The sequence below is a fragment of the Anas acuta genome, chromosome 5 (assembly GCF_963932015.1).
Source record: "Anas acuta chromosome 5, bAnaAcu1.1, whole genome shotgun sequence".
In the NCBI taxonomy this organism is placed as follows: Eukaryota; Metazoa; Chordata; class Aves; order Anseriformes; family Anatidae; genus Anas; species Anas acuta.
Window position 1 is genome coordinate 33,067,767 of NC_088983.1, and position 70,710 is coordinate 33,138,476.

Sequence of the window (70,710 nt, forward strand, 5' to 3'; positions counted from 1 at the left end):
GCAAAGGAACCTCCTTTCTTCCCAACCCACCACTTTTATCCTGCCACAGTGCTGACTGATGACAGAACTCAGGTCAGCACAGTGCTATCAGGAGGAGCACATCACGAGGAACACCTGCATCTGGGTTTGCCCAGGGCTTCCCAGCAAGGCTGCCTTGCCTCAGGTGAGCATAACGATGCCACCCTCATTGAGAGCACCATGGGGACCACAAAAACACATTTCCAGGTGGATATATATTTTATCTTTAACCACTTGCCCACTGTTTGTAGTGTGAAGAGATGGTTCAAAACAGGTCTGTCACAGAGGATATTCTGTGGGATTACACAGCTGCTGTGCCACCAGCCCCAAGCGAACTGGCCAGAAGAGCAGGCAGAGGGAGCCAGCAGGACTTGCACGAGCAGTCGTATCCCTACCCGTCTCCTATGCCCCTACATCTTCTGCCATTGTTCCCTGCTGCAGCCCTGCCCGTGGCAGTCACTGCTGGAGAGCTAACGCAGGGGAAACTGTCCCTGGTGACTTTTCTGCCCTGTCATCTGCACTTGATCTGATACAAAGCAGATATCTGGTGGGTAGAAATCAAGGCAATGGGATGTAGACTGCCCTCCAGTTCCAGCTCCTGCTACCAAGTCTGACGGAGAACAAGGCTTACAGAGGCCTTGCCAAAACTCTTAAATATAAAAGCTCCATCTAGGAATACTTTAAAGCTGGAAGTGGTCTTTGCAAATGATTGTTCGCTGTTTTCATCAGTTTGAAGAGTTAGTAAGAATTAATCAGTTGTGAATTGTTTCTAAAATGAGACAAGAAGCAGCACTCATCCACAGGGGACTGCAGCAGGCATGAAATGAAACAGAACATGAAAATGTGGCCAAAACTTTTAAATGAGAAAACAAGCAGACACCAAAATAAGCAGTTGTACAATATGTTGTGTAAAGTGCCTTCGCTGGGCAATTCATCATTAACAGAATAAAATGTTTCCCAGTACATAAGATAAAGCATCTCGGCTTGGTGATACTCTTCAAAGGCTTCAGCTGCCACTGTAAATTTCAAGACTGAAAGCTAACGCCTGTGCTAGATCCTAGGTAATAAACACACTGGGTATCTAAATTGTCATATGTCTTGGCATTTGACCAGCAAAATGCATGTGGAAAACCGTATGCCAGTAAATCTGCCTTCTGCTTTTAAGCTGATTATTCAAGGGTTAAATATGAGATCCTCTAATGAATTAATAAAATATAGATATATTTTAAAAGCTATTAATTCATCACAATATCTATTTTGGAGCATTATGAATGTATAAGAAATAAGATGAAAATGCTTTGTAGCCTACAAAGAGTTCATTAGTGGTGGTATCTGTCATTTGAAATCTCCCTTCATCTACACTCACTACAACACCCCTGATTTTATTAAGAGTGAACCTAAAACAGAATCTTGCCTTAGACTCTCCTTCTCTGAGGTTAAAAGGGTGCTCAAAATCCAGACCCCAGTGTGAAACCTGATTGTACAAGTTATTCCATTCAGCATCACAACTGTGGTGCAGATCCCCAGCTTCATCCAGGTACCTCAGCTTGCACCCTGTCTGGGTTGGATCGATGCCATTTGCTCCTTTGTCTTGCTGTGACATGAGGAAGGTTTCACTGAAAAGAGCATCAAATTGCAAGCCATCTATGAGGCTGTATTTCTTTATATCTAGTAGCTAGTTCTGCAAATTCTGTCACAAGGATTGTGCTCTCACCAGGACTGGGACACCCCCATCCTAAGCTCGATATCCCAAGCAGTGGATGCTCAGAGGTCACCCTTTGCTCCCAGCTCTGCCACAGGCTTCTGCACATCTTGGAAAACCACATCATCCCTGCTTTTTTTCCCCTCTCCTGTCTTCTGACTGACTTGTCCATTCAAACACCAAGGAAGGAATTAATCTCACCTTGCTTTAGCTTCCTAAAAATGAGGGGCCTGATCTAGACATTCAGTATCTTCTAGAGTTAATGGAGAGATAAGGGTTTCCGTAGATGGTTCACCTGGTCTAATGCAGATTGCCCTCTCAGGGTGGGCGATATGGTCCCACCTCACAGTGCTGTCTCCAGAGGAAATGTGGGTGCTTAACATGGCCCATATATCTGTTACACAGCTAAAGTAAGGTGGGACAACTCCCACCCTAAGCTGGGTCTCCCACTCTGGGTTTGTGTGTGTGTGTACACAGAACCATACACAGAGGTCCCATGTCTCACCCTAAACTTTTAAACAAGATAGTGCCTCAGCCTCACCCTTCTGTTTCATCCCTCCATCACAACAGCTACACCCCCTCCAGGGTGGGGCGGATCTCTGCTCTCTGCCCTTCCACAGGTGGGAAGACAGGCCCAGTGGAGGGAGGAACATCTCCATGCCATCCCAGGGCTGCAGGAGATACTGCCACCATGGGACAAGAGCAGGAGGAAGGAGTTGGGTACCCCATGCCCTCAGTATCCCATTGTTGTGCATCATTTAGCACTGGAGATGAAGCATGTATTGCACACCCATTCGGGGCATGCTACATGGTCAAGCACCAACTTTCCCTAGTTTGCTAAATTACCTGATGAAACTTCTGATTTAGAGAATACAGCCGGGAGCCTGGGCAAGCACAGCTTTTGCCATCCAAATAGATCTGCTGTCACATATGACTGACAAGATATTTATGCTGATGGGTCAACAGACAGACAGACAGATTCATTAATTTTCTTCTCCCTTGTCCCATTATCTAAGCCCCCCGTGCCATCCGCAGCCACTGGAGTGAATGTTCATTTCTATTCCATTGTCATACTAACTACTGCTCTAGTTTAAGTATTCTTTTGAACCCCAAGAACAATGTGCGCAAGGCGCAAATCCATCCCACTCCTCCATGGCTAAGTAGGGCCATTAGACAGGAGAAACAATAGAAACGCAGCGGGTGCTCTGTGTTTGCTCCCTGCATGGCCGCACACAAAGACAAAAAGCGAGGAGGGCTGGATGGGCCAGGGATGGGTGTTGGATACCCCGATGCACTCATTTTCCCAGCATCCCCAGATCACAAAGAAAAAGAGGTTTTGCATGGGCCTGCAGAGGCTACATCAGTCACTGGGCACAGGACCTCATTGTTTGGTTTGTTTTGTTTCCCTGAACAATATGTCACATATTTACTTTCCTCTTGGAGGGCTGATGCTAGCATAAAATCATCACCACGTTATGTCAAAATGTCAGCATGCCACATCGCCACAGCTCCACATGAGGCTGCCTCATGGGCCCCCACTAGGATTTCTGCATCCAATCATTTCCCATAAGCAGTGTTCACAGGATGTGAGATCTTCTTAAAATAGGACAAACCCAGAAATCCTGGAGCCGGTGGCAGCCCTTGTTCATGTCTCTGTCTTGAGTGACTCCATCTGGACAATCTAGGATCGCTTTTGATGGGCTGTGGGAGCAGCTGCTCCTGGTTAAAATCTTTTTTACTAGAAATAAATAAAAATGCTATGAATAAAATGTCAGGATGGTCTTTCTCTTTCTTCGGTCATTAGCAGGTTTTACCTCTAGCACAGGGATTTTAAAAAGTATTTTCTCACCTAGGTGTCCAGCTGTGTTTTAAACACCCTTGGCTTTTACCAGTCTGCAGCTTTGAGAAAATACAACTGCCTTGAATCAACTAATCCTGGTGCTCAAGCAGGTGCAGCTCCACCGAGTGCCAAGTAGACCTCTCCTCCTGTTATTACAACACTGGCCTCCAAATCTGACCCAAAATTCAGTCCTGGGCATTCAGCAGCCCCTGCCTAATGCTGGGCTCTGAGGGCAGCGAGGAAAGCAGGAGAGCTTAGCAGGAACCTGGTGTGGCCACCACGAACCCCTGCGGGCGACCAGCCCACAGGAGGTGGATGCCACCAGGGTGACGGTGTCACGGACCTCTGCTGGGTGCAGGGCTGGAGGCCACGAGCCCTGTCTGCCCCAGAAGGGCTCCCCCATGCCCCGATGCCTTGTTCTTGCTCCTGCCCCAGTGGAACAGCCTGCATGGGGAAAGGGTTAAAACTGCCTCTTACCCGCTTTCTGTGACAGATCCCTTCACTCGGCGCTATATAATGTAGCCCCAAACATATTCTAAGCAGCCAAGGGCAGCCCAACCATCTGTTGGAAGACACAGACCTTCTGATGCAGGAGTTCCCAAAGCCTGGCCCATGGGACATTTACTAAGGAGCAGGCAGAGGAAATTTGCCCCTTTAACCAGAGCCATCCTGCACTTACTTTGTTAAGTTGCTTCAGGCAGTGTCCCATCCATGACTGTTGACCCATACAGTGCCTTTTGTACGAACAAAGACTTGGGAACCTCTGGTCCCAGTAAGGCACATCCAGCCTCTCGGCTCGACCCTGCCAATCCCACCCACGGCTCTAAGGTTCAAAAAATGACCCAGATTTGGGCATCTCCCAAGTACCTCCTCTCCCAGGTACCTCCTCTCAGGTCTAGTCGTAGTTTCCAGGGGTGCTTTTTATGAGAAATCCCAATTCTGTCCAACCATCTCAGGTAAAAGTGCCAAATGACTGCGTGGACTTCTTGCTGGCTTCCAAAGGCAATTGGGCTCCCACAGCCAGGTGCATTGAAAGTGGCACCCACAGCCTGCACTGAATTAATTAAGAAAGAAACAGACCCGCATAACTGAAATACATACATATCTATAATTTTTTATTTATTCAGATTCAGCTGCCTTCGAAAGGCACAATAGCACAATAAATTAAGCAATAAGCGTGGTCACACAAGATCCCAGGAATACTAAAATCGCCTCTGGAGGAGGAAATTGGTCAGCCCGGCGCTTCTCCCTCCCTCTATGAGGAAACTGCCCGGTGAAACCTCCCCACACCACATTACTCACCACTTTCTCATCTCCCCAGTGACGCTGTTTTCTCTCCCCTGAGACCTGCAGGGAGACACCTGGAGAGGTTCCACCCTGCTCCCCCAGCTCAGCTCGGCACAGCACACCTCAGCCCCGACACCCACACAAGGATGGGGTCCCCTGTCCCACAAGGTCCCCGTGCAGGGGTCCCAAGCCAGCCTCACCCCAGCATGAAGATAACACAGGGTTAAGGAAGGTGGGATCGGTGACTTTAGTGCTCGACACAAATAGGAAAGAATAAACAAAAGGCACTTTTTAATGTTTTGTGTCCTTCCCAGCTCCAGTCCGTGCCCTGGCAGAGAGTTTCAGCCGAGGCGAAGCCCCGGGCTGGGCGGCTGTGCCGGTGGGGCGCTGGGCTGGGGTAGGGCTTGGGAGCTGCTGTGGCATCTGGCATGAAAAAATGTCCCGGGAAGCTGTTACATTAAATGGCCAAATCGATTTATTGAATGGCAGGTGTTAGCTACAAACAGATGGAGAACATAAAGGCATAAGCAGGCATTTGTATGGAAAAGAAGCCATCGATTTGGAGCTGAGAGGCTCAATAGTGATCGTTATACCCTTTAATAGAAATGTTCTTATTTTTATGGGCTCAGCTCCGAGCAACAATGGGCACACACACACCGCCGCGCTGCCCCGGCGCCCGGCCAGGGCCGGGGGGGTCTCTCCGAGCCGGGCCGAGCCGGGCCGGGCGGTACCGAGCCGGGCCGGGCGGTGCGGGGCCGGGCGGTGCGGGGCGGAGGGGGGATGCTGTGCCGAGCCGTGCCTTGCCGAGCCGAGCCGAGCCGAGCCGAGCCGAGCCGAGCCGCGCTGTCCCAGTTGGCACACGGCGTGCCCGGCCGGCCCGTGGCAGCGCCCCGCGGCAGATGAGGCACGCGCCGGCCTCATTACAATGAGAATGGGCAGGCTGGAGGAGCCATGTGGCAGCAACAGTTTGCAAATCCCCCCTCCTTCTGTGCGAATCGGGAAACATTTCCAAACATTTGTACCCCAAATCGACCACATTAACACCCCTCGGAGCGGCTCTCCCTGGAGAGATGCTCCGCGCTATGGACATTTAGGCAGAAACAAAACAAGCAAGGGGGATTTTTCTTTTCTTTTCTCCCTTTCTTAGGCTCTCTGGGTGTGTGTCAGCGCTGAATCGATGCGCAACTTTCTAGCTAAGGGGTTTAAAAGCCATCGGGGAATCCGGCTCACGGAGTGGGGCAGGGGCGGCGGGCGGGGAACAGACGGGCAAGCTCCGGGCTCGGGTGCCCGGTAAAGCACCCCTCAGGTCCCGATAAAGCACCCCTCGGTTCCCGGTAAAGCACCCCTCGGTTCCCGGTAAAGCACCCCTCAGGTCTTGGCAAAGCATCCCTCGGGTGCCCGGTAGAGCATCTCTCGGGCAGGCGCTGGGGCAGACCGGGACCCCTGCCGAGCAGGGCAGTGGGCAGATGAGGAACCCCCCCGAGTGTCCCCGAAATCGCGTGGGGGCTGCAGCCGAGCCTTTTGCTCCTGTCCCTATAGGAGCCGCGGCCCCACGGCCACAGGTGGGGCCGGTATCCCCCGAGACGCCTGCAGGGCACCGAGCTGCTGGCGTGCTGCTCCCAAAATAAACGCAGGGAAAGGCTCACGCGTGTCCCCTTCCAAAAAAAGCCGGGTGCCTGCACTTTGTGGCCGGAGCCCCGGCTCTGGGGTGTCCCCCCGGCCTGGCACCCCACGCGAGGTGCTGGCCCTACACGCCACACTCCGGTGGATCCCCTAAGTAACGGCTGCACTTCCAGGCTCAGCTGTCCGATGCTGTTAACGCAACTTTTTTTTTTTTTTTCCATCTGAAGCCTGTGTGCGTGTGTCAACATGCAGCAGGTGGTTTATTATATTCCCCGGTTATTATTTTATTAGGGCTCTCTTTATAGCCGCAATCACAATAATGCCCTGGAGTTTCGAGGAGGATTTTACATCTCTTTCGCACCACTCGCTCCGGCTTCTGGAAATATTTGTTTTGTGGGGACACGTGGGGAGTTGCAGCGACTTGTGGAGCCCGGGCAGAGCATGCAAACTGGGTGCAAAGCTCAGGGCGGCAGCCACCGGGCCTTGGGAAGGTGGTGGTGGCACCCGCCTAGGTGCGCGGCCAGGGGATCGCAGCGAGGTTTGGCGGAGCTGTGAAAAGCAGAGATCAGCTTGTCTTGCTTTAACCTACATTAGCTCCGGGTCCATATGGTAGATGCTGCCTGTGGATCTCCAGCACCAAAGCGGGGCCTATTCTTGCACGCCGCCCTGCTTGTGCCAGATGGTGCCTGGACCAAGTGGCCATGCGTGGGGTGGCTCTGGTTAGCCTAATAAACGTCCAATACAAGTCAAAAATCAAAACACACACATACTAACATCTGCTAGAGCCTGCAGTACCCAGCTAGCCTTTCAATACTGAATTAAAGAGCCCCACAGCCCTTCTGTTCCCCTAGGTTAGACACTCATTACCATTTATCAAGCACTGATGTTATCTGGCCTCTCATTTTATTTAGTACCGAAGCTATTAGCATCAGATTTGATTTTGACAGTTGACGCTGCTGCTGGTAAAGCCGGGATCTGGCCGGGCGGATCGCCGCAAAATTCCGAGTCCATCAGCGGCGACACATTCCTCCTCCCGCCTTGTTTACGAGGCCGAGACAAAAGAGCTCCCCTCGGGTGCCTCTGCCCGCGCCTCGGCTCCCCCGCAGCCCCCGCACCGTGCCCGCGGTGCCCCCCCATCCCCATCCCCATTCCCTTCCCCTTCCCCATCCCCATCCCCATCCCCTTCCCCACCCCGGGACCGGCTCCGCGGGGAGGCGCGGCCGGGGGGCGCCGCTTCGTGCTGCCGCGGCCAGGACCCGGCTTTTTCCCCCCCTTTTACTCCCCCCCGGTCCCAAAAGAGCCCGGGCTGGGGAACGGCAGCGGCAGCCCCGAGGCCCCAGGGCGGCTCCCCAGGTGCCCCACGCCGCCAAGGTTCGCAGCCTTGCGAGCGCGGCGCTGGCATAAAGGTGGCAAGACCTCATTACCATACAGCTGAAGGTTTATCTCTCCCTCCCCAACCCCCCCCCCCCCCCCCCCGCCTCCCTCCGGCCTCCCATCCATTTAACAAGCTGAACTAAACAGCCACATGAAAGGCCTTCTCTGTGCTTGGCTTTAATGAGGGACACGCGACCCGACAATAAGCGCCCGCTGCAATCAGGCCGACGCTCGGCTGGCACACGCCGCCCCGCAGCCCCCATTGCCCCCCCCCAGCCCCAAGCCCGGCTCCCCGGGGGGGTCCCCACCGCTCCTCGCCCCCCGCCCCGGCCGGGCTGCGGTTCCCCGGCGCGTCCCGGAGGCGGTGGCGGGGCCGTCCCGTGCCGAGCCGTGCCGAGCCGGTCGGTGCCGTGCGAGCGCCCCTTTTGCTTTTGCTTTCTGGGTCCAGCGGGGCAAGAGCGGGGAGCGGCGGGGACGGGACGGGACGGGAGGGGACGGGACGGGACGGGACGGGACGGGACCGGCAGCCGTCGGGGGCCGAGCGGGGCGGCGAGGCGGGCAGGACGGGTGCTTTGCAACGCTTCGGCCCCTATTGTTCGGCCGCCCCGGGAGGCTGCTCCTCGGAGAGGCGTCCGCTTTTGCAGGGAGCTCTCCCTCCCCGCGCTGTAAATATCTCAACAGATGCTCGGCTCGCTCCTAATCAGCTCGGCTCCTCGGCGGCCAGCGCGGCGGCAGCGGCAGCGGAGCGGCAGCAGGGAATTAGCGCCGGTTCTGCGGGCTCCCCGCAACATTTGGCTCCTTTTTCCAGAAAGGAAAGATGGAAAAGGGGAGGGATCGCCCGTGAGGCTGACTGACGGTTTACATAATGAGCTTGCGAGGATGCGAGGCAACTATATAAACAGCTCGGAGGGAAGCGAGTTTTCCATTTACCGAGCGCTGTTCGCACCAGTCCAAGGAGGAGCGGTCCAACACTAAGCACTCCCCTTCGCGTCTCTCCCCAAACCCACCCGGCTTTGGAGTTTACAAAGGCGCCAGGAGCGGTCGGAGCTCGGGGGTTGGCTGCAGGATTTCATTCCCAGCAGGGGACGGTCTCACCCCACACCTGGATTTTTACCTCCCGCTTTCTGCCGCTGCTCGGGGAATACTGGCGAGGGCGGGTCGCGCTGCGAGGGGCGCCCACCCGGACCCTTTGAGGAATACAGGAGGAAAGCTAAACCCTGGGAGAGCTGGAAGCGCCGCTTCCACGAGGATGACAGCCTTGCGCAGCTTTGGCTTGACGTTTCTGTTAATGGTTTTGCAGCAGGTAATCACGCAGCGAGCTAACTAAGCGAATACGTGGAAGGGGTTCGCGGAGCGCAGAGCGGGTGCCGGACGCCAGCTCGCGTGGCGGAGCCCGGGTAAGGTGTGATTTGGGTTTTTTGTGTGTGTCTCCCCTTTGTGCAGGGGGTGGCCGGCTCCGGCGTCTTCCAGCTGGAGCTGCACGAGTTCGTCAACAGCCACGGGTCGCTGGCCAGCGGCAAGCCCTGCGCCCCGCACTGCAGGACCTTCTTTCGCGTGTGCCTCAAGCACTTCCAGGCGGTGGTCTCCCCGGGGCCCTGCACTTTCGGCAGCATCATCACCCCGGTTCTGGGGACGAACTCCTTCAGCGTCAAGGACACGGAGAAATTTGACAGCCCCATCAAGCTGCCCTTTAACTTCACGTGGCCGGTGAGACTCCGCTCGGAGCGCCGAGCGCGGCCGCGGGGCAAGGAGGGCGGCAGGGAAAGGCTGAGCTGGCGCGGAGCGAACCGCTCTCGCCGGTAGACTTCTTGCCAGAGCTTCCTTTAAGGAGAAAAAAAAAAAAAAGAGAGAGAAAAAAAAAAAAGAAAAAAAAAAAAAGGAGAGAAAAAAAAAGAAAAAAAAAAAGAAAAAAAAGGAAAAGAAAAAAAAAGAGGGGTGGGGGGTGAGGGATAACACGACCCGCACGGGGCGCGGGGCCGTGCTGACGCTGCTCTCTCCGCCCGCAGGGAACCTTCTCGCTCATCATCCAGGCCTGGCACGCTCCCGCCAACTACCTGCCGCAAGGTGAGCGCGCCGCGCGCCGCCGGCAGGGGGCGCGCCGCACCCGCTGCGCGCTCCCGACACCCCCCCCCCAACCCCCCCACCTCCAACCCCGGTCCCGGTCCCAGCCCCGGTCCCGGTCCCAGCCCCCCCCCCCCCCGCTCCCCCGACCCCCCCGGCTCAGCTGTTTATCCGATAATTTCACGGCCGGCTTTATCCGACCATCAGCAGCCCGGTCCCCCAACGATATCCATCAGGGGCCGCTTTGATTCTGTCCCGACCCAATCTCCAACACAATTGCGTTTCCTCCGGTTTATTTTTGGCGTGGGAAAGAAAGGAGCTCTGCGGTGAGAAAGCTGCGAGGCTGCCAAAGAGCCCCGGCCGCCTTTTCCTGTATTTTACACCTTTCTCGAATTCCGCCCTTTGGAAAGGAATAATGGCTTTGGGATGTTTTTCTGACAAGAGAGGAAAAAGGATATTCCAGCAGCACAGCAGCCCTCGCTTTGAAAGGCCTCTCTCCGCAGAGCCCCCGCAGCCTGGGTTAACGCTCACCGAAACCGGGGGCACCAAATTAACGCTCCAACCCTCCTCAGTGGGGCCACTGCACACACATATTTGGGACAGGGGTTCCTGGGGCAGACAGTGGTGGTGGTGGTGATGGAGGTAGTGATGATGGTGGTGATGGCTTTGATGGTGGTGGTGGTGATGGTTTTGATGGTGGTGGTGGTAGCAGGCTGCTGACACCGTCCCTTGTCCCCCAGGCTCCCAGCTGCCGTCCGAGGACTGGCTCATCAGCCAGATGGCGATCCAGCGGTCGCTGGCGGTGGGCGAGGACTGGTCGCAGGACGTGCAGAAGGGCCCGCTGACCCAGCTGCGCTACTCCTACCGGGTGGTCTGCAGCGAGAACTACTACGGGGACAGCTGCTCGCGCCTCTGCAAGCGCCGCGACGACCGCTTCGGCCACTACGTCTGCGAGGCCGATGGCAGCCTGGCCTGCCTGCCCGGCTGGACCGGAGAGTACTGCACCGAGCGTAAGTGCCAGGCTGTGACAGACATCGGGTGTGTGAGGGGCCGGGCACAAGGGCTGCTGCGCGAGCCCCGTGAGCTGCCCAGGCCTCACAGCCGGCCGTGTGGCATCACCCCTCTCCACAGGGTGCTGGCAGCCAGCTGCAGCCTCCTCGCCTAGGTTGGGGTGAGGGACTCCCAGTGAAAGGCCGTGCCACCTCCCAGCCTGTGCACTGGGAAGGCCTCTAAAGCTAGCAGGTGGCTTGGAGTATTAAAACATATCACCTGTGCCAGCTTTCTTAGGCTCTGTGCTAAACCAAGAGTTACACTGGGACAGGAATGTAGTTGAAGAGGCCTTGAAGGAAAGGCAACCCCCTAAAGCATCAGGGAACTGTTCAGTGAAGGCACCCCAATCCCAAAACTTGAAATGCGGCAGTGGTGTTTGCTTGTGGCTGCAACGGTGCTGCTGCAAAACATCGTGCACCTGGCAGAGCTCGGGGCTGTGTTTTCCTGCTGACCTTTCCCCTCTGTGGAAAGCGGCACGCTGAGGACTTTGCTCCCCCCGCTGCTGCAGCTGCTAATGCTGCGCTGCACCTCTGCGAGCAGTGAAGAAAGCAGAGAAGGGATCTTGGCTGTTATCATTGAGTCAGTCGTACCTATTCTGAGTTAACACGCTCACAGCTTGCCCACAGAGGCTTACACCATTTCTGCTGCCAGAGGAGATGGGGCAGGTGTTGTGCTGTTGTAGCAGGAATTTTTACTGTGGGCTCAGGGTCCCGCTGGATTTTTGCAGTCTCCTGTTAGCACAGGCAGAGTCACCACTTGCTCCTTTCCTATGAGAGCTGCAAGAGTTCATGTTTGTTGTGTAAGCAGAAAAAATAAAGGACAACTTGTCAGATGTCGGCTCTCCTTGTTCACTTCCTCCTGCTCCAGAACTCCTCGTACTAAGAATTTTTAAAACAAAGCTTTGAAAGTGCAAAACCAGTTTTCGAAGCATATTTTTAAAAGCAGACATTCCCCCTTTTAAAAGTGTATTCTGTAGTGGCATATGTATTTACCTAAACATTTCTGCTTTTTTTATGTTCTCTTTACAGCCATCTGTCTGTCTGGATGTACTGAACAGAATGGATATTGCAACAAGCCAGGAGAGTGCATGTGAGTAGATGGCAATTGCAATCCGAACTTCAGTTAAAACAGAATAGTAATAGAAACTTGTAACAGAAACTTAAACTCTTTTCCATGTCATTAATGTTTTAATTTGACTTTTCTTTTAGCTGTCGTCCTGGCTGGCAAGGCCGCTACTGCGATGAATGCATTCCCCACATAGGCTGCCGCCACGGGACCTGTAAAACACAGTGGCAGTGCATTTGTGACGAAGGATGGGGTGGCCTCTTCTGTGATCAAGGTTAGTTCCGAATGTTGCGCTTCTGGGTCTGGATTGGGTATTCCTCAGTACGGGACTAGGAAATCTGACCCATCAGATCTAGAATTAAACTTTGGTAAGGTACATGTTGAGAGGCATCGATTTGTACCAAGGCTGTCTCAGACACTAATACTTAACTTGTAGTAGTCTGGGCTGAAAACAAGCAAGCCTTTTTGGTAGGTGTTGAAAAACAACACCACCTGGATGAGTTTTGACCAGGCAAGTTTTCTGTCTTCTCAAGCTAAGTTTAATGTATTCCCTGTACAACTATAACAATTTACTAAACAGTTTCCAGCAGCAGTAAACACCATAATTTGGGCCTTCCTTATTTTGCATACAAGGAAGTTAACTCATGTGATAAGTCTGGAGCATGAGAGAAAAATCATGTAAGCAAGAATGAAAAGTACAGGTTCCATTTTAAGGTACACCAGACCACTTCCACCTATTCAACCCATTGAATCACTGAACTGTAGCCAGCTGAGCAGTCATGTCCTCAAGGCCATATATGCACTGCTGGCACTGAGATCATTAAGTACTCACAGCAAGTTAAGTGTTTTCAAGACATTTATAGGATTAAGATGGGGAAGTCTGAATTAAGCAGGAAAAGTAAAGTTGCAGATTTTTTTTTTCTTTTCTGTTTGTAGTTACCTATTAACCAGTTGTATTCCAATTAGCCTATGGTATTTATAGTGCTTATAAAGATTTTCTACTTGCGTCCTATGAACTTGTGTGCTTAACCTCTGTCTCAGATCTAAGTGAAAATAAAAAGGGCCATCAAGGCTGGCAGAGCATTTAGACAGTTTAAACTACTAACATTCATAACAAGAGAGCATGGTAAATAAACAATAAAAGATTTCTAATGTTTGTTTAAATCTCCAAGCCTAAATATTTTTATTTCCTTCCTGCCTTCCCAGAACGTGCCTTGGAGCACACCTTTTAAAGATGGGGCTAATTCTTTTAGTATGTGACATGTTGTGCACAGACTATCTGTCCATTATGCCTTGGAGCGTCTTTTTGAGAATGCACACAAAGTACATTTTGGCATCCACATCCCATTACAGCTAATAGGTTTACACACACAAAAAAAGGAGAGTATACCAAAGCATTAAGAAAGATAAGATTCCCAAAATTCAGAGCTCAGGTGATAGACGGAGAGCAATATGTAAAATTCGTAACAATCTGAAACATCTATTACTGATAATAATCTGAATAATAACCTCCAATATTTCTATTAATAGCAAAATGGAAGACTTTTTAAAATTGAAAGTTCTTTACTGTTGACTACAGTGTTTTTGTATGAATGTCTTTTTCCAGCAGTCAGAGACTCTTTTCTCTAACACCTGGTATCTTTGCAGATCTGAACTACTGTACTCACCACAAACCGTGCAAAAATGGAGCAACTTGCATGAACACCGGCCAGGGCAGCTATACGTGTTCGTGCAAACCTGGCTTTACCGGCGTTGACTGCGAACATGAGATCAGCGAGTGTGACAGCAATCCCTGTAGGAACGGCGGTAGTTGCACGGTAAGGGCATTTTAAATGTAAAGTCTTTGTGTGAAGCAAGCCCCAGTATACTTTTTCAGAAATGGTTTTGTAACAACATAATGGGAATTCGATAGTACACAGGTTCATTACTGACGCTCACAACTATCGTACTGAACCCTTCCCTGGACGTGTCAGGGGAGGAAGTCTGTTACAGGAGGAGATGTATCATCTAGATTAGAACTAGTCAACTGATCCTTAGGTTTCTGTGGCAGCCATTACGAGATCTTGGCAAGATTCAAGGTTTGCGAGGGAGCAGATCTTTAAAAAAATAAGCTCCCAAATGAAGGTTCATACAAAAATGTGCCAAGTCTGTATTTTAATAAAAAATAAAATGTCTGCTTTCTGTTACGGAGTGTAGTGCCAGTTGGTACAAGGAAAAACAGATGAAACACTTTCTGCAAAACAGAGTTCTTCACTTTTAGTTTTCTGCAGTCTCGTGTTTCAATGTATTTTCAGAGCCAGTCAATGATTGATCCTACCTGTTGATAACGACTGATGGCTTACAAATATCAGATGTAATCCAATGCATGTTTTGATTAAAGCTAATGCTGCAAGACCCGACTCCCTTCTTCCAAGACCTTGGACATACATTACTTTCAAAAAAGAGATGAGTTTTTTTGTTATCTAAGTGGTGGGACTTCTCAATAGCAAAGCAATATAACCCCCTTTTTTTATTTAAAAAAAAAAAAAAAAAAAAAAGGCTCTCATGCAGAGGATAAATGTCCTTATCACAGCTGTGTAGTGGTGTTAGTCATGTTTTTGCCTCGTTGCCTCTAGGCTCCCTACAACTGTGTCTGCTCAGCTTGTGTAATTGCACGATTACTCCTGCACGACGAATACAGCCAGTTCTCAGCTCTATCAGACCAGCCTGCAGTTATTTACTCTGCAAATGTCACTTTTGCCACAGTCAAAAGTTCAGTTCTGTCTTTTGGGACAGAACAGCACACGCTGACCAAAAAGAAATGCACAAGCAGCTATCCTTTGGTGGCATCAAATTACAATGGCCAATGTTGTGTTTTGCAGGATCTGGAGAATGGTTATCACTGCCTCTGCCCCCCTGGCTACTACGGAACTCACTGTGAGCACAGCGCTTTGACGTGTATCGATTCTCCATGCTTTAATGGTGGCACATGCTTGGAAAAAGAACAAGGGGCCAGCTACACTTGCGTTTGCCCTTTCGGCTTCACGGGGTCGAACTGCGAAAAAAAAGTAGACAGGTGCACAAGCAACCCATGTGCAAATGGTGAGTCTTTTTATCAAAAACTCTCACGTCCCCTTGATTTGTTTGTGCTTTTCAGTGCAGAAGTGATAGAAATCCAATCTGACCTCTACTCTTCCCCTAATATATTAGTCTCTCCCTCACTGTATTCCACATCTACCCTAATTTTGGCCTCTTGGGGGGAGGACTTTCACTGGCATTTTCTATGCAGGAATAAAATGCACAAGTTTTACCATGGGATGAGATAGATGGCAGAACTATGCACGTTAAATTAACTTTATTACCTATTTAGAAGGGGCATATTTTTAAAGGGAGATGGGTAAGCTAGAAGGAACTTTTCATGTGTGGTTGTTTTATAAAATAACCTCCCTCTTCTTGAGGTAGTATAAAATGCTTACGGACAGAGCTTTGTATTTCCAAGTGAAGTACATTGGAGACTGATTTTTTTTTTTTATTTTATTTTACTTTTTTTCCTCAGATGGTAATTGCTTTTACCTTGGTCAGATTCACGTGTGTCGTTGTCGACCTGGTTTCTCTGGTAAGAAATGTGAGATAAACATCAATGACTGTGCCAGGAACCCATGTTCCAATGGGGGAACTTGTCACGACCTGATCAACGATTACACCTGCACATGTTTGCCAGGCTATAGTGGCAGGAACTGTGACATCAAAACCAGAGATGAATGTGCTTCTGGGCCGTGTGAGAATGGAGGCACTTGCTACAGTGGACTTTATAGTGCCAACTTTGTCTGCTACTGTCCTTCTGGCTTCATGGGCAGCCGCTGTGAATTACCAGTTTATTCAGTGCCCATTACACTTCCTCCTAAACCAGTCCCCTGGATTGCCATATCCATGGGAGTGGGGCTGGTGGCTTTGCTCATACTGTTCTGCATGATAGCAATGGTCATCAGGCAGATGAGGATGCACCCAGAGCAGGACTTGGAGACGATGAACAACCTGTCTGACTTCCAGAAGGACAATCTCATTCCAGCTTCCCAGCTCAAAAACACCAACAAAAATAAAGACCTCGAAGTGGACTGTGGGCTGGAGAAGTCAAACTACAAACCCAAGAATCATAAATTGGACTACAATCTGGTAAAAGACCTAACAAGTAGAGGGACACAGGAAGATAAATATTACAAAAGTGAAAAGTGTTTAGGAGACAAGTCTCCACTTCGACTACATAGGTGAGAATGCAGTCTTCCTTGTAGTCTTTCTTCAGCCCCCCCTCACCTTCATACCCATGTAGAAGCAGATGAGAAAACATGAAAAAAAAAATAATAATAACTTGGGGAGATAGCATACAAAATGATTCATGGCAAAGCCATGAATCTTGAAATAATGTATGTGTGTAGTGGCCAAGTGGAATCCATAGCTAAATGAATTAAATTGAGAGCTTGTGCAGGGTGCTGGTAGCATGGGTGCTGTGAAGGGGAATGGGAGTGACTAGTCTACTGATGAAAGTAAGAAGTATCTGTTCTTCCTCAATAGATCTCGGAGAAAGAACAGTACAGCATATAATGATTAAAATAAGGATATTGGTTATTAAGAAGGTAAAATGATATGCTTACTGAAAAGAAAGTTGGAGTAGTAACAATTACTCTTTTCAAAAAAAGAAAATAGCAACTATTCACTAGGTCATCAGTATTCTTGTACACATACTGAAAGCCTTGCCTGGGTCCTGCTTGTGACAGGTGCACTGAAGGATCTGAGGAGTACGTAGCTAAATTGGACATGGTAGAAATCTAGCAAGACAGTAGCTATTCCTGACTTCCACCTCCCTCGCTTACTGTCCTGCCATCATATAGAACACGTGAAACTTCATCCTCTGCCCTTCCCTCCCATACCTCCTTGGCTATCTCATTCCAACCCTCCATATTCATTGAATTTTTAGAGATAGGAGTGTTAGTAGTCAACTAACGCCCTTTTCTCTCTGTCCTGCCTTAGTGAAAAGCCGGAATGTAGAATATCAGCGATATGCTCTCCAAGGGATTCAATGTACCAGTCCGTCTTTGTGATAACAGAAGAAAGGAATGAGTGCATCATAGCCACAGAGGTAAGTAAGTACACGGGTGAACAAGCATAAATTCACAAAGTAAAACAGGCAAATTATCCTTTAGAATTGGATCTGAGAAGGTTACTCAATTTCCAGGGATCCCCGCATACACCCCTTCTGTTCTGTGGCTGACAGGAGTGCCCAAGCAAACTGAACATACAACGGGGAAAAAAAATAATATATATATTATTATATATGTGTATATATATATATATATATATATATATATATATATATATATATATATATATATATATATATATATAAAACACAGAAATTAGCAGCTCTAAAACCAGAGATTCTGGGTTTAGATAAGGAGATGAAAGCACCAAACATCAACCCATAAAAATTCAGTACATCATAGGATTATTTCCTCTTAAATAAGTAGTCAGCAAAAAAATGAAATAATAATAGTTCATAAATCCACTGATGTAAAACCATGTTTTTCTTCCCATCACTACTATGGGTAATCCATGTTCTGTGGAAACAGGCAAAGCTATAGATTTCCAACAGAAGATGGGAGGCAACTGAATGTGCTAAGTGGATAGGCATAAAAGACATTTAAAAAGTCTGTAGTAAGACATGGATGGAAATTTCAACTTCTTGGCATTTAAGCTGTAGCTATATGTTCATGGCTGCAGCAATTTAATGCTGTTTCTTAAGTTACTGATAAACATACCTAAATTTTGACACTATTTTGAAAAGCTCGAGAACAGTATACAAAAAAGAGGTGCCTAGCAGTGAATAATATAAAGACTTCAAAAAAGCATCTACTGAAGAATCAAACAGTTCCCAAAGAATTATCAACAATCAATACCTGTCTTTCTCAGTGAAGTCAGTCACTTTTAGGACTAGTTTCAGGTAGTTCCAGACTCCAAGAAAGAGAGCTTGCTGCGCCATACAGCAGCGATCTGTGAAGGCAGACCTGCAGTTTTCTGTCTCCCTTGCCAGGGAGGATATCAGATTTCGGCTCGAAGGCAAGCCTGAATACAAGTCAACCAGTAATATTAAAAGTTCAGCTGAAAGGATTTTCAAAGATACAAATGTCAGTTAGACACTTCATTGCCACTAACAGACCTAAATATCATATCTTCCTTGGAAGATCTTGCTGACCAAAGCTGGATTTACATAAGGCAAGCCCCAAAGTACTTGTATGTTCAGAATGACAGGACCCCGAAACTTCTCTCCCCGGCACACAAGCTATTGCATCATACCAGATGCCTTTCACTGAGACTTTATGTTAAGCACCCAGATTTGTAAGGTTTATCCTAGGCATTTTCTCCCTCACTCCAGGTAGGGAGGCTTCTTGTCTTATAGTTGAGTTGTTTGCTGAATATTCTCTCTCTCTGGATCCAGCCAAAAACATTGAATGCTGGTAGTTAAGCTGTAGTAATATCTGGCTTAAATTACTTTGGCTTGAATTACAATTTGTTAGTTCTGCTGTACTCTGTGCTTCCTTCTCATTTGTTGTGTTACTTTTATGCCCTGACAGGTATAAGACTGAAGATCAGCCCATTTGCACCTCAGATTTGGTAATGCCAGTAGATGGACGTTCCTGCTGCATTGTTTACAATTCAGAACTGGATTGGACTGTTTTTAATTACATGCAACTTGCTGCTCTCAGGCGGAGGATGGAACTGGGTGAACTGGACAGACTGTGAATTTACTGAAAGATGCAATACACCTTTTTGTTCTTACTGCCCTTGTTTGAAGTTTGATACCAGAAATCTCACTGGCTATAGAAGAAGGGAGGCAGAGGGAAGAGAGAGGGGTTAAAATGCTTATGTTTTGACTTGCTTTTAAAAGATATTGAGGCCAGTTCCTCATGGACAGACCTGTGGCTTTCCAGAACTCTGGTTATGGGAGGTGCTGGTAGAGGAGGAGGCACTTAACTATCACAGACGTTGCCACGGAAGGTGTGAAGAAAGACACATTGCTATGCAGATAATGGATACAGTATAAATGAGGTCTCCATTTTTTTTCCGGGTTTAAAAGTGCCTAAAATGTGTCAAGAGAATCTAACAAGCCCAAACAGAGACTTGACTGCTCTTTCTGCAGTTACCTGAACAGTATTGGGCAGGGGTGATTGACACTTCTTGCTACACATCAGTTTGCGTCTCCTCTCTCCTGCTGCATGTACTGGAGACAGTTTAAGGGGCAAGAAGAGGAAGGAAAGAGGGATACTGAATTTACGTCATCTCATTTGGTGATGCTTTGGAGAACTGATTGACCCAAGCCACAATATGGGACGGGATTTTCATGGATTTAAGCATCCAAGAAGGGAAAGTTGCGATAAGGAATGTCTACTGCCTGTTCCCTATTGATAATGAGGAGAGACATGATCCCAGTTCTATTTAAAGCCTTACAAATGCGTTTTAAATCAATCAGCTCCTAGAACCTAAACATGCTGAGCTGTCTCAGCTGTTTTCATGCCCTTTGCACTACCAGTGATTGTGAATAGACATTATTTTTTTTCTTCTCCTTCCTCATTCTCTCCCCCACCCCCTTATTCTGACACAAATTTGGGGGTTTATAGCGTGTTTCTGAATTAGGTGCCACCTACTGCAAATAGTCTCAAAGTTGCAGCTGTTACTTTCTGAAGGAGAAGCAGCAGTGTCATCCCTGTATTTCTCTGTCTGGTTGCAGATCTCTGCTTCTGTCCCTCACCCTGGTTCCAAATGCCCAATAGCAAAGCACCCACTGAGAGGCCCTCTGCCAAGACGGGTGGAGATTAGAGTTAGAAGGTCCTAGGCTAGTCCTGTTCCTTTCTTACCCCCCACTTCTACAGGGAAAAGAGGAAGCCAGCCCCTGGAAAACAGAGGCCTGAAGAAACTCTTATCTACACATTTACAGCAATAATATTGGGTGCCCCTGTGGAAAGCCGTGACAGTAATGAAATGAGACTGTGAGGTGGGGTGGAATGAGGAGGGAGGAAACAAAATCTCTTCAAAGAAACCTGGACCGTGCTATCTCTCGGACAGCAATGTTCCTGCCCTTGTAAAGCCTGTTGTTGGACTAGCCCATCTAATGCCTTGACCTGTGCAGACAAGACTCTTCATAATGTCCACTACTGACCTTCTGCTCTGACTGTGTAGGACCATTTTGAAGATGACCTTCAGAAATCAATAATATGGGTTTTAGTTTGTCTGTTTGTAGTTTATTTTGAAGACTAGTATTTCAGTAATTTAAAAAAATCAGAAGCACTGAACTTTCTACGTTTTATAACATTATTTTGTATATAATGTATATTTATAATCAAAACAGAAGTGTAAATATGTTTATTACTTCTCATGTAATGTTTTTAATGTGATGACAAAGTTTGAATTTTATTTTTTTTTTCAAGCAATGAAAATACTTTCCTGCTACTATGAAGTTTATTGTGGTTTGTCCTTTTACACTTCAGGTTCCATGATTTCATGTCAGCCGAGGTTACTTGAAGCCCCAGAAGTAAGCTTGTCTGCCTGTTCCCTGCAGTCAGCCCCACATTTCATTTTGCACACTAACTGCTGTAGGCTGCTTCTATAACTATTACCTGATGTCAACAAAGTTGTTCAACTGAAGATCATTCATCTGACAGAAATTTTATTTATGTTGTGACACATAATATTTAGATTATATATATATTCTCTTGCTATGGAATGGGATTGAACCATCAAGAAATGTATTTTTATGAATGCTTCCCTCTTTCTCTTCTGTGGCAACTTGTGGCATGGAAGATTCAGATTTCACACCATTTTGAGGTGGCTGTACAGACCTGGGGTTCACTTACAGAACAAGATACGATTTCTAGTTGGTTTTAATCCCATGTCTTTAAGTGTTTCAGTAAGACACAAATCTAGCCCTACTTCTACACTTGCAAAGCTGTATCTCTGTTTGAGTGGGATGGGTGGGATTTGTCTTCTGCTCAGAGGACTAGAAGGAGTTTCAGGCCTTCTCCCTTCCCCAAGCTACACCAAGAGCAGTGTCCTCCCAGGGCATCCCAGAGTCATTATCCTCCCCAGCCCTTTAGGAGGATGTTTCCACGGAAAAAGTGTAATAAACATGCTTGTATAAAACACTCCCTGCAGGTTTAGTAGCCTTTGAAATGCACACATTTACAGACGATTAGATCTCCCACTAGATCAGCTAGGTGCGATACAGCCAACATCTGAATGCACAAAAGCAAGAACTATAAGAACAGGAAACCACTGCTGCTCTATTTTAAAACCAGGCACTTTTTTTTTTTTTCTTTCTGGTGTTGACAAAATGCCAAAAAAGCATCTTAGTGTTGGATGCCTTTCATATCTTTCCCAAAACAAAATATAACCAAAACTTGCTAGTTTAAATATATATATAAATAAATAAAAATGAAACAAAAACACAAACAGAAGAACTGTAATAAATTAATTTTTTTCATTAAAATACAACAAATAATGGTTCATAAGAGTCCTTCTGAGTGTATTGCTAAGGTTACATAAATGCTATTTACTTTGGATGGTTTTGTTTCTCCCTCTTCAGTTCTTTTCTTAGCGAAATTAACTTTCAAATGCCAATCAATTTCCTTGGCTACCATAAAAATAAACTTCAGATGAAACTCAGAAATAAAGCACCACCTCCCCCTCCCCAAACATTCACCCTGTAGAGCAAATTATGAAAAACAAGCCATTGACAAAAAGCCGAGCAGATGCTCCCTGCTTGCAGTCCTTCCTCGGCAATGTGAAATAAACCCAACAGATGCCTCTCTTAATTGAGCACATGGATTACATACACACATGCACTCTGTCCTGCTTAAAACAAAACACACACAAAAATCAAACAGGAAAATAGCCAGAGAACTCTTCCCAAAGCCCAGGCAAGCAGGAATGCTAAGACCAAAAAAGACTCAGCTCTTCCTGCTCAAAACAAGACAGGAAACCGCATCTATAGACTGAAGGGAGTTGAAATCCATTAAAAACCGTGGACCTGATTATGTAGATCCCACAGGGTAAAGCAGGTACAACACATGCCTTTGTGTATCCACACAGGAGAGAGGAAAAAAAATAATGCATCAGCTTACAAGGAAATCTGTGAATATTTACTGGAGGCAGCACTGCACTATGCAGCTACCAGAATAGATCACAGATCCTACACAGGAAAAACAGGAGCTGTGCCTGCTTCCACACAGGAGGAGATGGAAAGCATATGTGTATCTACGCACGTGTGCACATCCCCAAGTCCTTGCCAAAGAAATTACAAGCAAATTAGCTGAATACATATTATGACCTGGGTTTAACCCACACCTTGAGCCAGAAGTTTCCTTGCCTGGGACTGCCGTGTGCTGCCTGCTCACCAGCCTGCCCCGAGCTAAGCACATCTCACAGTGCATAAACTCACTAGGAGGAGCTCTGGGATACTTCTAGGCTGCACAGGCTCACCTGAATTTCAGAAATTTCCCTCGAGGACCACTGACGATGCCAGGACTGTAAATGTACTGACAAATAATGCCACTGAACAAGCTTACCGGAGTTCTCAGACCCAGCTGTGGACTCACTTCTCTTAGCATCATTTGTCCCAGCTATGGCAAGCTGCACCAAAACCTGGCTTTCAGTTATAAAGACCACACAAATTCGTTAAAAAAAAAATGTGAAAAAGCACCAATTACAAGAATGGACTCCTGACTACAAGAAATTGGTGTTTGCTCACATTAGTACTCAATACAAACTATTCCACAGCTACTCACTGGACTGAGTGATGGGGTGCTGCTCCATGCAGCACTCTGCTTGAGTTGTTCAGCTCCAGCCCTTCATCCTTTACCTCTTTAAACAGTTCACTTATTAGGGGAAACAGACACCGGGATATACCCGTAACTATAGCACCCACTGGTGCCAAGACAACACGCAGCAGCACCGCACCACGCTGATTCAAACACAGCACAGGGCACGGAGTTTAGTTAGTGAGCATAGAAAAGGGATGCTCGTAGAAACTGCGCTTGCTATGGGACCTGGCTAAAATAGGATAAAATACAAAACGCGTTTCATCATGCACAGTGCTTGTCCAGCAACAGCTCTCAGCCTTGGGAGAGCTGCTGAGAGAGCCCGCATTAGCTACAGTGCAACTGCAAACATTCAATCCAACAGATGGAACCACCTCTGTAAAAACACATTTCAAATACTTGCATTGCTCCTCTGGCATTTTTCATTCACTCACAGCAAAATGAGGAAGGCATAGCAAGCCACCAACAAGCTTGTACTGTAGCAGCTGAAGTGAAAGTTACGTATCTGTGTCTGCCTTATCTCACATGCCTGATCCATGAATACATACTGATTTTATGCAATTGATAAGACACGCCCAGCACATTTTGCTCACAATCCAAATTCCAGTTGTGGAGAATTGACATAACCCAGTGGCCCTCTGCCACGCTTCACTGTTTTCATAACTTGCATTTTATGGCCTCACTGGAGAGTCAACACCAAGATTCCCCTTCTTCTCTCCAACCCCCACACCATCTCTGCTTTAAATTTTGCCAGCTCAGCTCCCAGAGCTTGCAGTCAGTGACCTGATACTCTGCTAGCCAGCGACACCCACGGCAGTGAGATTTGTCCCCACGTACTCCCTTGCCTCCTGTAATCCTGCCTACTCTGCTCCCAGACCTTGTCTGGGCAACACCGTGACTCAGCTCCGCAGAACCACCCTCCCTCTGTCTCCTCCCTCTGCTGGTGGTGTGCTCTTGGTCTTGTGCAGCTCTGTGGCGTATGGCCACAGCACTGTGGTCTATCATGCTGCAGGATTGGGACAAGACTCCTGATTCACATGCAAATGACTGTGCATAGAGCAATAATTTCAGGTGTTAGATCAATTGTTCCATGCACAACATCTGGTTCTAGGGACCAGCGTGTACTTTTTCTCCTTCCCTTTAAAATCTTGGTGGCAAAGCATAACCAGCACCTGGAGGCACTTTCTTCTCCATGGATAGCTCATCCTTCTCCTCTGATTTTCTGTTCAGCTCTTGGGAGATCCCTCTAGGTCTTCTGTGCTTTCTACCATGCTGGTCTCCAGGGGACTGTGTCGTGACACCCTTTGTGCAGCTCTCCAAGCCGCTGGAGTGCACCCCTGGGCAGGAAGAAGTCACGGTAAAGTTTAAAAGTGCAGGGCAGGGAGCTGGCTGGAAAATGAGTTCTGCTCCCAGACCATCGTCCTCCTCTCCACCTGGGTGACTCAGGGTTTGTGACTTAACACATACGTACGAGAGGGGAGACCTGAGCTGAGGCAGGTAGAGTGGTCCGCATCTGGAGATAACATACCCCTAAATGCTACGTGACCTGCGTAGCACAGGTGATCCCACGCTGACTTTCTCTCTTCCATATGCTATAGAATACAAATTTAGTGATGGACTTGCCTCTCACGCATGTAGCCGGGTAGCGCAGAACCACCACAGAAGGGCTAAATCCTTCTAAATTTCCTCTATGAGCATCGTGTCTTTCCTCCTGCTGACTGAAATGGGGACAGTGCTCAGATTGTCTCTATCCCTGCAGCCAGCCTACTCTGCAGGCTGCTCTGCACGAGGCCCGCATCATTCCCAGGACAGTCCCTAGTTGCAAAACAGCACCTTGTTCACAGCCATGTTTTGCAAATACACAGATAAATGAGGAAAACACACAGTTTGAGGAGAGGCTGTTGGTGATGGCATCTTTTAACTGTGTTTTATGACTTATTTGTTGAGCTATTGCTGGCTTTACAACGGTTTTGTTGATTACATTTTTAACTAACTGTCTAGGTCACAGAGGCACCATTCTTGTTTTCATAAATTAAATTAAACCAACTCGTATTTAACATCCAAACAGATCTGTTGAGAGTTAGGTTTATAGCTGGAGAGGCCCACACCAGCCAGAACAGGACCTGACCATTCCTGGCATCATGCAGGAGCTCTGACGATCCCTGTACCTGCACACGTGGCTCCCAGAATGGTTTGTGAGTAGGGTTGCTAAGGTCAAAACTATTGGTACAGAAAATGAATCATCATGCTTTTGAAATTAATTTTCTATTGACACTGTTTAATATTTGCCTTACATTTTTGGCTTGGCAAAAAACACCAAAGCATTGCCAAAGCATTTTTGTTTGTGCTCATTTGTTCTCTGGAAAACTGTCAGTGAAGAAACACAAGAGAATCTGAACAAAATGTATTTGGAGGGGAAAAAAAATAAAAAGGAATAAAAGCCTGATAACTACAAAAGAAATAGGTCTGCTCTAAAACACCTCCTTCAATTCAGATGCCAGGTCCTGGTGCTATTTCTCCATCAATAGCTTCTCCTACTCCCACATCTCCTCATATCACAGCAGCTCTTTTCTTCCTGCAGACCTGCTCCCTAGTGATAAAATCCCTCAGTGATTTTCACTGTATGTAATGGTATTTAATTTTTGTCACAAGTTGCTTTAGAGGAGGTTTTAAAGCTCTCTGAAACATTATATGCAATTACACCGCAGGACACAGTTTCTGGAGATGGAGTTCACTTACATCCCAGAAAGAGGTAGATATTCCCTTGTACTTTTAATTACAAAAAGCTCCTTTTACACTGAGACAGTTAACATGGGTAAGGAGTCCTTACATCAGATATACATTTTTTCATATGCAATTGTTTCACAGCCTGGCATCTTCAGCTGATGCGGATTCATTTGGAGCAGGATTTGCTTCACCTCATGGCAGCCACCCAAACGTGAAGCTTCTAGTTCAAGTGCAGAGTTTCTCTAGGGTTCATGCAGAAAGGCAGATGCTTCAAGCGTTCCTCTCTGGAGAATGAAATAAAGGAGAGCAAATTGCTTTCTGGAGGGCGACTCTTGGAAGGGCCGGTACCATTAACTGACACTGCGATGGACTGGGTTGTGTGGGATGCGTCCTTGCGCCTGAATTTTCATCCACACTCATCCCCGACATGTCCTTCAGAAATCTCCCTTTCAACCCCAGTCAGCCCCCCTCTCCTGACATACAAGATGGAGTTAATAATGCCAACGCGCCTCGGGAGGATGTTGTGAGGATTCATTCATATCTTTCAGATTCCTTGGGAAAAGCAGCTGCGGAAGTGCAAATTATCATTTACCGTTCCCATCTTATTGTTTAAATAGCAGCTCAGTGTAAACAGTATCTGGGAAAGCAAAACAGCCGCGCTCGAGTGCGCGGGGGCAGAATCGCTCCCTCCTCCGGCACCCGCGGCGGAGGAGCGCTTTCCTTGAGTTTGGGCCCAAAGCACCCGCATTGTGCTTCCATCATCGCTTCCTGTTTGTTACCTCATGACATCATGTCCTGCTTCCTGACCGATTACAACCGTGCCAACTGTTTTTCCCAAGCCCCAACCAGCTTCCCACCCCCCCGAGCCCCTCCGGTTTCTTCCCAAGCAGAAACACCACAATAAACACCGGCCTTGGCAGAGCCCCACCATCCCTGTTAACCTCCCCACTGCCGCAGGCCCAGTTCCCACTCATAGCAGCATGGCCGGGGAAGCCAGGCTGTGACGGGGACGGCCACGACATGGCTGGCGATAGCCACGACATGGATGGCAGTGGCCACAACATGGCTGGCAGTGGCCACCACGCCTCCATTGAGGCTGCCCCGCGTGCAGCCACCACAGCGCTCACACGCTCGCCCCTCTGGAGCCTGTGCTCGAGGGCGATGTGGCTGGGGGGCGGCTGCATGGCGGCCATCACCCTCCGGGACCCCCATTTGCAGCCCTGAACCCCCGGTGCCGGTGGCTGGGCCGCGGTGCCGGGCAGGGCAGGGGGCGGCAGGGGGCGCCCCGGCAGCGCGGCGGGACGGGACCGGGGACGGAGAGGGAGGGAGGCAGGCCCCGAGGGCTGTCCTGCAGCCACAGCTCGCTGCAGCAGCAGCAGCAAGCCACCACGGCTCGATCAGACAACCCTCTATGCAGCACAGTGCCTGCACCAGCCCGTACACGTTACCAGCTTACAGTGCCATCTCACCACCTGTAAAATACGAACACTGAGTAGCTATTGCAGATATATACGCCAGAGGCACGTGCCCAGGCCAGCCAGTACAAATGCAGTTTCCTTCGCCACTATGAAATGGCCAGCCAGGGAGGTCAGGAGCCAGCCCCACTACATGTGGGGCAGATCTTGCCACCTTCCTTGGGTCAAACAACCCTACTGTAGGGAAAGGATGAAGAGACCTATTCAGGTGGCTCCATAGCAAGCAACATGCCGCAGAAGAGCATGAGAAAGTCTGAATCCTGTGTTTGCAGAGGGCTCCGCAGCACCTGGCAGGAAAGTGCTATCTAAAGGTCCCTGAGTAGGACAGGTTTTGTGTCCAGCCCCATGACTCACTTCACTGGCCAGCTGGATGTTCTACCAGTGTCGCTGCATTTTCGGTTCTTGTGGTTTGCAATGATTTCTTTATAAGGGCCTTTCACCTAAGTGCCTCATAAGTATACGATCATGTGGTATTTGCTGCCAATAATTGTTAGCTTTAAGGCGCTGTTTACAAAAAATGCATTAAAGAAGGCAGGCTACATACTGCTAAGCCGAGGTGGTGGTTTGAAAGGCCAAGGTGAAGGGTGAGCTACCTACTGAACAGGGGATGTGTCAGTAGAGGATTTAGCCTGGGAAGATTAGAGAGATGCTGTTGGGGAAGAAATGCTATAGGATGGCAAAGCAAGTGGGAGACCAAGGGATATTGCTTCTGCTCCTGCAACTTCACTTCTGCATGGTACAAAAGTATCTGACTGCTGCTTGGTTATCCATCCACAGAAAGCCGGTGAGCCTGTCGCTGCCAAAGCTCGGCCTGCACATGGGATTGCTCAGAACAGCTCAGTGGTCAAGGTGCTGCTGCAAGCTTGAGGAGATGAAGCTTAGCAGAGTGCCAGTGCACTGCATCTGGCTGGCACTTTATTTCCTCACATCTCACCTACAGTAGGCAAAAAGAAATAAAACACAACAACAACAACCTACTCTGTGCCTTCACCTTTTGCCTGTCTTGTCTAAATAGACTGTAAACTATTTGAGGAAGGAACTGTCCTTTGCTGTGGCTTTCACAATCCTCAGGTGCTTCTGAGCCACAACACACCGCACAGGAAAGACCCTGGACATCCTGAACTCCAGAATGAAGACAGAGTGGCTGTAACTGTTCTACCACAATAGTAACAATAATGGAAAAAAAAAAAAAAAAAAAAAAAAAAAAAAAAAAAAAAAAAAAAAAAGCTGATTTCCCAAGCTGACACTAAATTAACGTGGTACATGCATGCTTTTAATTAGCTGTTTTCTTACTAAAACATCTGGAAATAAGTCTGTGTTGCTATCAGTGATCCCAGAGCAATATAAAGCTTTATGGCTACCCCATTTGTGCATTGTTGTTGGAAATCTGAGCAGGCAATGGTAGCAGAGTATGTTCTGATTATTAACTTTATTGTGGACTGTCCCACCGCATGCTACTGTGGGGCATGTTGCTGAGAACAGGCTGGAAAGGAACAGATCATACCATGCAAATCCTAACTGGCAGCATGTGGGAGTGGGTGAGAGCTCCAGTGCTGAAGGAGCTCTTCATCATGCACCAGTTACCACATGCAGATTTTATCTCTGGATAGCCAAGTAGCTTCATCTGTGCTGGAGGGCAAGGAGAGCAGTGGGAAAGAACAGAAAGTATTTGCAGCAGATCCATAAGCCTCACACATGCACACAGAGTCATGCAGCCCCTCAAGCACCAGAAAAACAGCATCTCTGACCTACCCTGTAGAGCTGGTAGAAGCCTACAGAGCGGTCACAGCCTGTGGCTACAGCACTGAGGCTGTGAAGGCTTAGGGTAGGCGGCAGAGATGATTGCCTCTCATGAGAGGCACCTTAACTGAGCAGAGCTGTGGGGTCTCTTGGAACTGAAAATGTAGTCCTCTGCCATGATACAATCCGATTAATGGGGAATGGAGCAAAGGGGCTAACAAAGTCAAATGCCCTGTGCTGCATGGCCACAGGCACGCGCTGTTAGTGTGAGCAAGTTTTGTGGCCACAAGGATAGCTTACTAATAGTTTGAGTATATAGGTGCATCATTGCAAGGTCATGGATTGAAGATAGCTGCTCAAAGTGCCTTTAAAAAAAAAAAAAAAAAAGCTTTGCTTAGTTGTGGGACTACAACAGCAAGGTCACAAGTGACTCAGTATATAATAAGTCTGTACCGCAATGGGGAATGCACTGAGGCGTTACAAAGTGCTGCCTGCAAGGACAGGTGCCAGGTCATTCTTCAGAAAGGCAAAGGCATTCAAGGCACCACTGTGCAACCACACAGGACACCACAGGATAAGGTACTCCCCACCCCAGATCTGCAGAGGTCAGCCATTTCCCAGAAGAATGGGGGATGTCGTCCTTTATATTTTGCTAACCAAGATACAAAGCCAGCTTCATACTAGTGTACTTGCACTGACTCCAGCAGAGTTACATGGGTGTGAATCAGGATCACAGGAACTCGGGTGAAGTGTCTATTCCCTCTCTTCTCCCTGCTCCTTCTGTTCAGGCTCTACAGCTGCCCTCTGTGCAGAATTTACCTTCTCTCTCCTCCATTAGGTTTTGTTGCCACTACAGGTTACAGCAGGTGCTTCTACAGTGCTTTGAGACCCTCTCTCAGTGGGGGCTACCTTACCATTGAAGACAAACACTTCTCCCTGCTCTGCCCTCCACCTTTCTGTCACTGTCACATTGCAGGATGCACCCATGTTTCTGTAACTGACACAAGCTGAAGGCAACGCTGAAAAGCCTCCTTTTGGCTGTTCTAAAAACAGGCTGCCAGAGCTGATCCCTTTTCCTTAAGGAGCCTCACCACAGTGCTATACATGCTGTGGGCACTTCATTTTACTTTTTATCAACAAATACCTCATTAGCTCCATGCTTCCTCTCCACATTCCAGGCCAGCAGCTGATGGTGAAGTCTGAGAAGAACTATGAGGGATGAACCTGCTCTTCGGACCACTGAGGAGCTCACTTTCCATCTCTTCAGACTTACCCCCTCGCACTTTCTTGTGGAGAAATTCCTGCTAGCTCAGGATGATATTCCTGCCAGACTCTGAATGTCATCATATGGAGATCTGCTCCCACACAGAAGGGTGCAGAAAGGATGATGTGCTAATGAGCTACCTTCTTATCCCTGCTGTCAGATCAGTGACTCTCCCTCCTCCTTTCCCATTCCCCTGAACTACAAATGCGATTGCTTTCCAGCAGCACTGCAAAGAGCCCAGTCCATCTGGAGCCCTGGAACCCCTCCAGAGGGCAAAGTCTTGGCTTTGAGCTTCAAATTATCTTGTCTTTTCTCTAGAGAAGAAGGAAGGAAATACCAACCAGGGCACTGATGCAGCCAGACCGAGCTATTGAAACGAGGCCAGCATCCCTCTTGCCATCGGACTACCCGGGCTGTCCTCCTGCCAGCGCTCAGCAGGCCAACGTGTGCCTGTTGCCACCGTGTCACTAGTGCTGCTACTCTGCTTGGCAGTACGGCTGGTGTCTGAGCCTGTGCCCCCATGCCTCTCTCGATACATCACCCACCATGGTACCTCACACCCAGCGAGCAATATGAAATCTAATCCAGGATGGATATCTCAATACTTAATTTATCTCCCTTGTTCCATAAAGAACTTTACAATTTCTTCAGTCTCCCCATGATTAGACACCTGTGGTATGTCTACTGGGCCAGATCTAGACAAAATACACTGTCATCTTCAAAATAGGAAGAGTGGTATCTCTTGAAAGGTTCATTTGAACATTTACTTTAGCGCATAGAGCACGAGAAAAGGGTGGTTTAGTGGGACCTGACACGTAACTCTCATGTTTCTTCCTTCTCCCAACAGCACCATTATAAGGAGAGGTCCAAGCAGCAGCATGAATGCACCTGAGCAGCTGGTGGCCTCCCAGTCCCTTCTACCATGGCAGGGGAAGGCAGGTACTGCAGGAGGCTCCAGGCCCTCGTGCACATGGCCTGGGTGCAGACAAGCAGGGTGCTCTGATATCGCTCACACCAGCTCCCACTTAGCCTTGGGCAAGCCACTTTCCCTCCGCTGCTCTTCCCAGGTGTAAAGTGGGCTAATACTTACTCACCCACCTCTGAGAGGGATAGTTAGTCCTTACTCATCTGCCTCAATGAGTTAGGCTCAATTAGCCAGTATAAAAAGAGTATCCTCTGCACATTACCAGAGGATACTGATGCAATGCCCGAGCCTGCTCAGGCAGGAAGCGTGCACAGGTTAGAGGCAATGGATATAGCAAGGTCAAGGCTATGGTTCCATGGTATTTGTGGTCTGTTGAAGGCATAAAATCATCTCAAGATCATTTCAAGTGTCCTGGTTATCAGCATATCTCTTTCACATGATCTCTCCACACACAGATTAGAGCTTGCTGAGAGGGCAATAGTTCTGCTTAAGGCCCTCAGAAGTGAATGAGCAGAATGGAAAAGAACTGCTAATAAATAAACTGCTTGGGAGGAGGAACAATCTGCCTGCCCAGAGCTGTTAGAGGATCCATAGATACAACATTTGACAATTAACAGCATCTAATCATTTCTCTCATACAGAGGTAACATACCAGGAGAGAGATTTACCCGTAAAAATTCACAAACAACCAATGATGCTCTCAAATGGTGTTGTTCCCCAGTTCCCTCACTTAAGAAATCTATGCCAGACTTTTTTTTATTATTTTTTATTTTTTAATTTAAAGGGTCATACTGAGAACTGAATGCTGTTTTCTGTCTTTCCATTGTTTGTCGGTTTCCCCATTTACGGCTGTTTCTTGACTAACCTGGTCACACAGTATGAAGTGATTTGGTTTTAAGTCCAGTGCACCAGGTGTCCAGCAGACACCACGGAAAAGCTGGGGGATTCAGCTTGTAACCATTTTCATCCAATTTCTTCTGGGAAAAGGCATGTGTAGCCCCCAGCTGGCCTTCCCCCATGGATTTCTCCTGCTTTAGGGCTCTTTACATGTTCTTTACTGCTAGTGCTCAGCAACCTGATGCAACCTTTGCTACTTATCTCACCAATACCATGACATGCCACAGTGACCTCTCTGCTCAGGGACTGGGTTCTCTCACCTCACCATGCATTCCAGCATGAGCAATATGCAAAGCATGCTAGCTATTACACACCCACACCGTGACACCTTTCTTCCATAATCGCCAGCACAGCACCTTTTAACTCATTTTAATTGTTCTCATAATCACCCTCTGCCACACGCATTCTAAAGAACTGCCAAAAATAGCTCAAAGAAAACAGGCAAATTCTGATACAGGAAAGTGGCTGAAGCTTGACAGGGATTATTTCTCAGGCTGGAGGTTTCACGGAGGTTGCTATAGAGCCTGCTTTTGACTCTCCTTTGGTGCAGAATTCATCATCATGCAAGAATTAGAAGAGCTCACACCTGCTGATGTTTGAAAGAAGATGCATGGCAGAATTAAATGTAAATTCAGCATACAGCAAGTCACCCTGACTTGAAGGGAGGAAGAGAAACAGTTCTTGGCTTAGATTTTCTCTTATTTATACTGCTTGACTGCAAGAAATGCAGCCCTTAGGCTTTGCATTAGGTGAAAAGAGCCCTCCACAGCTACATGCATCCCCACTGCAGGCCAATCCATCACATCGCAGTGAAATCTCAATCCTTGCACTTAACTTGCCTATGCAGTTATCCATCCACAATTTACTCATTCACAAGCAAAAGCTGTCTGCTCACCCATGGAAATCCAGCAGCTAAGAAATCCAAGGGCTCTGCTGTGCTGCTTTGCATAATATGGCAATGCAAACTTGGAAAGCCCATTTAAGGAGAGCTAAAGGGAAAGAAGAATACTGGGAAGTGGATGTGCACTCAAGCTGCTGTGCCAGCAGATGTTAGCTTAACCTGTTGCATAGCAGTTTGTGTGCCCTGCTCATTTAAGCTAAAATGTGTACTACACAGTTCTGCCAGCAGGTCTGGAGGGGCAGTGAAAGAAGCAGACCATGTGTGGGAAGCTTCCCCACCAGCTGGATCTAGCAGAGAATCCCACAGCATCAGTACGAGGAGATCTCATAGCATAGGCTCCGATTTCAGCACAGGAGGTAATGAAGTGGGGGACAGGCGAGGAACAGGTGGCCAATAATTCAACTAGAGATGAGTTATTAAACAGTTCCTGGACAACAGCCTGCCTGATTCCCTCAGCCTTCTCCAGGATTGAAGAGAAAAGACACGGGCAGATTTCTAGGGATCCTTCATACCTCTGACTCTGAAGGCATCTGTTATGCACAAACTCACACTCAAATTAAAGGAATTACTAACTGCTTAATCTTAAGCACATGATTAAATCCAGCATCAAGGTATTTAAACACATTTTTAACTCAACAGTCTTCACACAGGATCCTCTGCTAATTTTGATCCAGTCCTGCTTTGCAAAGATCCTTATTTCTTGTGCAAACAGAACGTGGTCTGATCATAACATTACACACAGAGATGTCAGCTGACAACTGGGCAGCACTGTGACTGACTGTACTTTGCTGTTTGAAGCAGTGGAATTTAGAATAAAGCTACAGATGTTGGCATTAGCCTCCAGTACCAGACTTTAGGAATAAGCTTCGACCAACCAACATCACAGAGAGCAGGATACAACTGGCTTCTCCCCCCGCATCCACCTCTGCTTTAAGCCCCTCTCCCCCAGACAGTGCCCATGGGCTCCAGCTCACATTGCAAGCTTGCTGGGGTCTTAGCAGGTTGCAGCCAAGCACTATAGAAGTGGATCCCGTGAGATTAGAGGGTGAGTTAAAAGGAAAAAAAAAAAACAACAAAAAACAAAAATATTATCCTGAAGAGTTATTAGCCTCTTAAAGCATGATAAGGCAACAGCCCTCTTGTTTTAGCTGGCACAGATCTTCTGAAGTGGGAGTTCTACTGGAGACAAAACTAAAATATACGGGAAAGCTCCTAGTATAGTGCAGCACGACGTGTGTATCCCACAAAAGAAGGGGCTCTGCACCTCCCAGCCCTGCAGAGAGCTGGAACGCGCACAGTTGTACAGCAATTCTGTTATAATGGGCTGGGGACTGTGGGGTTAGAGCTTATTTATTTTCTTACAGGTGAGGTGGAGTCAAAGGATTGATTTCTACCCAATACACATACACAAGAGGACAGAGAGTCTTTCCTCGATACTGCAGCCTGTACCAGGGTGGATTTCACACATCTTCGAAGGCCTAAAGTACACATGTTAGCAGTGAGTTGTGAAATCTTATACTGATGCCACCATCGTGGGAACGTTTCAGGGCTTTTCCATGAAATAAGAGGAAGAAAATACCTATCAAAAAAAGCTGACTGTCAGCTGTTGTCCTGGCACCAGTCTAGTTATTCCCACCTCACAAAAATCTGGCTGTGCTCTCCCTAGCCTGATGTAACCTCGGGCTATGTGTAGCACCAGCATTAGTAAACAGCTGGTGACGAGGCCTCTGCGTGAGTGCAGCATTCCAGTTTAATCATTACATCATGTACCAATCACTTGGGTTATGACTTTGATATTCCACTGACACACCAGTCACCAGCCTCTAGCATTCGTGCGACCAGGGCATACGCAGCTCTAGGGGAAGACTCCCCACAGCCCGTACTGTACAGCTCACTGCCAGAGCTCACGCTGGCCAGTAGCAGGGAGGGTGCCCTGGTAAAACCTCGATACAGATTGCCCCCAAACTATGCCACACTTCATTTGGCACTGTCACAGCCAGCTGGGTGTCCCTGGCAGATGAGTGCTATGGGTGAGGTACAAGGATGCAGGTGGAGTGCAGGTTGGATTAATTTAAGTTGATTTTATGTGAAAAAGTAAGTAAGCCACATCAGCGTCACTTCTCCACCTCTCCCCAAGAAGTCTCATCATTTTTCAGGGCCACAACGGTCCCAGATAACTATAGCTTTACACTATCCTTTACTCCAGCCAAAGCAACTGCGCTTCCATTCTGAGCTGGTGGCTTTTTCACTGCTACCATGCACAAATATAAACAACTAGACAGGATATTTGGCATTGGAAAGTTTTCACAGCACCTCAAGCTATCAAAGAGCTGCTGAGAGGTGATACTGGGGGAGGCGGGGGGAGCTGGAGTCACAAGGAAAACTTTGGCCTGGGTATAGATACATGGAGTTACTGGATTCAGCATGGCTAAGTTTAGCTTCTGCTCTTAGGTCAGTTCCTAATTAGCTTGTGCTCTTAAGTCAGTTCCTAAAAGCTCAGCATGTAGCAGGGGCTGAGATGTAACAAAGCTAGAAACAGGAGAAGAGTTAAAATCCACGGTGGAATGATGTCACAGCAGAGCTGGGGAAGGTTGGTGCCAGGTCAGGATCGATAGCAGAACCAGAGCAGACAGGGGAAAAACAATCTCATAGGGCATACAGATAGGTCAGAGTCAGCCAAGAGAGAAACATCAGGACATGGTCAGCGAGTGCAGGAACAAGTTCAGGTGCTGCTGCAGCTACACACACAGAGGAGTTACCCAAGCAGACACAAGAACAGGGCAACAGGAATCATCTTGTTCTGCCAACACCGGGTGCTAGTTTAGGACACGCAAATTATAACACAGGCTCTCGATGACAGCTCTCGATGGAGCAGGGCTTTCTCTGCTGATGCCAACAGGTCATGGACAGCTGAGGAACTCTAAAGCATAGCTCAAATGCCTTCCCAAGTGATCTTAACCAGCCAAGAGCTCGGGCGCTGCCAGCCTGCATCGTTTTGCAGTCCATCTGACAGCTACTGTGTGGCCCTGCACCCGTCCCTCGAGTCACCGTGTCCCCTGCACAGAAGTGGATGCAATGCCACGTGAGTCACTTTCCTGTTGCCTCCCAGTTAAGACCAAGGACCACAGCACTGTGCTGTTACCACTGCCCACACGCGGTGAGGAAGCACACCTGGAACATCTCTGCACCTTGCAAAATCTCCTCTTACTGTGCATTTGATCTAAAGGCTGGCGGCAGCCTTTTCACCTCACATTTGCACTGGAAGCAGGGAAGCTGCAGGTGATTCATGGACTGGCTGCACAGTGCCCCAAGAGCCCAGCTTGTTCAGGCACTCAACCACAGCACAGCAACAGAGCCAGAATTTCGTGCAAAATGCACCTGCGCCTCATCACACCCAGGGAAGAGAAGCAAAGGATGCAGCCTCTGGGCAGTGACTTCTTGCTTCTGCCTGGTGCCTCCAGGTGCGGTCTTGATGACACAAAGCTAGGGCAGAAATGCTGATGAGCACGGTAAGCCCAGCTGCTGCATCCACGCAGTCGGAGGCTGCCCTTCCCACAGACAGCAGCATGAGTCACGGGCAGCAAGGTGCAGCAGCCCAGCGGCTCCCGGTCTTTGTACGTGCCTGGAGTCATGTTCCCCAAATCACACCCCCTCGCACAGTGCAGCCACAAGGAATTCACCCCACTTTACGCTACTGCTCTGACTCACCCCGGGGATCTTCAGGGCCAGTACAGCAGCAGCCTGGACCAGGCAGCCGGTGCCTAAAGCCTGGGCGCTGAAGTTCTTCCTTCCTATCTGCCTCCTGTTACCAGCACAGCCTGAGACTTGACACAACACACTCCACCCAGCCTTGTCTCCATCATCATGCAGGACAGCACAACTGCTCTGCCACATGGCTCAGATTTTGCATGTGGGATAGAAAGGAAACTTGAAAAAAATAATAATAAAAAGCAGTAAAACACACGTATGTCTGTTTTTATTTTACAAGCCAAACAACCAGAGTCACTGCCAGTCTGGTGACAGACCACCAAAATCATTACTTCTCTTAAAAAGAGGCTGTTCCATTTCACTAGAAAAAATCAGTTCCCCATGATGGAAGTGATAACACCAAGCTTTCAAATGCTGCTACAAACACTCAAAGGCTGCAAAGCGTGGAAGGCACCAGGACCACCCGTGGAGGGGTCACAGCCACCACACACAGCAGCTCTGGCCAGGCAGGTGCTTTTCTCTTCTGATCTTGCGCATGGGCAAGCATAGGAGCACAGTGCCCATTACCAGCAAGACACAAAGTCCAACAGCCACTGAGTCCTGTTGAGTACTCTCAGCTGCCCAGCCCTGCAAGTTCTTGCTGTCCCCACACACAAGAAGGTGGCAGGCATAAGGCTCCACAGAGCAGCTTGACCGGCACCCAGGCAGGAGCATATGTGACTGTGGAGAGATGCTCAAGAGGAGACCTCTGGCCCATAGCATAGAAAGGACGTGCTGACAGGCTGCTGGGCAACACGTTACTCATGCCTTTGTGTTCCCGCCTGAATGAGTGTTTCCGCAGAACCTGTGCACATGCAAGTCCTCCCTGCCTGCTGTCCTGGCACTCGGCTTTGTCTTCTGGGGCCTCACACAGAGACAGCCTGATCTGACACACAGATGCTCTCTCTGAATTAAAGAGCTGGCAGAACTTGCTTATCATATTTGCCAGGGCACCACAAGGCAGACAGGCATCGCTTAGCAGGTGTGCAAGTCATTTCTTGGCTTATTAAGTGTTTTTTTCCATAACATTTTGTTCTAAATAAATATCATTGTGCTTTAAGGTGGTGATCATTAGTGTGTTCTGCTCCTCATCTTGAGCAATTAGTAAAGGACAGATCTTCAGGTCTGCTGAGCTAATCATGGCAAGGCTTAGCAAGGGAAATGGCATACCTAGGTTATCAAACTACAGGGAGAAGAAAGCAGGCTTTTATTTTGAGACAGCCGAGAACTAACTAACCAGCCTAAGTGGACATGATTTCAAAAATCACAAAACGAGTAGAGTTACTCTTAAGCCAGCATCTCTCATATTAGTACAAGAAAACCAAACACATTGGCCCACATCTACAGCTATTTTTAAGTATCAAAGCAGTTCTCAATACCAGAGATACTACAGTACCTCAGTACCAATACTACAGTCTGGTACAGTCTTAGTACCAGAGGTACTACAATATAAATACAAAGATTTTCAGCTGCGTGCTAGAGGAACTCTCTCCAGGAATCAAAGTTCTCCTCAGGCAGAGACACAGTCTTAACAAACACTTTTTTTTTTTTTTCCCTTTCCCAGCATAGCCATGTTTAAAGCAAAGTCTGCCAATATTTGTCACTAGCAAAAGGATCTGCTTGGTATGATCTACCTCTCAGGGTGATTCCTTAGACGACAGCAACCAGACTTTTTAGCAATTTCAGGAAAATATAAATCACATTTTCTTATATAACAGCATGAAACAATTTGTTTTCCTCTGCATTAGGCATCACATTTGGTAGCTCCTTTGCTCACAGCAACACTTAAACGTTCAAAACAGTGAAATGCAATGTAAGACATTCCTACACATAACAAAAACTGTAATAGAGAAAGAACCCAATGAAGGAGGAGCATCCTATCAACATAGCTACTTACCTCTCTTTCTCCACACAGATCTCACATGATGAGTGGCTGATTAATTGCTTTGAGTGGAAGGGCAACACACACATCTTCCTGCCCTAGAGCAACCAAGAACCTAAACATAACCACCACTAGCCTCCTTTTTGACTTGTTAAGGATTTGGATGAGTTGAGCAGTAGCTGGGGCCCCTTTCTCTCTCAGATGAAGACTATTAGTAACAGCTGCAGGTGCAAAGCCCTGCCCTTGGCCACAGCAAGGAGCAGCAGTGCTGCTGGGGAGCTGGCTGCTCGCCCTGCAGTAGTGCACACTGGGCTCTCCCAGCTGGCTGGCAGAGGGAGGACGTGGTTCCTGTTTGTGCTGCGTGGTCCTACTCCAAACTTCACCACTATGAAGCTTCTTGTGCTGCTATTACATTTGGGAACCTGCTGCTCCCCATCTTCAGAAAGCAATCCAGCTGGTTCTGGTCCTTTCTTAAAGTTTGGTTGCAGACCTTGTTGTAGCTCACTTCTTTGCTGACAAGTAGGACATGAATTTCAGCCTGCTCCCCACCCCTCCCTTCTAAACTCCAGACAATACTCTAAAACTATCCGGTTTGGGTTTTCTCAAGCAGGTGAGATGGTGCTTCAGTGTCTGCATATGTTCTGCAGCTCTTGTTTTGCTGTTAGTACTTCCTGACGCTAAGTTTGGGCCTGTTGGAGGATTTGTGGTCATCCTCTTGCTAGCAGTGTCTAGGCTTTAGCAGAAAGGAATCTATAACATCTAGGCGTCAAATAAACAATGCAAACAGTGTTTGTTATGGACACCCTGTGATGACATGGGCAAGAACAGCTGCAAGCAAGTCAGGTCAAAACTTCATCACTGTAAACTGATGAAGCTTTTCTGACACCACAAATCTCCAGAAATTCTGGAGCTTGGTTCCAACTGACCAAAGCTGTACTCGGGCTATTTCCTGTGATGATGGAAACTTTCTGTTCTTCAAATGCATTGTCTTTCATTTTCTATGTTGCATTTCATTTTTCATGTCTCAAATATGGGCACTACTTTCTGTTTTCCAGTCATGTGGTGCCTGCCCCATTTTGATATATTTACATTCCTTACTTATGAACTCTTGCTGCATCTGTTCTTTCACCTCTCTTGACACGAGCACAGGAGCTCTTAAATCTGTGCTTTTGTTTCAGATATGGATTATTTTATTTTATTTTTTAACAGTCATAACAATTACCATCCTGTTTGTTAATGGTTTGCATCTAAGCCATCTTGATGCTTATATCACTGCTTGGAGTCTCACTTCTTTCTTGATCCATTTTTTTATTTGACTAGAAGGCTTCTTACTGAGTTTTTAATCTAAAAAATTCTCTAAGCTCCTGCAACAATCCTCCACGCTGTCTCCTCAGTCTCTGCATACTATGTCTGCCTTTAACCAAGATAAAATCCAGTCTGAAACTGAAGTTCTGATTCCTTATGGAGAAATTCTTTATGGACCAGCGCTGGGGAACCTCAGCAATCAGTCAGCAATAAGGAATGTGACAGAGGCAGGATGACCAGAGCCACCGAGGCCAGCCCCTGCCAGCAGGGTCAAAACTGCCCACAAGCTCAAAGTGGAACTGGGTTCTAACCGACTGAAGCTATACTCAGGCTATTTCATGCGATGCTCCTGAAATGGAAACTTTATGTTCTTCAAATGCATTGGATGGAAAGGTACAGTAGGTAATAGTTACAATCAATAGACATCGCATGAGCTCTGTTGCAGCTAGACCCAGATGAAGTGGTTCCTTTGCTGTTGCTGGTTCAAAAGTGAAAGTAAGGGTGCAATATAAAAAATTTGCTACTCCAAAGGTTAGGATGTTCTTGTCAACATCCAGACTATGCTACTCGTGTCCATCTAATGCTCATGTACTTCTGTGCCAATTCAATTTGAACAACAGCTCCCTTCTTTCTCTTCCTCCCTCAGTCACCAGGATAAACCCCATGATGTAAAACAGTCCCATTCCCATTTACACAAACTCAAAGTGAGAATGAAAGGGCAAGTTGGCAAAAACCATACTGCAGAAGATCACTTCTGTCTGTAAGACCAAAAAGCCAAAATGACGATACAGGGTTTTCTTCAGAGGACTTCTCAGTAAACTACCAGGCCACTGGGAACTGATAGCACATGAAAATGCTCTTTGGATCAATGGATTACTTTTTTCCCCACATGTAACTAGTTCAAATACTAATCAAGTCTGTCATGACTTAAAACCTATTCCTACCAGTAATCTTTAGGATATGAATCGGGCACACTGCAAAAAAAAAACATTACAACTGATAATGGTCAGAACTGAATCAGCCACAGTGGTGAAGTGGACCAGCAGCAGCAGCTGAAGTTCTGTCCATCAGAAGAATCCTCCAGACTGCTAAACTTTTCTTACTGTTGATATGCAAACCATCTAAACATGGAGATTTGTTTCACTGCCTTGTTTATCACCTGTATGGGTCCTTTGTATACAATTTCTTCATTGTCCTGTATACAGAGACTTCTATTTTTTAGCCTGGTGTCCCTTTAGTACTGTATCTCTCAGAGTTTAGGGTTGTTCTCTTTAAAGTACTGGTAAGTCCTTTGCCATTTGTTCTTTTTGCTCAGGACTTCATTTACCCCCAAGAGTAAAAGCGGTTAGCAATGAAAGTGCATTCCCTTCAGATGCAGCAAACATCCAAACACACCACTGCCTACTCTGCTATGCATCGTTCCTGATCCCCAAGCTCTTGTCTGGAAGCTCTGACAATGCCACTTCTGTATTTGCATGTGTTTGAAATAAGGACATCTGTGTATTGATATGTGATATGTTCATATCTGAAGGCCTGTAAATGCTGTAAGAATTGGATTCAACAAAGAAATAATGGTGATGCACATCAATATGGCAACGTGCATATCAGAGGAATGGTATTGATTTACATCACTTGAAAATATTTGTGGCATTGTTTGAACTTCACCTCCAACCACAATAGCTGTAATATTTACTGAAGCCTCAGGGAGAAGAGACATACTTGTTTTTTAGAATCTCATCTGCTCATTGGAGAGAGAGGAAAGCGGTGCCAGGCTGATGGAGGAAGATGTGGTATTTGAAAACAAAGCAGCAGTCCTCCTGTCCCCGGTCAGTACTTTCTGAATAGAACAACTTTTGGGAAAACCCAGTGCGTGCCCTCAGCATATTGAATCAAATAACAGCCCGAAATGCAAGATGAAGCTAATGATGGTTTCAATCCACTGCTATGTGTCATGCCAGCCCTGTTGTTGGTTACTCCGGCTCTGTGGTGATTCATTGTTATCCTGAAAAACAGGCAGCTCTGGCACTCTGTTAGTCACCTGGCACTAACATGGAGAATTGCTCTGGGGAAGCACAGCACACACTGCTGAAGAGAAACTAGGCCTTCCTTTTCCTGCAACCTAGGAAAAACAGTTTCAGGATGCAACAAGTAAAGCTACAGCTGGCTTTTCCTCCTTCCTAAAGGTTACCAAGCCAAAATAATAACAATTGCTTAACGGCAGGGAGAATTTTACCTTTTTTTTGATAATTAACAGACTACGACCATTATCTTCCATTCATTTTTCCCTTTGTCACTTTTAAACTGAAGTCTGTTCCTTTTTTTTCCATCTTCTTTTGTTTCTCTCCTGAATCTACATCTTCTTCCTTAACAGTTAACTCCATTGCTGTGCCACGTCCTCCCTCATACCTATTTGAGCATTCCTGTGGTTTAGTTTGGCAGGCTGTTCTCCGTGCCTTACGAATGCAAGCTCCAACACTAACAGAAACTAAATCTTCTCCTTAGCATCCACCTGCTCTCCTTAGCTCCTACATGTATGTGCTTTACTCACATAGCCACATCTCCACCATCTGCAAGATACCTCTTCTTCTCAGCCCCAGCAAAGATGAAAGCTTGAAACCAATACAATTCTTAAAGTCTTGCTGCATATGCTACAATTTCAAAAATAGTCTTTCCTCAGGCGGTGCTCCTAATGATAGAGCAATATCCCAAAGTCTTTACACAAGAAAATCAGGGACTTGACTTCAAAAGGAGTTTCTGACCTCATACCTAATTGATCTGGGTGTAGCAGCACTGAAGGGAGCAGAAACCTGTAGCGTTCAACTGGCGTGGGTTCTGAATCAGGTCCCTAAGGGTTTTAGCTTTAGGCATTGGCTCTTGACTGCAGATCTGGGCTGGCTATGCAGCAGAGTCTTTCAGAAATACCATTAAGAATGCACTGCAATGGAAAGGAGCTATTTTTCTCCCTTAGTCAACGAGCATGCAGTCACTTCCCAGTAGTGTATTTTTTATTTCTTTATGCAATTTTCCTTAGCTGTACTAACAGATCAGATATTTGTTGCTTCACTTGCAAGACTGATGTATACTCTGGCTCATTTTTCAGATGGATAAAATTCAAATCCTTGGGAAAGCTGAAGAGGCAAGATTATTTTTTTTACTGGTATCACTAAGAACAGAACCTAGCAAGAGCTTTTTCACCTTATCTTTTAGGCTCTGATTTGTCTGTCGCTGTTTGTGCTTTTGCCTGAAAAAGGTAATGCAGCTACAGCCAAATGTTTCCATACTTTTATTAACTATGTACTCGGTGTTTTGCTCAAATTGCCTTGATGTTAGCAAGAAAAATTTTCCAGAACTAAATATGAAAAATATACACTTGATGCAATGGGATGCAGAGGACTGACTGAATGCACAGATGAAATTGGTTTAATTTGATTGAAAAAACACAAGCGTGTAACTGCGTGGGTGTGTGGCGTGGAGGGCTGGGAGGACTCAGAGTCGCCCCCATACCTGTGAGCCTGAGTAAGGTAGGGAAGGTGACCGAGCAAAGCACAAGAGGAGAGAGTGGGAGAGGAAAATTAAGGAGCTTTAGGCTCTGTTAAGATTGACCTTGTGAGGGGTCATCCAAGGTAAGTCAGAGAGCCCATCGTGCAGGGCAGGGGAGAAGGGCGTGCGACATACGGCATGGGGGGCCAGACGTGGCAGCCACGCAGTCGATGGCACCCACAGTGAAGGTGGCGAGGCACAGGGAGCACCCACCGCAGCCCGTGTGTTCCACCCTGTTATGAGGAATGGGAAGGTGGGTAATGGTTGGAGGGGATCCAACAGGAAACTAAAGAACAGACCGCATCTAATCGTTCCATGCGCTCTATTTACAAAGGACAAACACAGCAGCGAGAAATACTTGTATATTGCCTCCACCCCCAAAACGAACAACTCTGTGATTTGTGCCCACCTCCTGAGCCACCAGGACCTGCCCAAGGCCGGCTTGCAGCCGTGTGTCCGGGACCCGAACAGGGCAGGTAGCCCCGGGCCCATCCCCACAACGCGCAGCACCCACCCCAAGCCCCCGCTCCAGCCTGGCTGCAGCACCCGGGGAAACGCACTCAGTTTGCCGGGTTCTGCACCATCTCCTTGAATTTACGTGGATTTTATCGCGCCGATGCCCACCCGTGCACCTGACCCTCAGCTCCCTTGATGCCAGGCGCTGCTGCTTCCCCCGTTTAACGCCGGCCCCATGGCGGAGCCGTGCCCCCCTCACAGGCAGCTAACGGCCGCCGCCGCGCCCCGCCTGACGCAACCCGCGCCCCGCTTTGCCCCATGCGCGGCGAAACACCCCGCCCGCCTTGCATCACCCGCGGGGCAGCCCGGCTGAGATGAGCCGAGCCGAGCCGGGCTGGCCCCGGCCGCCAACCGGGGCCGTGCGGGGCGGGGCGGGGCGAGGCGGGCCCGGCTCCGGCCTTTAAAGCCCGGCGGCGGCGTGTGCCGCCTCAGCAGTGCCCGGCGCCGCCATGAAGCGGGATCCGCAGCGCCCTCAGGAGTGCCCCGGCCGGCCCCAGGGGCAGCCCGAGCCCCCCTCTTCTTCTCCTCCTCCTTCATCCTCCTCCTCCTCCCCCTCCCCGGAGCCGCCGCTGTGGATCTTCGGGTACGGCTCGCTGGTGTGGAGGCCGGGCTTCGAGTTCACGTCGCGCAAGGTGGGCTTCATCCGCGGCTACAGCCGGCGCTTCTGGCAGGGGGACACCTTCCACCGCGGCAGCGAGAAGGCGGTGAGGCAGGGGGCGGCCCCGGGGGGGCGGCTGTGGGGCGGGGGGGCTCTGCCGGGCTCGGCTGCTGACGGCTCTCCCTCTGCTCTGTCCCGCAGCCCGGCCGGGTGGTGACGCTGATGGAGGATGGCGGGGTGAGTACGGTGCTGGATGGGGGCTGCGGGGTGGGCTCGGCCACCGCATCCCTCCCCTTGGTGCCCTGGGTTCGTGGGGACCCCTGGGTGAGGCGGGCTGGGGGCTGCTGCATGTGCCCCCCTTCCATCACCGCCCCACGCTGACCTCCCTGCTCTGTCTTCGTTGCAGGCGTGCACGTGGGGTGTCGCCTACGAGGTGTGCGGGGAGCAGATCGCTGCGTCGCTGCAGTACCTGAACATGCGAGAGGCCGTCCTGGGGGGCTACGACACCAAGCTGGTCAAGTTCCACCCGCAGGACAAGGATGCTGAGGAACCCATCCAGGCTCTGGTTTACATTGCCACCCCCCAGAACCCCTCCTACCTCGGCCCAGCGTCTGAAGAAGACATCGCAGCGCAAATCATGGCCTCAAGCGGTTGTGCTGGCCACAACATAGAGTACTTGCTGAGACTGGCAGACTTCATGCGCTACTTCTGTCCTCAAGCAGAGGATAAACATCTCTTCTCCATCGAAGAGGCTCTCATTTCTATCCTCCCCTGCATGTGCCACACAGAGGACACCCTAGAAGAAACTTCAGGTGTCCCTCAGAAGACCAAGAGCTGAAATGAAAGCATCTTGCAGGGCTTCAGTGAAAGGGACATAAGGAAAAAACAGTAGGGACAGTCTTAACTCTGAAAAATATACTAGACTGAGTGAGTGAAGGGAAAGCTAGCAAGTGGGTGGGGAGGGAGGAAGTGGAGGGGCTGTAAAACGTGTTTGCTGTAGGACTTGCGATTAGGACCTGTTACACTCCTTACTTGTAGCACCAAGACAGTCATCACGGCTTTCCAGGTGGGAAGCAGGGGTCTTGGTTGGAACTTTGCTGTAAGACTTGCTTTTGGGGGTCAAACCTGAAGCATTCATCTTCTTAAGAGGGGAAAGAGGCTCATTGACTTTGCACTTTTTTTTTTTTTTAACTTTGAAGACTAGTTGAGCAGGACTTGACTGGGTTTTAGCAGTATATATGCAATTCTACCTCAGGCAAAAAGCTGTTTGTGTCGTGGTGACTTGGGCAGGTTCTGCCAAATTTCCCCCTTCCCCCCCCCCTCCTCCAACCCCACCTCCAGTGCAATATTAAGTGAACCTTGCCTTAAGTGGCCTCTGTAGGCTCTTGTGAATCCTACTTCCTTATATTGTAAAGGATCACACTAATGCATTTATTTTTCTAAACTGTTGTGTTGTGTTTATTTATATTGCATATCCCCCCCTTAGGAGATATGTCTGAACTGCCTGCTTATGTGCCACTGTGTGTGTAGCCCACGTTCAACCTTGCAATTGTGCCTTTGAGTTTTAGATCAGTTTTCTGAGGGGCTATGCCTGCTTTAATGACAGAAGCTGTTCTCCAAGCTTCACTGACCTTGTGCTGCTACGAACTTTATAAGAAATGGTCCTGTTGTAGCAACTCTGTACTGTCTGGAGGAAAGCTGCCTGGATGCAGCAGCACTTTAACTAGCCCTGTATTAGATAAGCCTCTTCTGCTTCAGAGTAACACAGGTTTCTGGTGAAGCATTTGAGGGTTCTAGTTCCACACCTAGGGCTGAGTCTGTCTGGTGCATTTTTACTTGACTGCAAAGGACCGTCACCGAGCATACTTGCAAGTTTGGGAGTTCCTGAAATGCCTGCTCTATCACGTGAAGCATAGGTACTGCTGCAAGCTCAGGCTTCTCAGCTTTAAACATACTAACAGCTTTAAAATCCATCGTATTTCGAAAGAAAACTGCTGCTGCTACTACAACTAGGAAGAGAGCTGTTGAGAGCTGACCTCTGGGATGTTTGACTCCTCCCAAATACTATGTTTTGTTTTTTTAATAAAAATAGGGAATGTTTATATTACTGTGGCTTATATGTATGAACTGATGCTGTGCCCAGTAATAAACTGACAAAATAAATGAATTTTTTGTACTTTTTTTCAATTAGTGATTTCAAATTGATCCTGATTTTTAATGTGCTTGGCTTTTTTGTTTTGTCTGTTTTTTAAACTTTGCTGGTAATACTGCTGTAGCCCCCCCTTTTTTTTGTTTAAGTCTTATTTCTGAGCAGCTTCCCTCAGCTGGACCTACTAAAAGATGTATATTTGAACCTTTCCCTTTAAGAAAAGTGGGTTCAGTCATTTTCTCAGCTTCCAGCTCTTGTTGACTCTGGAGTACTAGTACTGACAACAAACAAGCCAGCCCTCCTGACTGTACAGAGCAGGCACAGAAATGTAATGCTCCCTTGGCAGGACAAGGGCCTTTTGCCTGAGTTGAACTTACCCTTGCTGTTTCCAAGAAGTAATAGTGCAATGACAAGAATCTGCCACCCCCAGCTGGCTCTGCTGACTGCAGTGGAGGAGAGGTGTTTTTTTTTTTTTTTCCTTGTTTTGTGCACAGTTGCTGCATACAGGGGCAATGGGCAGCTGCCCTTTTGCCTGATTTCTCTTGTGACCAGCTGCTTCAGCACACAGATAACAGTATATACCTGCACTGCCCATCTCAAGATAGGAGGGAGGGAGTGAAAACTAACTGAAACAACTTAATTTACCACTAATTAAAGGCAGATGCATGTTTCAGAGGGCTAATAGTCTAGAGAAAACTACACTTTCCCTGTTCCACGGAGGCTCTCACTTCAACAGAGCAGCTGCAGAAGAGCAGAGTCAGCCTTCATCTGAACGTAGGCAGCAGGAAGCCTGCTCTCACCTCTGCTGCTGCCAGCAGTGCCCTTGTTATGTGCCCTTGCTGCTTTGAGCAACATCCTCTGTTTGGGACCATAAGACAGCTTTGCAATAACTCACAATGCCTTTCTGGAGATGCTTACGTGTACAGCTGGAGATGTCCTGTGAGAGAAAGTGGTACTGCAGCCACTGGGTATTTTTATTTTTAAGTCACTGCTTTGTGGAGAAATCCCCCTGTTCTCACTCCCAGCTGCAATCTTCCTGGCTCTTAATTGCTTTGGTCCTCACCAGGATGGTCTGAAAGCTCATTGCTTCCCTGGCTTTTCAGCCTCTCTGGTTTGCTAATATCTGCCAGCTGGAAAATTAAAGTGTTAAAGGAATTAACTTAATTAGCAGGGAAACACTCCCATATCAGTACAAGATTGAGGTTAGATATCAAAATATGTCCACCTAAAACAAAACAAAACAAAAAAACATCTTCACCCCTTTCAAATTTTCAGATGCAAAGTCATTGCAGACAGGAATTAATAGCAGATGTGCAATAAGCACCCAGCATTACTATTTCACACGGAGAGCTGCTTTGTTCCTCCTGTGGCAGGCAGCAAGTGCTTGTGAGCAACCGCATCAGTGCTGGGAACGTTCCTTCAGCTCCTGTTTCTTCTTCCCTTGAAAAGTTAAGTATTTAAAGCACAGATGTAATTCTCCACCAACCTACCCTTTCACTGCCGGGGCAGCAGGGTATGATTCAGCTGGAAACAGCCCCAATTCCTGACAGCTCTACCACAGGTCTGGGGAAAAGCACTTCCCCTCATCAGTGGGTGATACAACTGCCCGCAGGTACAAAATGCTGCCGGACATCCCTGGAGGTGCTTCCATATTGAGTGGCTTCCTTGCTCGTCCGCAGTTTCCTCTTCTCTGCATTCCCTACAGCAAGTTCATGCCTATTGGGTCCCCTCACATAATAAACCAACTTTCCCAGTTGCCATAAAAACATGTTTACAAGCACTGTCACACACTTCCAAGTCTAAAACCAGTGCAATTCACATGATTTCAGTCCTTTCTTCAACCTTTTCCATTCTTTTGCCCAGGAGCTCCCACAGAGCCCTGGAACACAGGCCTGAGTCATCATTTCCTTGAGTACAGCAGAACTCAGCTGTTTCACAACGGCACAGCCAGCTAAGTAAAGTAGACAACAACTGTTAATCCAGCCCTTCGTGTGTATGAAACACTCCTGAGGGCACACGGTCCTTCATGGAACAGGACAGAGAAACTCAGAAACGTTAAAAGCATTCAGAGAAGGCAAAAACACAAGAAAACGTCACTGTTTCTCTAGAGCCAGTTCCCTGCACAGCGTCACCAAGCTGTAAACCTACCTCTGCTCCATACACACTCCGAAGCACAGGCTTCGAAGACCACCAAAGAGATGATGTAGGCTCTCAGTGCCAGAAGAAAGAGGGGCTGTTGAGTCGGTGAGGCTGACTTTGCATAAACCAGCCTGAATCATTCAACACAAAACATGCAGATACACCCGTGTATTTTGAAGCTTCTCCTTGTTACACGCTCCTTGCAGCTCGGTGCCAGAATGGTAGCACTGCCCATGGCCAAAACCCACAAGACAACCTAAGCCTGGAAAGTCCTTCATGGAACTTGAAGCTCGTTTATATCACATTCAGCTCAACGAGCAGAGCTTGGCTGGGAGACCTCCCCCCAGTCAGACTCCTCATTTTGGCACTGCCAGAGTTCACAAAAGCACATAGGTCAGCAGCACCAGACCCAAAGGGTTGCTCAGAGCTGACGGACAGGCGTACAGAAGGGCAGCCCCAAATACAAGCGGGCATTGATGTACCAGCAGCATGCAGCCCAGCTCAGCACCACGTGCTCCCCTGGGCACAGGAGGAACAGGAAGGGACAAGAAACATATTTACAGTAAGGCTGTGAAAAAACTATGCTTTGCTCGCTGCAAAAGCAGCAACCACCCGGCAGGCTTGGAATTTCCTATTAACAAGTTGCCTTGGCTTAAGCAGAAGCCTCCCCAGTTCACGTGCTGTATTAAAGTTATTAGAGAAGTCCCACATGTCTTTAAAACAGCATCAGGAGCAGGAGCACAGGGAGGGAGGAGGGAAGTGGGCATTCCGGACAGCCCTGTGGAAGCTCTACATGCTGTGTTTACAAACCCCGTGTACTTTTTGTTTGTCTTTTGGATGTGTTTTATTCTTTCCCAGCTCCCTTTTCATCTTACAGTAGTGCCAGCCAAACTGATGAGTGTTTATGCTTTTGAATTCCTGAAGCACAGCCAGTACCTTGAACTCCAGAGAATGAGACTGAAATAACGTGGAAGGTCAGGGAAGTTCAGAGACACAGAGGTGCTGTTTTCCTAGCTGGGGACACCACACTGTTCCCAGGCCATACTGAGCTAGCTGCTCTGGGGACACACGAACAAAGACTGCTCTCTTACGTCCTCCTGTTTATGCTGCTTTTTGCTTCCCTCATCTCACTTTTAATGGGGCACATCTCCATGAATCTTCAATTAAAGCCCCTGGAGATCAGCTTGGCCCAAGGCTGACAGCTGAAGAGAGACCTGATAGCTGCTGGTAGTTGAAGCCCACCACCAAGAATATCAGGGAAGGGGAAGGTTTCATCCCAACTCTCACACTCTGCTGGCTCACAGGGCAGGAACGAGCCGCAGAGCGCTGCTTTGTCCACAAACAGCAGCTATTGCAGCACACAGAGATCTGTAACCGCTTCACCCACGGGAAGAAAAGTCAGAGGATGACTTTAGGAGAGGTTTCGTTTGCTGGTTAGCAAGCTCAACCTTCAGAGACATGACAAATGCTCACTTGGGCACATGCTGGGTACATGCAGGTCAGCTCTGCCGTGCAGTTTGGGGAGCGTGCAGAGCATCCACAGATGGCCTCTAGCTTATCGGACACCTCATGCCTTCTGCACAAAGCTGTTGCTCGTACATGACACGAGGTGCTTGCTGACTCTGCCTCGAGCTGGAGCTATGGACCTACTGACAATGGCAGCATAGACAACATTGAAACCATTTCACAAACTCGTATCCAGCCCGCTTACAGCAATTATAACCTCGTCCACAAACAGCCTCAGGGGCAACCACAACCAGCTTGCTGATATTAAACTCTGTCTACACAAAGCATATGTGACATTTGAAAACATTCGGAAAACAAACCGAAAAAGCAGCCTTTTATCCTCTCCTTGTCTAGACGGTACACCCGCATTTCCAAACTCCAAGTCACCAACAGAGCACGCGATGCCCAGAGCGGCGAGGAGAGGCAGGGGCTGCTGGGGATGTGCTTACATTACCTCTGCTCACCCTGCGGGTACCGCACCAGGACGGTGTTGCTGGGTGCACTTTCACATTTTGGCAGGACAGCCGGGGCTGGAAGCGACCTCCCAGGACCGTGGCTGGCACGCTGTGACCGCTGGTGGTACTCGGGGTGGGAGATACTGTTACAGGCAGCGGGGGTCAGCAGCTTCATCCTCAGGATGCTTCTTCTGACATCATGAGATGAAATCTTGTTATTTATTTTTTCTTCAGTGAGGTATACCCATTCCTTTAAAAACAACTGACCCCAAAGTGTATTTCAAATAGCTGGCAGGTTTTTAGATCATATATACATGCATTCTTTCGGTCTGCTTTATAAGAGTGTGTTCTTCTCCTTGGCATTCTTCTTTGCCAACACAATCCCATTTTTAGAGAAGGAGAAGAACAGGAATGCTCAGCTCTCCATGACAGACACTGCTTTTTATCTTCCCTCTGACATCGAATATTAGAGACTCTATTACCGGACCTTAGGCAGGAGCCAGATGAAATCATGTCTCTTGTTGCTAAACAGCACAGTATATTCTGGCAGCATTGGCATCTCTAAACTACATATATATCTTATCTATTCCTGGAAATGCGTTCTATAATTTGAGGACCCACGAGTTCAGGACATAGGATAGAAACTAACTAAGGGACTAGCCTCATTTAGAATCAATACCCATGATTTTTTTTCCAGAAGATCCTTGCCTCATTTCATTTGATCCGAGAATGCTAAAATAAGCAGCAACTCAGTTCCTTTTTTTCCTGTATGGTTCTGCATTTATTTATGCAGACCTTGCTCCAAATGTGAGGAAACTGCTCCCCATTTTCACTTTTCTCTGAGAATTCACTACCTGCAAACTTTGAGCCATCTTCACACCACCTTTGTGAGGAGGTGGTATTTCTATTTTACAGGTGGAGAATTGAGACATCGAGAACCTAATTTCCGAAGTGTACACTGACTGCACAATGTGAAACACTAAGGGATGATGTTTTTTCTTGGAACTGTACATTAGGTATTCAGAGATAACCCTGTGGGAAAAAGATAATGTGTGCTCACATCATCAGCACTCAATTATGAAGCAAACATACAAAAGTCATCTGAAATTTTCATGGATCCCTTTATGTTTGCCATTGTCCGATTAGAATCCATGCTTCTGCAAGTTTACTAATTCACTGTTAGGTACATAAAATTTTAAAGAATACTAAGTTTGTGTAATATTTATTTGCCATCTAAAAATTAACCTTGAGGGTTCAGGGAAATGTTCGTATTTTATACATATATATATATATATGTATACACACTTAATGTTTGTCTTACACACATCACTCAAATTTGCTGCAGTCCCTCAAGCTTTTTTAGCTAATGGCTTCAGCTCGCAGTTGCTGGCAGTTCCAAACTTCTCACGTGTTTATTCCTGTAACATCTCAGACACAGGCTCTGTTTTGAATTACGAATTTAAACCTCATTACTTCTCTCATTTGCTATCAATTATATCACTGCAAAGAAGAGCTGGGCTCTCTAATCTGTCTGCGAATACTCTACCAGGCCAACACTTGCTTTTAGCATTTAGTTATTTGATTCCAGACAGACACAAAGAAACATAGCAAACTGCCCTGTAACCAAATTACGTTCATTACGCAATACATACCTCTGATTGCATATGGCAAGAGCAAGTTATCAAAGCCAGGGAAGCAAATCTCCTTCGGCAGAGCTCATGATGACATGTTTCAAAAACACACAAATCACTTGGGGATTAGCAGACCACAGAAATCATCGTGATTTCCAGTCCCAAATCAACACTGTGTTTAGAAACCTATTGTGCTTCCCAGATTCAGCATTACATCAGTAGGTTTTCAGCTAGTCAATAGGAATTGAGCTGAGTGACAAATAACTAAAAAACCAGACAGCAATTATTTTTTCCATGTTAACCAAACTAAATATATCACATTATACTCTGACTAAGAGTAGATACAGTAACCTCTTTCAAACTCTGAAGAGAATGATGTAAGACTGCAATCACCTAGATGAGCAGGTATCATGGAGTTGAATTACTGCTTCAAAAGCACTTAAAAAACAGAGGTTTAAGTTGTACCCTTATTCTTCTTTAGATCTAGTTCAAGTGTTCCATCATGCCAAGTGTTATGTCAAAGCAATATTGTAATGCTATGGATATAAATGAGATTAAATCAAAGAAAAACATGGGTTCAAAGTTAAAATACAGGTCTGTAGGAATGCAGGAGCTGCCTACACGAACAGGCACTCAGACTCTACAGAAGGAGCAGAAGGAGACAGAAGGACCAAGACACAGACGATCTGTCGCATCAGCCCCTATCAGATGCACAGAGTAACCAAAAATAGGGGGATTGGACACGAGCTTTCAGGATTCTCACACAGCCCAGGTTGTCCAGCTACCAGAGGCTGAACACCTCGTCTGTTTCCTCTGCTTGCCGAGGAAAACCACGGAGCTCTGTCACGGGCAATGAAGTGGCACGCAGGGGTGTGTCGAGGCACGTGCCATCTCACTGACTCGCCGGCAGCACGCAGCTAATGGCAGGCAGTCACGTGGCGACGGCTTAATGCGGTTTACAGAAAAAAAAAATAATAGAAAGCAACACCGAGCCAACTAAGTGCAAAAATTGCTGACTCTCCCCTGGATGAAAAACAAACAAAAACTCTCCAATAACACAAACAAAACAACAGAAAACCAAACAAAACAACAACAAAAACACAGAACCAAGATCCTTGCATAGGCTGAGTGAACCACAGCAAAGCGCTGCAATTTGAGACTGACCATGGGGAGGATAACGCTACCAAAGGTGACTTCTTCAAAGAGGTCAGATCTTTGAGCCCATGCAGCCACACTTCTGTGAGGAAGTGGGGTGGCTTTTAGGGCTCCTCTGATGAGAATTTATGCTTGTTTACCAAAAAAAATTACTTGAATTAAAGGAAGATGGAAATGTTCCCATTCAGCTCCTAACATGAATGCTCTTTCTGTAAAGTGCTTCCCTAGATGGGGAGTTACTCAGGGACACAACTGTAGAATGAGCATCATAAAATTTCTGGTCCCCACTGGCAATAAAATTCTGAAATTCACTCAGTAGCTTGAATACAAATGAAAATTTCTAGGTTTGAATTCTACTACAACATGAGAAGAAAACAGTACAAGAAACCTGGGTGTCAGACATCTCGCAGTGCAGAGGACTCCTGCCTGTGATTCATCCCTTCCTAGAGGAAAGCCCACGTCAGGTCTGTGTGACAGCCCAAAGCAGCAGGAAATTTCCAAATGGGTTCTTCTAAGCTCAGAGGAGCAATTACAGGCTTTTTTGTTGTTGTTTTTGAAAAAGTTGGTGAAGGTTTATTCAGTGTCACAGCGCTTGCAAACTACATGCACAGCTTTCTCTTAATTCACAGTTCCCGCAACAATGCGATGCAAGGCTATGAGGGCTTTAAAAATTAACACCTCTAAACAGAAACATTTCTCCTGTCAACCAAAAGCAATGAAGACAACACGCGGATCTTGAGAAAATTTAGCAAAGGCTAAGGAGCAAGAAGGGAAAAACAGGTTCATGCAAACAAATAACAAATGTCACAGAGCTGACAAGGGATACTGTACCCCTGGATGCTCAGAAGCTCACATCACACCTTGCTACTGTTGTGTCACAGTACTGAGGATTTAACACAACCAGTGACACTGCAGAAGAAGGAAGAGACAGCCCATGGGAAATTCAAGAAAACATGAAAAGTGGTGTTTAAGTCTTTTCCTCCCATGCCTCATTCTATCAGTGATGCTCATCAGCTAAGGAAGGAAGGAGATGTCATTTCATACCTGAGCACTGAAACACTTCCTCATGCCTGGGATGCAAACTAATACCCTCATATGCCACTAGAAGAACATTATATAAATAGTTTGGTACAAAATGCCTGGAAGACCCATTAGCTTTGCAGTAAATTCACTTTCCTGAGGGAAGAGGCAGGAGCAAAGAGGAGGGCAAAGCTGGAGGAAACCCAACTCATCTTGTCATGCATTTCTCCATTTCAGAAGGCATTTGGTGCAGGCTTCTCAGAATACTAATCTGAAAGCTACAAGGAAGGCTTGTTTTTGCAGAACAGACCTGGAGGTTGGATCTGAGAGCTGGCCCATATGTTTCACCCCAGTAAAGATGCTCTTAGGAGGAATGATGAATTGCCCCTTCCCCTCTCATTCACCGCTACACACCTGGTACACGCTGCAAATAAAAACAAACAAAAACCACCAACCTTCACAATTCAGCTAGTGCTTATGCCTAGGAGTATAAGACGCGATTGTCTTTATTTTAGTATATATATCGCAGTTATACTTAACATCCAAGCAGCATCTCTCCTTGGGTAGGGAGCTACAATGTGTTTTCCAGCCACTCGAGCTGCAAATTTCCAAAGGGCAGCACGGAGTGCACAGCCATCTCTTCTTGAGCAGTAAGGGGAGAACAATGAAGGAGCCTTATACATGTAGGCATGTCAAGCTGCAACGTGTTTCAGACTGAACAGTCAACAAAAAAAAAAAAAAAAAAGGCAGAAATGAGAGGAGGAGGAGCCTGGGAGCAGAGGCAGACCAGCTTGCCCTACAGACTGTAGATCAGGACTGGCAGAGCAGTGGTCATAGGGCAGCATTTCCCAAAGTATGTTGATCCACATCCTGCCCCTAAAGTGATTTTATCAGTCATGTTAGTCCCACTCCCAGCTGCAACTCAGCTATTCCTCAGCTACAAGCAAAGTTTCCTATTCGTTTGGCACAGATCTTTTCCCACTGAGCTCTGTGTGCCACCCCCTACACCCTGGGAAATGCTGCTAAAGGAAATACTTCAGGAAAATGGGAGTAAAGCAAAATATAGCCCTAGGCAGACAGAAGGCATTCACGGAACAGAACATTACAGCAAAGAGCAGAGACACTGCGGTGGGGAAAGCACACAACAGAAAAAAAGGCACAGAAATAACGCCATGTATGGTCAGTGCATTACTAATACCCTGAAGTTAAGAATTAAAACAGTTCTTGTTGGAAACCCTCCTACAGCAGTCTTGTTTTAACTCTCTGGTGAATAGGAAGAGATCATCGGTGGCTGACATGAGGACAGCATACTCAACCCATGACAGGAAGAGAAAATGGGTTGTAGGAATAATCAGAGAACTGCATTTAACAGTTCTGCAGTAATTTGTTGAGTGAGATACCAAAGCAATAACGAAATAGCAAGAGGAATACACATTCCCAACATTCCCCCAAAGATGCTGACATCTATTTCACCATTCCAACTTTGATTGCAAACTCTGTTACTTCGGTATCCTGTTTCTGCCAGTAGCAAATACTTCAGTCCCTCAGAGGAAAGGACATTTTCTCTGCCATTAATCCATAAGACAAGTGCACAATGCATGTCCTGAGTGAAAAGATTCGCAGATTGAAACTCCAAAAAATAAAGTTTCAGTGTGCATGTCCATTTTACTCATTTAGATAGAAGTGTTCCCCATAGCGTTGATCACAAAACTCCCCCCCTTAACATATTTCCCAGTCTTTGTCTTTCTAGCACTAAACTCCCCAAATCAAGAAATTGAGTAGAACAGCCTTTACATGAACACTTCCTAATTCCTTGAGTAATATCTCAGATCTTCTATGATGCATAATAAAAAGAATGTATCTGTTTAAACATTATACAGATATTAAACTGGATATGATCTAGCAGCTCATTTATTTTATTGCTATGTTAGGTCTCCCTGAATTTGTTAGCCTGATGCATGTTTCAGCTAGGCTACTGTTGCTGATGCAGCTAGGCTACTGCTACTTTCCCCACAATTTGTGAGATCATTCTGTGCTTCTTTTGAAGATTAAATAAGTTTTTCAAATGCTATTATCATTTTTTACAATACCAATAATTTAATCTTCCAAAAGCATACGTGCAACAGAATATTACTTTTTTTTTTTTCCAATCTTTTCAAGTTACAAATGTATTTTTTCTCAACTTTGGATTACAACAAATTGACACAGTCTAGCAGTTTGAAAATCAAGACAGTAACACCAAAAATAACACACACAAAAAAAATACCCTTTAAAAAATAACCTGAAAAAGGAAGGAAAAAAATGGAAAATCTGTAGAGAATGATGTCCCAGAGCAATCAACTGTTGAATTGAACTGTTGTGATTCAGATACCATTATGCAATTATTCTATTTTCTTGTGATCTGCTGCATACCTGCTCCAAAGTAAATTACCGGATAATCAGTGAATACAAACATGTGATAACTTGTACAGTTGTAATTGAAAAAGGTTACAGAATGTGATACTCAGAAGAGCGTAAATACCCGAGAGCATTACACTGAGCAGCACGTCCCTAGATGCATCTGCAGATGTGGAACCTCCACGCTGTTCCCTAACCCTGTCACATAGCTAGCTATATGCATAAAAACCACAAAGACACTGATTTACATAAAATTATCTCACTCCATTTTATTTAAGATTTTCTTCTCCAGTTAGTAAAAGAAAGATGTGTCTCTCTTTATACATATGTACAAGTTCAGTTATAAAAATAGACAGCACATTCAAAGAGAAAAAAAGGCTTGGCATTTGTCTGATTCCCTCTAAATATCATATATACATGTGAATACGAGGGGAAGGGGGAAGTCTTCATGAGTTAATTAAACACCATCTCCCCCCTCAATTATCCCCTGCAAATCTGTTTAAAAATCAATCTAACTAAGCTCAGTTTTGCTATTTTCAGGTGTGCAAATTAGAGGCAGAGCCAACAGGAAGCACTTGCTCCACACTGTAGGACGCCAGGCAAAGGATTTGGGGTTGGAAAAAAATTATAATAATAAAAAAGTCATCTTTTGCTGTCACAGCCCAGACCTGCAACTCATAACTTGCTTCTCTCAAGGGATTGAAAGTGCCCCAGAACAGCCTTTTAATTCAGTGTGTCAGACAGAATGTCCCACACCTAAATCTCAGTGCAATGCAGACAACGCTTACAGCAAAGCAAGGGGCTACAGAGGGGGTTTGTGCATTGAGAAAGGGGAAGGAGCAATCGGAGATGAGAACACAGACGGGCACTGGCAGCACTGCCTTCTATCAGCCTTACAGGAGACAGCTACTGGTACCCACAGGGAGCTCCACCAAGCTAGTACATGGGATGATCACAGAGATGAAGGGAAAACACACTGGAAGAATGGTCAATGGATGGTTGGGATATGAGACTTTTTTTTTTTTCCCAGGATTTGGCTGGAGATGGGAATGGCACAGTTCTCTCAGTGCTGTTTCTCACTGTTCCCCTCGCAGCACTGCTAGCTGCAGAGCCACGCTCTGCTATGGCACGCTGAGAGGAACAGCAGCAAACTCTTCCTCGGCCCTGCAGATTTCCCTGCTCTTGAGATTTGCACAAGTAGAGCCTGATTGTGTTTCTAAGCCTTTAAGAGTTCAGCACGTATCAAAAATTAGAAAAATCATTCTTAACACAGCAAGAGCTGGCAAGAACTCTGAAACACAGATCAAGCCAGTGGCTTGGAGCCTCTTTCATTGCAGGAAGCAGAGGCAGCGCTGTTACCCTCACCAGGCCTGCCAGAGCTCCTGTCACGCCTTGGCTCTGAACCTGCTCTAAACAAATGGTGCTGAAAAGAGTCCACTCCCTGGAAACCACCTGAGATACCTTCCTTTGCATTTCAAACTCTCAAAAAACAAAACAAAATCAACCAAACAAAAACCCCAGAGGCCCACGCTAGAAGAATCCATTAATCTTTTGATTACACATCATCCAGCTTAGCCCCCAGCTACCCCTGCATATACGCTGACCAGCTCCCAGTACAGAAATGTCTTCTGACTCTACAGGAGAGCCCTGGCATTCAGATATTGATTTCATAGGATACAACTAGAGCTGGGTTCCACTTCAAGCTACAAGAGAGTACACTCGTGTGACTTGAAGCACACAGCTCTGGGATATTGCATGGAGTACCTGGATGCTATCTTGGGAAATCTTTGTCAGATGTGTCAATAAAATACCATCCGACCACCTCAGTTACCCCAGACACCCCTTCCATCCTTCTTGCAGTGTCTGCAAAGATAATTTTTGGGATACACATAATCAAAGTGCTCACATAAACCACCCGTTCCCATTGTGCTTTGATTTTCTTTTCACACAGGTGCTTGATAGCAACAAGGCATTCATTTGCATGCCTTCACCTTGCAGGGTGGTCTACTCTGAAAGCCAACACAGTTCAGACAAGCTTTGGGGGTTCAAAATTACTACCGACCACCTGAGGTGTGGGCACCTTTGCTTTGCTTCCGAATTGGAGTTTCTGATATGAGACTGCTGGTCAGGTTTAAGCTTTTGGGGGTGCCACAAACACTGTTTCCTTTGCTCAAAGGGGAGCTCAAGGGAGAAGAGGCGCTTGAAGGTCCAAAATCTGCAAGTCCAGAAGGCCGAATAATTGCTGTTTGTAGAGGGCTGCTTGCAGACATGCCTAGCAATGGAAAAGAGAATCAAATTCCACGTGAGCATATCACTCCACTTGCAGCACTTAGGCAACAAAAAAAAATAAATTAAATGGCTACAATATACTAACACTTAGTCCCAAGACAACACTGCGTTCATGATTTATGAGATTTTAATGAAGAGGGATGGCCTAAACATACAAATCATCTTGCACTTACATCCTGGGATGACTATACGTGGTGTAAAGCTGAAGCTCCATCACCATTGGTTTAGACCATTTTAAACCTGATGCTGTAACTTCACCGTATCAGCAATATGGGAAAGACACAGCCAAACCCATGGGATAAACAACACTATCTAATCTGTCTGGGCACCAAAATGAAAAACAAGAGAGAAGTATTTGGTATGAGATAATTTAAAGGGCAGGTGAAAATTCTGCAAGATTAGCCTCTCAAGGTCATCTGCGGTGAAACTGGCTATCCTCTCACACCAGTACCGTGTCACATTGCGCTTTGCCTGGATCTCAGAATATACTGTACAAGCAATACCAGCAATACTTGCATCTATTTTTGACAGGCTGTAAACAAGCAATCGTCCAAACTCATGTGGTTGGCTCTGCTCTGGGTAGCCTGCTGCCTCCCTTTCCCCACATACCTTTAGAGACATTGTACCCGTACGCTGCATATGCTGCTGCAGAGGCTGCTGCTGCCCCTGCTTTGGCACCTGCCATTGCGGCCGCGCTTCCCGCTATCGATTTCCGGCTTCTGCCTTTCCCGGTGCCTTTTGATCCACCACCTGATCCTTTAGGGCGACCGCGGCTTCGACCTGACTGGCCTCTCCCAGTGAGAGGTGTATCTTGCATTGAAACCCCTTAAAAAAAAAAAAAGTGTTAAAACAGTAACTGCTATAGCATGTCAGATGGCTCACAAATAAATACAGCATCGTAACGACTTGCCATTTACATTCATGCTGTTCCTGTTAATTGATACTGTTCATTTACATTAATACAGACACTGTTAGCAAGTATTGATCTTATAAAAAGAAATCAGATATACAAAACTTGGCCATTCATTAATCACATCCTATTAACCTCGTTGTCATTATTGTTACGAATCCAATCCACAAAAAGATCCACAAAAATTCGGGGTTCTACTTAGGATGAAGCATTTTCTTACTGAAGATATATGTTCCTTCCATTTGCTATCTGTAAAGAAACTCATCAAGAACTAGGTCTCTCCTTATTTCAGAGTAAAAAGTTACAGTAACTAAAAACTGTTATCATTATTTAAAATTATAGCTGCTTTAATCACTCAGTGGAAATAGAGAACTCATTACTAGCCCTATGGCAAATTCAAGGAAAAACTTAAAAAGTTCTGTGGATGTCTGTAGCTCAGTAATATGAGCACTCTATAATATAGGAACAAGGGAAAAAAAAACTCATAAGAGTAACTAACACAGGAAAAAGGAAAGTGTGATGAATGACTATAAACAGATTTCTTATCAAATCAGAAGTTATTCCTCAATGAAATAAATTATTTTTTGCTCATCTTGCCAACCATACACAGAATCTGATTAAAATGCAGAACACATACCAACCAGACATACAAAGTCAAGGTTTAATATGTGTTAGTAAGTCAAGGCAAGAGTACTGACCATTCATGGTATCTGAAACAGAGCCAGTAATGGAAGCAGGAGAGTTTGTTGCCCTTGACTGAGGTGCTGAAGAAGCTGGATCGTCCACAATCACAAGCATATCACTGCTGCTCTCATCGGGAGGAATAGAGCCCATATGTAATTCACTGCTGATGGATATCTAAACATGACGAAGAACAAAGCCGTTAGCTTCTCACATTAGGAAAGGGAAGGGTTCAAACATAGTAAGACACACAATCGCAAGTAATTGGTACTTGTTCTGATCTCTCTCATTTTCCCCAAGACTTACAGCATGATACATATCCTGCCTAGTCACACTATACCCTCTATTTACATGCTGAACAGCATTAAAGACCTCCAGGAACTACTTTATTTCAACTGATGAACATAAATGTTATCAGCAGGAGACTGAGAGGCTCAGCAGAGACTTAAGAAAACTGCGGTTTAACTGCGCTTTTTTTCTCAGACTACAAGAGAGAAAACAATAGGACTCTTAACCTGTTAACTAGTGCCAATAAAAATCTTTATCAGCAAGGGAACAATACAATATAGTAATCTTAGTCAATATGGCATATAACAAAATATATATGCTGCCAAAAATTGTTCGCAATTCTTTATTAAAAATATGAAAGAAAATATAATGTGTACCATTGGAAACTTACAATTTAAATTCCAGATTAAAAGCCACACTAATTCAGAATCAAAAGCAAGAGGTTCAGAGCATGAACTTGCTTTACGAAAAGACAAAGACAGAAAGTGAAGACATGCATAATGGCATATCAACAGAGGAGTTCCAGCAGGCAGCTTACTGCAGCTGCTATGTTTTCAATAAATTAGTTTCACTTTCTTGGTTCACCTTTCAGACATCTCATTTCCATACGTACTTGAATTCTGTATTAACTGAAATGTCAGAAAGCAAGAACCCTACTAGATCTAAGATCACAACTGAAACAGCACATAGTTTAAAGAAGCAGGCAGTCTCACCTCACTGAAAGGGCTGGGCATGGCAGAATCTACACTAACGAAGGAGTCATCCCCATCAGCAGACAGGTTGGAGTTATCAGCTGAGGGAACAAACGGGATCACGAGGTTCATGCCCTCTTTCTTTCTCTTCCCATCCAACTCATCTTCCTTCTTCTTCTGAAATAAATAAAACAATACAGGGAATGAAAAATGCAATTAAAACCGAAGCGGAACATGCAAATTAAAATCTCAATGTCTAATGCAGTATTGTAACTCAAAGGAATGCCATGTACAGAATTATCCGAAGCAAGTTTTTGAAGGACAAAGTAACAGAACCCTTAAAGGCTGTCTTTAGATATAAGTAGTTTTTTTCTCTTCTTTGTAAAATAGTTTGAGTGCTGTAGAATTACTTTTATAGAACTACTCTGATTTCCATTGCCTTCTGGAGTAAGCTCAAAATTCTTTATCATTATAAAAAAAATAATTAATGCAAAGCCTCCAATACTCAAATATTCTGGATTTCCATAAAAAAGATTTAATAATTTTTAAAAACAAACAAACAAACAAACGAATCTTCTGTCTTTCTGCACAAGTCACATAGCTATTTGGGATTTATCTATGTTTGGTTCTTTATTTGTATTATTTTTTCACCTTTGCAAAACAAAATCTTAATTAAGTCTCCATTTTATATGCCATAGAACAATTGGTTGTTTTTTTTTTGTTGTTTTTTTCAAATTTGAGTCCCCAAATTGTTGTCCGTAGACTACTGATGATCTACTGTGTTGTATGGATATGCAGTACTTCTTTATTTTTGAAGTTGCAAATGATACTAAAATACAGGGAACTGTGCATTACTTATTTTATAACATCCCTCTTCCGTGTAGGAAGTGCCAGACTGACATTCAATGGTGAAGAGAACACTTTACTCATTCGACTGCCTTTGCATAAAATACTACATAATAGTGTGCCTAACGTTTTTCAGGCTCTCTGTGTCACTGACACAGGCAACCTCTCTGCATCAAGGTACCTTTTCAGCATATTTTTCCCTTTTACGTTTACGTTCCTTCACACGATTTGTTTCTTCTTGCTGTCGCTTCTCTTCTTGACGCTGACGCACTGTCAGAAAACAAGCACAAAGTTGTTGTTGCTGGAAAGATACTTCATACCCTTTTGTGAACCTTACAAGAAATTCTGGTTATAACAGAATTGTGAATAAAAGCCTCCTATATTGAAACTAAAGCACGATGAAAAACTCAAAGTAGAACTGCTATATTTAAACTCTTTTCATCCAAATTACTAAAAAGCCTTACAGTTGAAGTTTTTTTCAAACATATCATTAAGCGTACCTCTAATACGGATTCAAAACTGCGGTGCAACACAACATTTTTATTGATACTTTTCTTGTCGTGACCTACTTAATTCTTGTCTAAGCTCTGTCATTCAGGAACAATGTAATGATCCTGAACAAGTGCCAACAAAAACTATCACATCATCATGTCTCTCTTGCACAACCTCACCCCTCAGCTCAGCAGTGATATGAAACCAGCTTGTACTAACAGGAATGGCAATACAAAATGAGCCAGGAAACGGAAGTGGTTATCAGAAATACATGTGTTTGTAGAGATAAAAACACAGATTTAAAAAACTAATGGTTGAAAAAACTAAGTGGAAGATGGAGAAAACGCTACAACACGAATTTCACATACATTTCTTTTCTAGTTCTTCATCATCCAGTAGAAGGCTGACCACCTCTTTTGGTTTCAAAGTGTCAGGTTTGAAATTGCCACCTGAAATCACCATTCGCTGGATCTAGGAAAAAAGAAAAAGGAAAAAAAGAATAAATTACTCAAAGGATCCATTTTCATTATCCTTCACTGAAAGCCAGCCAAAAAAAGACGTAAATGCAAGTGTGTGTAGTCAGAATTGATTCAACTTCTCTGTCATACTACAGTTAGTAGCAAAATTTAAGGAAAGATTTTATTGAGAATGTAATTATTAAAAAATGAGAAGCAACTGAGCTAGAAAGGAGAAAATTGTCATCCATTGTACCAAGCTGTATACTTCTAAAGCACCACATAATAATAATATCTATTGCTTAATACATTGCTGAACTCAGAGTAAAACTACAGCAGTACCCCTATAAAGGATAAATTAGCAGTCCTATTTTTCAAGTAATCTGTATAGAGGATCATGCAGATCACATTCTTAAAAGGTACAACATACTTAATCTCCTTCACTGAAAACTAAATCTCCATATTGAGTCAGTGTCTCAGTTTAAGCAATTCACTCAGCACAAACAACTTGATTAATTCAACTACACTAAAAAAGTAAATAAATTCCTAAATAATAACAATAATAAACCAACCAACCAAACAAACAAACAAAACAGTAAGAGGTGCAACTCAGCAAAAAAGAAGAAGCTTTAGTGTAAGCCAATTTTGATGATTTGGAGCACCCCCAAAAAACTACACTTATTTTCAGGTTGGTATCAGGTTACTAAGTGCAGTCTCCCACATCAAAATGGATGAAATTCAACAAGGGAAATATGAATGCATTCAGCTGGAGATGCTTCAGTTGCTTCAGTGCTACGACCAGCATCTAGTTAAGACAAAAGCTAAAAGAAATCCCAAGTGCACACAACATCTGAGCCTCATGTATAGTATATCTATTGCTACTAAAGCAACTGTGGTTAATTTTTTCTTGCCAGTAAAGTATCATGAGGTTTAAAGTTTCTAATACATTTATCACTTGATGCTGCAGGAAAATGAGCCCTTCTGGCAACCCTCACAGCTCAAAAACTGTCCTTTAATTACCTTTCAAGTTTCTTCAAACAAATCAGCTGTGGTGTAACAGTATAACATTAGAGGAATCAGTATTGCCCTGACACAGCAAAGACGCAAGCTCTAGCTTTAAAGAGTCCCAAGTAGTTTCATTGCATCATAAGAAATAGTTTCCATGAAGTCATTGTGTAAATACTTAGCTTCTTCCCAGTTTATATAATGCAGCTGTAATGATGCTGCGCTAGCAACAGATTTGTTTGTTTAAACAAAGACATTCCCTTTTGGTTTCTATTATATGCATTCCATGCATATATATATATATATGTATGTATATAAATTGTTTTAAAAGTGTGTGTGTATATATATACACACACTATATATATAAAAAAATGTATATATATGTAGTGTGTATATATTTATATATTGTAATTTATAATTTATATATAATAATTTATTTACTCATTTTGATGCACATTTTTTGATAAAAGTTTCTGTAACTTCTTGTTCCAGACGATTTCTTTATTCCTACCTCACTCTTCTCCTTAGCTCTTTGTAAGATACGCTCCTCAATGGTGCCTTTGCATATCAACCGGTACACAGTGACTTGTTTTGTTTGACCCAGCCTATGTGCCCGGTCCATGGCTTGCTGGTCTACTGTTGGGTTCCAATCACTGTCATAGAAGATGACCTGTAAAAGAAAATCAGAACATAAATGATTAAATAAAACCATATATTTAGAGTACCTGCAGATTAAACAAACAAAAAAACAAAAACTAACAAGATGATAAAAAAAGTTCCACTACACACCTCACAGAATCACCTGCCCACTGTAGGCTGCATTCACCTAGCTTTGTCCACTCCATTAAAATCTTTCCCAATGCATTTCAAATATATTCAAACTAATTGACAGTGAATGTTTCAACTTCAACAGAATGTCTTAAATGTTTTCTTCAACAAATCTGCTTTAGAGGCACCAAATTCTGGAGTTTATCACCATAGTCTAACATTGTCATTTGATAAGTCTATAACTAATTACATTGTGAAGCCACTTTTGGTGTTATTTACCTTAAGAAAAAGCCCATCAAATCAGGATTTCACACAAAAAGTAATATTCTGTTTTTTTCCAAAATCTGAATAAAGCCTTGTCTAGTCTAATAACTGTAGTGCTTTCACCAAAAAAAAACTGAAATACCACATCACATTCACGTTGTCCTATCATTCTACCTGTACCTTATGCACAGTACACATAAAAAGGAAACATTAAAACCATTTTAGATGAAGTATTCAGAAAGCTACAAAACCACAGAACTAAGAATGCTAATGCAAGGAGCCTGCACAAACATGCCTGTGTTTCCATCTTTTTTTTTCCCCCATGTTGAAGCAACTTCAATCAAGAGAAGTTTACAACTCTGAAGCTATTATAGGTAGCTTTCTTCTGATTTCTTTTAAGTAATACCAAGAGATTTTTACATTTAAAGATATTTAAAGAATTACATCATAGTTTTGAATCAGAGATTTTTGGTTTTGTGTGGCTAAGCACTACAGTCTGTCTTGGGTTCAAATCTGCCTGCACGTAAGGTATTATGTTAGAAGCACAGGAACAGCAGTTACTGGAAACATAAATGGTTCATGTAGGTCAGTATTCCCTCCCACAGTGATTGGTGCAAGTGCTCAACAGTGCAAATCCTTGCAATCACCTAAATCAGGATGCTTCTACACCTCAGGCACATGAGAAGGAATAAATCTATCTTTCCTGACTAGCTGATACTCATTTAGAAATACAAGCACAACTCAACTGCCATTACTTCATTCTACTGTGCACAGAAAAAAGGTGGCTGATACCTGTGCTCACTGATTCCTTTGCTGCTGCGCCTTAGGAGTAAGCAGCCATGCAAGAGACAGCACTCGTATGAAAGTGTCATTGCATTTGTAGACCCCTTTAGTCACCCAACTTCTTTCTAGACTCTGCTGCTGATGTATGTGGGGAGAAGGAAGGTATCTAACAGCAACCAAAAACTGTACACCGGGTGCTCAATATCCTGCAACTTTATCACCAAGTTAATATTGTATTACAAATATAAGCAGAGTAAACAAGCCTAGGCAATTTCATTATGAGAATGGAAGCACTAATATTGATCAGCATAGATATAAGAGTTCTAGCTTCCACACAGCAACACCCATTTTCCCACATATATTGCGAGTCTGGGAGGCAGGAGATGAGCAGCTTGGTAAAAATGGTGTTTGGCAGCACAGGAGAACTGAAATCTGAGTATCAGAAAGCTGATTTTTTGTGTTTTGTGTTACTTTATGAAACTTCACCTACCGTATCTGCAGCTGTAAGGTTAATGCCCAAGCCTCCAGCTCTTGTGCTTAACAGGAACACAAAAATATCATTCCTGGAGAGGAAAGAGATTTAAAAAAAAAAAAATTATTTTGTGCATGAGGAACAAGAAGTAACCACAGAAGTAAATTTTTTGACCCATGTGAAGTGATCAGGGCTATTTTTATTACTCGAACACTTCAGAATGTTTTGTGCTGTTCATGATCGAGAGAAAAACACACGAAAGAAGTTAATACACAAATGAGGACTGCTTGAACACACAAGCATTCAGTTCGCAATAGCAGCTTCTTATCTCTATCAAAACAAACCAGAGCTTGTTTATCTTGCCCACGTTGGAAATTAAGATTTCATATAGACAAAGAACAATTTATTGTTTCACAGAACTGATCGATGTTAAGAAATAAAATAAAATAAAATCTTGAGTGTTGTGCCCTAACAACATTCAATTGATAAAGAAAGAACAATAAAGTTGGAACTGTGTAGATGCAATTTTTGTTCTAAATTTGGTGCTTTGAACAGAACAAACAACTCTTAGAGGAAAAAATGAACAACCTTCATATAAAAGCAAGCTGGCAAACACAGAAGTACATTTTAAAAGGACAAGGGTCTGTCAGCAGAAACAGAAATCCCTCAGTCTAAGAACTCAACTACGGCCACAACTGTGCTGATTTGCATTAGAAGTTTTATTCTTTTGTCCAATTTTCTTATCAGCAAAATGAAAATAAATTGATTCATCTCAAGATAGCAATGAAATGATAGTAATGAAATTGTGATTTACTGTAGAATGTTTCAAAGATGACTATGTGAGACATTACTAATAGTTGGATACTGCACAATAGGAAAAGTCATTCATTTCACTCTAACTTAAGCTCTTTGAGACACACTGTCTGTAAGTAAATTCCATTATTACTGCACACAGGCTGTCCTTCCCACCTTGGGCATTTTAACTGTATTACATTTACATTCTTTGGAATTCCTCAGACAGCATGAAAGTCAATGACAGATCAGTAGCTTCAGTGAACACAGCCCCCAGTAGAACAGGCCATAACACAACATGGATCACCACTCCATGGCATAGTTCAAGGAAGACATCTCTGAACACCTCACTGGAAGTTCCATAAAGCCTCATGCAGTCATATTAGCCCCAACGGTTAGAGTTGCTGGCATCAGATTTAGGAATGTTGACTACTAACAGAGATACTAGGCATCCCAATACCTGATTTGGAATAATCCTCTACAGATAATAATCCTTTACGTAACTGAGGCAGTTGAGGCACACTAGGCAAGCAACCGTAAAAGCGCTTTAAGTCCTAGCTGCAGTCTGAGGAGTTGGAGAAAAGGGAACAGAGTTACTCAAACTCAATGGCAGCTCTAACACGGCACACACAGAAAACAAAGGAGACAGGTCTATATGACGGATCACCAAGTTCTGATCAAAATTCAATTGGTAACAGCAAAATCAGGACTTCCACTGAGGTTGTGAACTTCGCTAGTGCCAGTGGTGTGGGGTCAGCAGAATGTAATTGTGTCTAACACCATTTGGGTCCCTCTACAGGTTGGCACAAAGCAGTAGTAAAGGGACCCCAAAGAGGTTGATGTTCTTTGACAGTACACATCAAGAGAAATGCTTAAGAGAAGACACTGCAATACGACATCCTTTTGGTACCACACTGTCCATACAATAATGCATGCACAATTAGTAAGAGACCAAAAATTCCTGCTGAATAAGCAGCACGGGGCATCTTGATTATGTGTCAGCAGTCTGTCCCCAAAAGTCCACTCATCTAATCTAAGGGTCTTCATTAATTTATTCTTAAATAATAAACTTCTATTCATTAAAGGTAACCTGACCCTTGCTGTAGTAAGTACAGGTATATCGCCTGCTATTATGCATATGCTAGTACAACTCAGACATAAAAAAAAAAAAAAGAAAGGTTTTGGAATCTATATTCTTACAGGTCAGGTAGAACCAACTACGTTCTCAGGACTCATGCTTTAAGGTATTAATTACCAGTCTTTACCTGGCAAGGTTGTATCGTAAAAAACAGACTCTCAAAAAACCTACTCTGGTCCAACAAGAGATTCTTTTTTTCCCTCAAGAAGTTGCCAATAGAGGACCAAAGTAATTATTGGCATCGCTAGTAGGTCAAGGGAGGTGATTGTCCCGCTCTACTCTGCGCTGGTGCGGCCTCACCTCAAGTACTGTGTGCAGTTCTGGGCACCACAGTATAAAAAGGACATGAAACTGTTGGAGAGTGTCCAGAGGAGGGCTACGAAGATGGTGAAAGGCCTGGAGGGGAAGACGTACGAGGAACGGCTGAGGGCACTGGGCCTGTTCAGCCTGGAGAAGAGGAGGCTGAGGGGAGACCTCATCGCAGTCTACAACTTCCTCGTAAGGGGGTGTCGAGAGGCAGGAGACCTTTTCTCCATTAACACCAGCGACAGGACCCGCGGGAACGGGGTTAAGCTGAGGCAGGGGAAATTTAGGCTTGACATAAGGAGGGGGTTCTTCACAGAGAGGGTGGTTGCACACTGGAACGGGCTCCCCAGGGAAGTGGTCACTGCACCGAGCCTGTCTGAATTTAAGAAGAGATTGGACTGTGCACTTAGTCACATGGTCTGAACTTTTGGGTAGACCTGTGCGGTGTCAAGAGTTGGACTTGATGATCCTTAAGGGTCCCTTCCAAGTCAGGATATTCTATGATTCATAAATATAAAAGCCAAGAACTCTGAAATTAGAAAAGGAAGGTTTCTGGCAGTCTGTACAAAACTCTATCTTGAGCTATGGGCATCCGAGAGGAATTGAAACCAAGCTGTCATTCTCTAGACTTTATCTTCCAGGTGCAGAGCTGAAGACGACAGCAGGTACCCATGCACAGTTAAGCAATCCTTGGCCAGGAAGTCTTTTGACTTTTACAACAATAGTGGAACGTGCACACAGTCACCTGAACACTTCTGGAAATGCCATATGGAAAGGAAAGAAAGAGGACAGTGGCACAGACTACAGGAGTGAATTATCACTCGATGGTTACATATTTTCAGCATCCTACTAGGACATCCTGCAGGATAGTTTAGTCTCAGTCAGGCTTTTTTTCCTGAAAACATTTCTCATAAGTAAATCATGTATAAGAGGAACTCGAGTAACATTTTAATAGGAATTCTTGTTTATACTGGCTGACCTATATCTCAAAGGGATTTCCTGTTGAAATGATTATTTTTCTTTAGTTGTTCTATTCATTAATAAAAACAAATTTCTTTTTATTAATAAAAACAAGTTTTTTGACTTCTTTGGTTGAAGGACCTTACAGGAAGAAGTGTCAGCATTCCAGGAGGACATCCTAACCAGCAAGGAACCTGTTTTTGACAACTGGGAACAGAGAAAAAGGCACTGCACGGTCCTCTCACTCCAGGTACTTGGCTCATACTCTTCTAAAGTTTTATTGCTCTAAGGAGTTCACTAAAAGCCTTTTCATTGCAGCACAGTTATTCAGGTCTTCAACCCTTATGAACGAATGGCCTGAAAGGTTTTGTACACATTCTTCCTCCTGTCTTCTGCTGTGATACCTTGGGACTGGTGACGCAAGGACTATCGTCTAGAACACTGTGCTTTCACCTCGCAGTGAACAACAATCTGTGAACCTAGCTTGTCTGAAAAACAAAAATGACCTCCTTAAAAGCTCACATTCCGCATTCAGGAAGGGTAACCTTACTGTGAACTACTACACCAAAGTGACATCCTACCAAGCTGTATTTCATGATTAAAGGGAAACTTAATAACCATAAATCTAATTATTTATTTGTAATGTGCCCCAATAGAGACAAGGTTATACTGAAATATTTGAACTTGTAACAAGATGACTACATAGTTTTCTTTCCTGGCAGGCTAGTAGGAATTG

General features: G+C 45.6%; 3 protein-coding genes and 2 long non-coding RNA genes across 6 annotated transcripts in view; 2 read left to right on the forward strand and 3 right to left on the reverse strand.

The window, feature by feature from the left end:
* Window positions 1–40, reverse strand: part of LOC137857422 (uncharacterized) — a 19,886-nt gene extending 19,846 nt beyond the window's left edge. The window contains exon 1 of the long non-coding RNA XR_011097085.1: window positions 1–40. This exon is cut by the window's left edge and continues 147 nt beyond it. This is a non-coding gene — a long non-coding RNA (uncharacterized lncRNA).
* An 8,027-nt stretch (window positions 41–8,067) lies between these two features.
* On the forward strand, window positions 8,068–20,501 carry DLL4 (delta like canonical Notch ligand 4). 2 transcript variants are annotated; one of them, XM_068683853.1, is made up of 11 exons: window positions 8,076–9,147; window positions 9,288–9,551; window positions 9,851–9,908; window positions 10,646–10,915; window positions 11,984–12,044; window positions 12,164–12,294; window positions 13,668–13,837; window positions 14,882–15,101; window positions 15,556–16,264; window positions 17,025–17,133; window positions 18,626–20,501. In XM_068683853.1, the coding sequence occupies exons 1-11, from the start codon at window positions 9,094–9,096 to the stop codon at window positions 18,629–18,631; spliced, it is 2,052 nt and encodes a 683-aa protein (XP_068539954.1). In that variant the 5' UTR covers window positions 8,076–9,093; the 3' UTR covers window positions 18,632–20,501. The 2 variants fall into 2 exon arrangements, with proteins under 2 accessions (XP_068539953.1, XP_068539954.1); XM_068683852.1 differs by lacking the exon at window positions 18,626–20,501 and having other exon boundaries at window positions 8,068–9,147; window positions 17,025–17,301.
* A 4,620-nt stretch (window positions 20,502–25,121) lies between these two features.
* Window positions 25,122–39,080, reverse strand: LOC137857424 (uncharacterized). Its single transcript, XR_011097086.1, has 2 exons — window positions 38,438–39,080; window positions 25,122–25,875 (listed from the first exon to the last, which is right to left on the reverse strand). It is a non-coding gene; the product is annotated as an uncharacterized lncRNA (long non-coding RNA).
* A 5,116-nt stretch (window positions 39,081–44,196) lies between these two features.
* Window positions 44,197–46,458, forward strand: CHAC1 (ChaC glutathione specific gamma-glutamylcyclotransferase 1). Its single transcript, XM_068683855.1, has 3 exons — window positions 44,197–44,487; window positions 44,583–44,618; window positions 44,788–46,458. The coding sequence occupies exons 1-3, from the start codon at window positions 44,233–44,235 to the stop codon at window positions 45,217–45,219; spliced, it is 723 nt and encodes a 240-aa protein (XP_068539956.1). The 5' UTR covers window positions 44,197–44,232; the 3' UTR covers window positions 45,220–46,458.
* A 10,618-nt stretch (window positions 46,459–57,076) lies between these two features.
* Window positions 57,077–70,710, reverse strand: part of INO80 (INO80 complex ATPase subunit) — a 66,635-nt gene continuing 53,001 nt past the window's right edge. The window contains exons 29-36 of the mRNA XM_068683854.1: window positions 66,797–66,869; window positions 65,003–65,161; window positions 63,400–63,502; window positions 62,721–62,809; window positions 61,715–61,870; window positions 60,731–60,890; window positions 59,732–59,947; window positions 57,077–59,105 (exon numbers count right to left, since the gene is read on the reverse strand). Coding sequence (XP_068539955.1) covers window positions 58,888–59,105; window positions 59,732–59,947; window positions 60,731–60,890; window positions 61,715–61,870; window positions 62,721–62,809; window positions 63,400–63,502; window positions 65,003–65,161; window positions 66,797–66,869 — 1,174 coding nt within the window. The 3' untranslated portion in view covers window positions 57,077–58,887. The remainder of the gene's footprint in view (window positions 59,106–59,731; window positions 59,948–60,730; window positions 60,891–61,714; window positions 61,871–62,720; window positions 62,810–63,399; window positions 63,503–65,002; window positions 65,162–66,796; window positions 66,870–70,710) is intronic.

Coding starts and splice junctions, on each gene's coding strand:
- CHAC1 (XM_068683855.1), top strand. CDS start 44,233: ATGAAGCGGGATCCGCAGCGCCCTCAGGAGTGCCCCGGCCGGCCCCAG. Junction 44,488..44,582: donor ACCGCGGCAGCGAGAAGGCG/GTGAGGCAGGGG, acceptor TCTGTCCCGCAG/CCCGGCCGGGTGGTGACGCT. Junction 44,619..44,787: donor CGCTGATGGAGGATGGCGGG/GTGAGTACGGTG, acceptor TCTTCGTTGCAG/GCGTGCACGTGGGGTGTCGC.
- DLL4 (XM_068683852.1), top strand. CDS start 9,094: ATGACAGCCTTGCGCAGCTTTGGCTTGACGTTTCTGTTAATGGTTTTG. Junction 9,148..9,287: donor TGTTAATGGTTTTGCAGCAG/GTAATCACGCAG, acceptor CCCTTTGTGCAG/GGGGTGGCCGGCTCCGGCGT. Junction 9,552..9,850: donor CCTTTAACTTCACGTGGCCG/GTGAGACTCCGC, acceptor CTCCGCCCGCAG/GGAACCTTCTCGCTCATCAT.